Consider the following 72,089-nt stretch of genomic DNA (forward strand, 5'->3'; position numbering starts at 1 on the left):
AGCTTTCGAGCCCTGTCCATCCTGTGATGCACTAATCCTCCGGAAGAACAGGCACAATTTCCTCTTTAGCCTGGGGAAATTTCACATTCCAAACAGATGCTCAGTATGCTTATCCTTCTCTGCAAGGACTCACAGGTCATCAGATGCAAGACTGAAATTCCACCCTCTAGAACAGTCCATGAAAGTTTCATCAGTGCCAGAGGAAACTAGCTCTAGAATTATACTAATAGAGAAATCTACCACCATCAAGTAGACAGGCAAGACCTCAGATAACACAGAGAAGAGAGCACCAAGGATAGACCCAGCACTAACATGGACACCAGCATAAACATTGGCATTGGCACCAAAGCTGCCTGTAATTTTTTATTTTGAAAATGTCAGGATGTTTTGACAATTTCTAAACTTCTTCCAGTGTTTTTTTGATTTGAGAAATTATTCAAAACAGGCCCTTTCCTGCAAACAGTTTTGTTTTTGACAAATTGATATTTTTCAATGGGAAAATGATTTGCCAAAAAATTTCCAATTAGCTTACTTATGGGCTTCTCCTTTTACTGGACCAATCCAGCTAACATCCTCACCTGTATTCATAGCACTATTGGAGCCTACCTTCACAGGCATCAAGGAGCTGTCTCCACCACTGAGGAAGAGGTCTCCTTCACCAGTGGCATCCTTGTCCAGATCACTGATGCCAGAATATCAAGAGGAGGTAGAGATGGGCTGAGTAACATTAGGCTCTCTTTCTTGTTGCGTGATGAAGCATTAGCCTTGGCACTGGCATTGGCACCAGAAGATTTTAAATCGTTCCAGGAGCTCTTTATGTGGATTGCCAACACTGGATATTGAGACTTTAGTCATCTCAGAGAAGTCCCATAAGTTGCTCAACATCCTGTCAGCTTCTATTCCAACTAGGATTGTATGCCAAAGGAAAAAGACACCAAGCATATAGACTTTTTTGAGAGGAAGTCATATTCCTCAGCTTCACTCCAGCTGTGCGTGGCTAACCGCTGGCCAAGTATAACATTCTTACATTGAGCAAGGTGACACCTTTCTTTGCAAAGCTTTCTTGACGACAGAAAGGAAAGTAAGGACATAATTAAGGGAGACCAACTGGTGGCCAATGTAGTCTTGCAGGTGGTGATGGACAGCTCAGATACCATAGCCAGGTCTATGGCTGTAGTCCTTGCTGAAGCCCTAGGCATAACTGGTAGTGTGTGAACCAAGGGCTGTTAACCTGAGTAGGCCTAGACTTTTGAGAATAAAAACACACTAGGTATTAGTATAAACTTATATATGAGTAAGGATGTTTTGTTCGAACTCGTCGGTAAAAGGATAAGTGTGGTAACTAACAACATCTGGAACGTAATATATAACTTGTTTGTATCAATGTATAAAAGGAGAAGTTATAAGAGGGGCTTCTTTCTACTTGCTATGGGGACAGCTTATTGGTCAGTGGCAGATTAACGAATGGGCCCACAGGACTTGTGTCCAGAGGCCTTGGTCAATTTGGGGGCCCTCGCTGGAGCACCAGAACCTGTGTAGAAGTAGAGGAACGACCGGTGCCAGAACTGTGGCCCTGCCCTTTGCTCCCCGCTCTTCCTTTTCCTGTCCTGGGTTTATATAGACGCTGTGAAACAGTCAGGACCTCCAGCATTCTGTTAATTGGGTTCCAGGACTGGAGTCCTCTGTCAGAGATCAGGTCCTACTCCAACAGTGGTTAACAGGTCACTGGGTGGCAGATTGGAGCTCACTAGCTTTGAAGAGTCCTGTAGAGCAAAGGTTCCATTCCTGCATATTTATTTGATGATATTGCAAAAATTAATTATGTGACGGTGATCAGAGAATGGGATGCGTGCCCTTTTGTATTTTATAAATCTAAAGAATTAATACTAAAATACTTATTGGTGCCTAGACATTAATAAGTCTTCTACAAATGCTGTGTAATAAAGAGGGAAGACAAAGATAATTTCCAAGACTAATGTATCCTGAAGGGCCTTAGACTGCTCTTGAGGAAGGAATGTTTTAACATTAAATGGCCAATGGAGGGAGGTGAGAGAGGGGACATTAAACTGTCCTTGAGTTCACCTGCTTAGAACTCCATGGGGCGGGAACTGTTTTCCTCGGTTTTGTACAATGTTGAGCACGTTGGCAGTGTGCTACAAATAACAGCAATAATAATGAAATTGCCCATGCTACTTCAATAGTGAGACCACTTCTGCAGCAGACTTTCCTGATCAGTGCTCTCCTGTCACTCTGCATATGCTGCATCCTTCCTCCTTCCCTCCAGGTCAGTAAGGGTTCTGGGGATATACTAAGTCCAGCAAGATGCTATTTTTTCTCATATCTCAACAGTGAAAAAAAAAGCTTATGAATATATAGTTAAAGGACAAAGCTATAATCTCACAATGGAGGAATTTAGGGTAATGAACTTCCAATACAGTTCTGTTGCGTATATGGGCTTTTTTATACCCACTACTTCCTTGTAAATAAACCCCTTCCTAGAACTTTCAGTTAATATTTCAGTAGTATTGGGAGGCACATTTGCCTTTAGAAAATCCAGAAACATAGAGAAAGTGGAAATTCGCCTTTCAACACAGCTCATTGTACTGGGCATTACTGAATCCCATGTGATTGAAACTGATATACTTTAGGTGTATTCCTCTGAAGTGTTGTGGCAAAGTCAATAGAATTGGAGGGGGCTCAGAGCCTCACAGGATCTGGCCATGTATGTCCTGCTAAATTCTCATATCAGTGTGTAAAATGGATAGCTCATTATCATTGCTGGTTGTCACATTCATAGATCCCTGTGTCTCTAGATAAGTATGTATACTACTATGTGTTGATTGCTTTACTCTTTCTGCAGTTGTTTCTAATATAAGGCTATAACAAAGCACACAGTGCATGCAGACAGTAGCTATGCTAAGGAAATAAGTAGCTCATCCTGATAATTGTATCTATTTATTGGAGACCTGCTGTTTTATTGATATATTATTCTGAATAATGGGGTCAATGCAGCTTGTCCTCCTTTTGAAGAGCTAGGGAGCATTAAATTGTCATTCAGGTGCAACATCATTATGGCAAAAATTATATTTAATGTTGAGTGAATTATAAAATTTGAGGTTACCATATTGAATGCTTATGATCTATGATACATATCACATTTCTGCAATATTAGAGACTATTAAATGCTTTGTTACCTTTGATAACTGTTGTTATCAATTATACTCTTAATTATTATTATCTGTCAGGATAAGCTCTATGAATACATTTAAGGCAGAGTTATGTTTCTGTGTCATGAATTGTAACTTGTACAAATCAGAAAATGTTTGGGAAATTGCTCTTTTGATTCTGACTTTTTCCCTTAAATGATTTATTCAAACCGATTAAGGGGAGGAAGACAAGAGGCTAATGTAATGCTATATTGCAGAATCATTAGGCTGTATCACCCTGCTACTTAAAAATTAATTGACCCAAAGAATTTACTGTGTAGTCAGTGAAGATAGGTCCAAATATAATGTAGTATTCAACACCTGTTTATGGGTTTGAAAGGAATAGGAGGACCAAATTCAAACCAAATGCAAAAGGCAGAAAGACAGTTGTCTCTGGTTTTATGTTCCCTTAAAAATAAAATCTCATAACTCTATTGTGCTAAAAAGCAGGAAATGGTAGTGCATTCTGGCTGATCCTCTAAGGCTCAGGGGAGTGCAACTGCAAAGTAACACCCTGAAGATAAGATTTTAGCTAATCAAGGTACAAAGCCACCCAAACCCCATTAAGACCACCTGTGACCATGGATGAGAAGCTGGGGTCTCTTGGGAGTAAGGATTCTATGGGGACTAATAGACAATGTTGCAAAGCTTGTGAAAAGCCCAGAAAGTTCAGATAATTGTTTGGAAACATTCCACGTGAACCTTTTTGGGACTGGTTCATAACTAATTAAGCACCTAGAGCTAGATCCTAGCCCCTGTTCCACCTGTTTCATGCTGCCGAGGAGAAAGTAGGTCAGATTTCCTCCTAACTGTTCAGCTGAGGATTAACCCTCTGTGGAGAATACCCAAACAAGCGTAGATTCTCTGTAGCTGCCAAAGCAATACAGTTCTCCAGCCATCTCTCCTTCTACTCCGGGCATGTCTTCTTCACTGTAGACTCTAATGGGGAGGTTGAGGTAGAGCCATTCTGCCAGCTTTATGCCAGTGAAGGATCCCCATTATGCTGAGGGTATTCACCAAGGGCTATTTTTGTGACATAGAATTAGGTCTGTTGTTTACTCCCACAAAACTATACAAGTGTCTCAGTAGTTACAGTGAAGTGGATAAAATATATTTAAACAGATTGGGTGAATCCTAGGCGTTTTACAGAGATTCCCACAGGTCTAAAGCCAGCATAGGCTCAGTTCAGCTCCTTTGAAAGTATTACAAAAAATTGTGTCTTTGAAGCCATGTTATATGGTATTGTGTCAATCTGTATTCACATGTGCTAGGTATACTGACATTATCAAATGGCTCACTGAAACTCTGACACCATAATGCATGGCAACCCAATTGTTTCAATTCATGTTTAATGATTATTGAATTATTAAACTTGAACTTACCATACTGAATATTTAAAATCATCATGTTTTTCTAGAATTAAAGCAAGTGAAACAGAGAGAAACTATTAAATGCTTGGTCACTTTCAGTAAGTGCTATTATCAATTATATTCAGTGATTATTATTATCTGTCAAGATCAGCTTTGTGATTGTGGAGCCTTCATGATGTTAATATACCCATGCATATTAAAATATATGAAAAGTTGCTATGCATGAAGAGTAGCTGATTTTCACATATTTATAACTCAGATGTTTCCATTAAAAACATCTAAACTATCTGCTTCATAGTATGAGCTAACAGGCTGGAAAAAAAATTAAAGTGCTTATAGTGTTTTGGAACCAGTAGACCTTAAAAAGAATCCACACCCAATAAAGCAATGTTTTAAAACAGCCAAATGGACTCTTATTAAGAAGTGTAAAGTAAAACTTTCCAAACCATGAATGATAGGGTGTTCACCTCATGCAGGATTTTAAGGAGTTAAAGTGAACAGGTAAGCCAATTAACTGCCCAAGCCTCACACAGAGGAGTAGCCAGGGAGCAGGGAGTTGATTAAAGGAGGCTCAGCTGAGTAGGAATGGGCAGGGCCTATAAAACACAGGAGCTGAGAAAAGACAGAGCTGTGGGCAAGGAACAGTCGATCCCTGGGAAGGAGGAGGAATGTTTGGGGGCTGCAAAGAGGTAGTCTGCAGTCACTCCCTGGGAAGAGGAAGTTGGTACTCTCAGAGAAGGGGCGAGAACCAGGAGTTGGAAGCAGTCCAGGGAAGGAGCAGTGAGGGCTGACAGGGTAGACCCCAGAGCTGCTGGTCCCTGGACTGGAACCCAGAGTATAGAGTGAATGTGGGTTCCCCTACTGGCTACTAGAGAAGTGACACCATCAGGGCAATGCAGGAGAAGACTATCTGGAACTGTTTGCATAGAAAGACTTTGAAGTAACCCCGGAAGGGGGAAACACGGACGGTGTCCCAACAGAGGGCCAAGGCTGCCGTGGTTCCTGGAGTGAAGTGGGTCCACAGGGTGAGAGGACTATGGGAGAGACACATCTAAGAGGGTGCACCAACTGGCACCTGGCACAGTTAATCCCCAATATGGCCAGCAGAAGGCACCACTGTGATGAGTGGATCCTGTGACATCATGTTAAAAATATATATGTTCTTTCTGCCACATGCCATTAGCAACAGAAAGGACCAGATTCAGTGGATGACTAAGGGGTTCTTCTTTAAAATAAATAAAATTATTGGCCCCAGTCAAATCCGCTGGTCTTCTTTGCAGGTGTTTCTTCCACACTCTGTTAATAAAACTACAAACACTACTTATTTGAGAAAGTAAAATAAAATTACACAATAACACAATAACATAACATGACATAAACTGGAGAGGCATATCAGGGTCGTGATTATTCTACACAACATCATCTCACTCAAACTCCATCACCATTCACTTCTGTGGAAACTGATTTCACACCTTCTGATTTTACAAGATGAGCCGCAGAAACACAAAGCCCCTTAAAGGTTTATTTAAGTACAGAATCTTGTCAGTCTGGTTATGCTACCCCCCATACAAATACTCTCTTTTTCTTTTTCTTCTTCCTAGTTAACATAGCCACTACAACTCAATCCTTGTAGAGCCCAAAAGTCAAAGCAAATTTAGGTGATCTCTTGTCTCATCCAATCCACTGAAAATGATTGCTCAATTTACTTTTTTTTTCTTTTTTTCTTCCTGAGAAATATCGGCTCCCAACAGTAACAGAAATATTGTTAGAAATACTAATGCTATTATTCTTGTTTGAAGGTAGTTACTTTCTTAAACATATTAGAGCCTTGTACATGTTCTACAGTTTTAAATCATAACTATCTTCCTAAGAAACAGAAGCACTGCATCAAGTAGATCCATTATGAAAGTCTAGTGCTTGCTGGAAATACGGTAGAGGTGATGTTTAGAGAGGACCTTGCTAATGCTGCCTTCACATTCCTGCAGGAAGAAAATTAAAGGATAGATTAAATATCCATGGCTTTCTCTAGAGTGACCTAAAATCTTGACCCCTTGCTTTGGGTTAACCAGCGTCGTCTTTGCGTACACTTGTTAGAGAGTGAAGTCACTGAGAGAAAAATAATTCAGAATGCATGGATAAATAACTGAAAAAGATACATGACATGCCCTGTCAAACATTTCTTTGTTCATAGGTTATTCCTTCACCTCCCCCCCTCCCAGAAAAATACCCCCAGCATATGTGCTGCTAGTTCTGATGTCCCATCCCATCTGTTTTAGGTTTTCCTCTAGAAAAGGAGCGCCCCCAGCGGCATGCTATCGTATTGGGGCGGCAAAATGTCTAAAGCCACCTCTGGCTACAATAGCTGAATGAAGTTCCATAGATAATCACACTCACCATCAAAGGTGACCAAATAACAGCATAGCTTTTCCAAAACAGGAAACAATGCCATACTCAACCATGCAACACACGCTATCCCTGATGAAGACTTCAGGTAGGCCCAAATCATTCTGGATAACTCTGAATCGCAGGCATAAAATAGGCAAATTCTTGGCCCTGCCAAGAAGAAAAGTCTACTATTAATATTAAATTATACACACTCAAAGAGCACATTCATTACATCAATATACAAGGTTGCATGTGCCTGATCATTCTTACTATCTCAGGGTTTTCTGTGGTGACTCAGCCTCATGTACTGAAGCAAGCCCTAAAAATACTCCTTTTGAAAGAGCTTCTAGGGATGATGCCCATTTTAGTTGATCATATTTGCCCAATTTTGTGATACATTTTCAGAAATTCTGCTTTGAAGAGGAAGAACATCTGGGACCGAGTTTTGCCCATCATTTAGAAGATAACAGCTTGTCCTTTTCCCCCTTTTGCTCATGGATCTCTGAACCGTTCTATGCTTGTAGGTGTCCCCTTCTCCTGTCCATTAAGACAAGCATTTCTTATCAGAAATCAAACTGAGGTTGAACTGTCGGAAAACACTGGTATTTCTGTATCTTTCATTTCCATTTTTTTCTTTATTCATTCCAGGAATGTTTCCATTCATTGTCTTCCCTTATCATGGATGTCTTCTGGTTACTGAAGAATTTAAGAGAGGTCAAAGCCACTCTCTATTATTTTCTTTAAACCTACCAGTGGCAAATGCTTCTCTGATAACTCTCATATCAAGAGATACTGAACCCTGTTAAATGTACATTTCACATCATCTCCTCTCAGCTTATAAATTGATTACCTGCTGGTTTTACAAGAAGATACTGTACTTCAGAAGTAACAGCCTTATTGAGAGATAGGGCTGGTCTACACTATGGGGGAAAATCGATCTTAGATACGCAACTTCAGCTACTTGAATAACATAGCTGAAGTCGAAGTATCTAAGATCGAATTACTCACTGCCCTCACGGCGCGGGACCGATGTCCGCAGCTCCCCCTGTCGATTCCGCAACTCCGTTCGGGTTGGTGGAGTTACGGAATCGATATAAGCGCATTTGGGGATTGATATATCGCATCTAGATGAGACGCGATATATCGATCCCCGAGCAATCGATTGCTACCCACCGATACGGCGGGTAGTGAAGACGTACCCATACATTAGCTTCTAACATTTTGCTATACTCAGGCTAGTCTAGTCCTGGTAACTGCACTTTATGATTACCTCATCTATCTCAGGACATTTCATGTCACATCTGAAAGTACAGCTATTGTAAGTTTCTAGCTCACTAATATTAACCTCAGACCTCAAGATGACAGACTATTATGTAATCTTATATACTTCTGAGCCCTTGCTGTACTAGTTTCTGTCCATGTACAGTAGCAGTTCATTTTGCCTAGCAGCACTGAAACACAACTTTAATATTCCTGAGTGATTATAGCTAGTGAGATAAGACACAAAAAACTCTTTTAAAGTGACACATTTTAATACTTTAAAAATATGTTCATAACTAAACTGGACATGTACACAAATAAAAAGATGGAAAAAAGTCAGAATTGAAATCAATTACAAGGATTACAAAAATTTATGAAGTATTTCAAATAATCTTTCAACTATTGGAAAGATAGGGAAACCTAATTTAATAACCAACAAAAAGTTTACAGTGTTTATCATAGATTATTAGGATTGGAAGGGACCTCAAGAGACCACCTAGTCCAACCCCCTGCTCAAAGCAGGACCAATCCCCAAATGGCCCCCTTGAGAACTGAACTCACAACCCTGGGTTGAGCAGGCCAATGCTCAAATCACTGAGCTATCCCTCCCCCCATGGTAGAAAACACACACTAAAATTTCTGTCATATATTATGCATATAAATGCAGTACATGATTGATAATCATGGTAAAAAAATTGAGTAGGACAGTACTAGACTTGCTGCAAAAGTCTATTAAAACTGATCACTGCAGTCAGAAAACATATGAGACACAGTCATTATAAGATGAGAGAATATATGATCTAGAAAGAAAAATTATGCCATTCCACATCCAAGTAAAAAATATTGCATGACTAACCTACGCACATTTTTTTAGGCTTAAAATACTTTGACATTTGCCAAAATCATATAACAAATATATTTTGGAGTACGTTACTATATACCCAGAAGCATTCGCTATTATGTTTGAGAGAGTCACACTATTTGTTACAAATTATGTATTCATTGAATTTGCTCCCTTTTTTGTTTTCAAATTATACACAGACAAAAATGAATGTTATCATTTTTTGTTCATAATTATGCTAGAAAAATTTTTCCTGTATGCTGGAGCCTCTGGAATGTTTGTAAACTGTTTGCAGCAAATACTCTACTGAGTATGTCACGGTCAGACTTGCTTCTTTGAACTGTGTGATATTTCAACCAAGTAACATGAATGGTTTCTGTTCTCTGGCTAAGTGGCATAAGGTGAGTGCTTCCACAGCAAACATGGCTGGTTGCGTCTATATACTTTGGTTTGTTAACAAATACCCGTAAAATTAATAACGAGGATGAAAGCTCCTCACCAAATATTTGTGGAAACATACACACAGTTGCAGAATGTCTGTGAAGAAATTAATGAAGAAGTATACAGATATGGTTGGAGACTATCCCAATTTATATTTCATAAACATGTTTGTGAATACTTTTTCTCACTATGTGCTCAGACCATAACTCTAGAAAGTCAAGTCCCATTGACTTGGACAGGCGTTGGACCAGGGCCTATTTTCCCAACAGTATTATATCAAGCCTCCACCAAAATTGACAGGAAAATAGCATTATATTAATATAAGTTCATTATTACTATTGATCACTCACATTTCTCCAGTGCCTATCATTATTCTTCAGCTTTGCTAATGCCCATGAGAGAGGATGTAGTATTTCAGACTGTGTGAATTTTAGTTTAGAGAGACTGGTGGATTTTTTTCTATCATCATCAGTGTCATTTGGTAGCTAAAATTGGGAGCCCCTCTCTGGCCGAGACCAAGCCCGCTGGAGCTTCCGAGAAGTCCCCCCTCCAGCTCAGCCCAGCCCAACCTCACTGGAGCTGCTGCGGCTGGGGAGAGGCGCTTCTCACCTGGCCCCAAGCTGCTGCAGTGAGGGAGGGCTGGGGGGAGTCCTCTCTCCCTGCTGCAGCCCTGGGGCAGCCTACATCCATAACCCCTCATGCCCAGCCCCACCTCAGAGCCCATACCCCTCCGCCCCCTGCATCCCAACCCTCTGTCCCAGCTTTGAGCGCACTTCTGCCCACACCTCTCATCCCTGGCCCCACCCCAGAGCCTTCACCCCCTGCACCCACCCTCTGCCCTAGTCCTGAGCTCCATCCCACACCCCGAACCTCTCACTCCGAGCCCCACCCCCAGAGATCGCATCCCAAGCCAGAGCCCTCACCCCTCTGCACCCCAACCCTCTGCCCCAGCCCTGAGCCTCCTCCCACACTCTGAACCCCTTGGCTCCACCCCCACCACACATCACCTCCATATTGGTGCACATAACAAAATTCATTCCGCACTTGGACCTAAAAAATTAGATGGAATACTGCAAGGCACCAGGCCCAGATGGCATCCCAGCTGAGGTTTTGAAAGCTGGTGAACAAATGCTTCAGCACAAACCTTTTCAACTCCTCGACAAAATCTTGACCTGTGAAGAAATTCCACCTTTAAGAACACCAACATTGTTACAATATTCAAGAAAGGGGACAAATCTTTATGCAGGAGCTACAGAGGTATTGCCGTCTTCTCCATCACAGGGAAGATCCTTGCCCAGATCCTACTAAACTGCCTCCTTCCCCTGGCCAAGGAATAAGTCACAAGTCTTTAACAGTGAGGATAATTAGCCATTGAAACAACGTACCAGAGGTTATGGTGAATTATCATCACAGAAATGTTTTCAATTGAAGATTGGATTTTTTTTTCTAAATGAGTTGCTCTAGTTCAAAGAGGAATTAATTCAGGGAAGTCCTATGGTTTGTTATACAGGAGGTCAGAATAGATGATCACAATGGTCCCTTCTGGCCTGATAATGTATGGTGCACTGTTTAATTCTGCTAGGTCATTTATTTTGGGTTACTTCCTTTTGTAATGTCCATATGTTTGTTGAGGCATAATGGACACAGATTTTGGCATTATGGCTCACTCTCAAACCGTTGATTTAGGAGCTTCTGCTATTAATTTCTGCCTCACTCATTTAATTTATTATCTTCTCTGAAGCTCCCACATACCTACCCACCAACCTTCTTCAAAACCAGCACTGATAACACCTTTTGGTTTACAGCTACCTATACATTGTTTTAGTTAGGTAGATGAAATTATGTTTAGATATAATTACAGTCTGCTGTCCTTAGTGAGGCAAAATTCCATCAGGATTTTTGCCTTTGTAGAGACTGTAAAATCAAGCTCTAAATGTCAAGGCAGGAATGAACAGTGCAAAACATAGTGTGTTACTAAATTAATTGCCTAGTTTAATCACAAAATCTAGACTCATAGATATTAAGGTCAGAAAGGACCATCACGTGCTTTAACCATATCGAGTTGAATCCTGACTCTGAATTCCTAACCTTTGTAAATTTATTGTATGGATGGGGCATATTAAAAATGAGTTGCTGAAATTCTGTGTATGGATAGTGAGGTTGGATAGACTAGAACTTTGGCTATACCTGAAAGTTGGATATGTGATATTTGGAATTTTTTATTTTATTTTATTTTGTGGGGACAAGGGGGAGAAGACACGGGAGAAATGGGGGGAAAGTCAAATATTGAGAAAGTTTATCTGAAAAGAAATTCTGTCCTGTTGCTATCCTGGAAGTATTATGGACAACTGATCTGTGCAATTATACCAGTTTAAATCCTTTAAACCAGTATTTTGGAGTGGCAAGATGATAATAATCACACCTACCAACTCTGAGACTCCCAAATATCTTTTCGTTCTTTCTTTGGCAGTCTTATGAATCAGAACCATCCAACAATTTTAAACATATTTCATAAGAAAAGAGAAATTGCTGACCAGCTGAGACCATGTAGGCCAAATTTCAACCTGGAGTGAATTTGACAGCTAAGTTATTGTGCAGACATCTCTGACATAACATTACCACCCTGAGTGGATGCATACATGGAATATGCTCTACAGAGGAATTGGAATAGTTTGTTTGCAATTCAGAAAGCCCAGCTTGAGTTTTAGGCTCTAATGAAATGGATTGTAACTGCACAGTAATATACTGGAGGAGGTATTTGGGAGTTCAGGGAACCTCTTGCTTAAGTCCTGCTTCAAACTAAAATGAGGCTTGGTGTGATACTCCTGTCTCTGGATACTATAAAATTGTCCCTGCCTGAAGTGGTTTAAGAGCAAATGCTTTTACCTTCAGAATGTACCTGGATTGCACCATATGATATGATTTTAAAATATATTTCTAGGGAGGATACATCAAGTCCCCCACCCCTACAAAGTCTGTTTCCCTCTCCTCTCCTTAAGAAGACTGTACTTTATTATCAAAACAATATATTTTTCAACAACAAAGTCTGAACATTTCCAGCAAACAGCATTTGATGAAAGACCTCCCAGTGGTGTTGTCTCCTTCCGTGGTTCTAGCTGTGAGAAAGTATTTTTGTGTAACTATTTGTTTTCCTTTGCCCCCTGGGACATGGAGTTTATCACAAGTTAAATGGGTGGATGAAATTGTAGTGGAAGCTTCTTGTTAAAATATTGACAGTTAACTGTAACTGCACAGAGAGAGGGCAAGGGGATCCTAAATAAACAGATTCCTGCATGTATTCTAAATATACAGATTATAGCAAATTAAATGTTTTGTGCTGTCTTTCTGGGGAAATACAGAACATCTTTGTAATGGAGTAGTGTGCTCTTTGAAGGGCTGGAGGCCTGGAAATGGATTAGCCCTGCCATGATACCTAGGGTGGAGTGTGGAGTTTAATTAGTAAAACCAGCTGGATACAGAAGGCTGATTGCTATATAAAGAGCAGCAAGGGGAGGGGATGCTCAGGGAGACAGTGAGAGACTACAGAGACTGGTGGAAGTGAGTAGGCTCCAGTAGGGAACCCTGAGTCTTCAAGGAAAAGGTTGTAGGCAGGGAAAGTTTGAGAGATCCCCAGTGGGAAAGACTGGGAGTACAGACTTGAGGGGATTTGAGACCTTTATTTGGGAAATGATTTTGTTATTTTAATAAATCCAGGACCAAGGAAGGGTGTGCTGTGCCAGAGAAGAGTTTGTTTTGGTACTTTGATTTAAGAGGCCCTGGGTTGAAGAAGAGGGAAACTGAGGAAGGGAACCTGTGGCAAGGCCTCTGGCCCATGAGGAGGTGCTCGGGAGGCAACTAGCCCATTGACAATCTTCATTTCACTGAAATTTCTCTCAAGAAAAAGTATCCTTGTGAGATTTCCTTTCCTCAGTTGCAAGCAACATGTTTTTCTCAAAATGTGCCACAATCCAGATGGCATTGCAGTCTTTCTTCTAAAATATAGATGTCTGGTAAAATTCCTACCATGGCGTTTCATTCTTTATGCTCTCCTGTCTCTATTAATGAAAGAAAAGTTCAGATTACAGAACTCAATTTTTCTATCATTCTTTTGGGGTGAAATTCACCCTCTTGCAAGGAGTCTGCACCAGTGATGAGCTGCCAAAATCTTAACAACCGGTTCCCTATAAAAAGTTCTGATTTAAGTGGGGGGGAGTGGGGGAGAGGCCAGGGTTGGGGGAGACATACCTGTGGGGCCAGGGGCCCCTGAAGATCCTGGGGCAAATTGCCCCACTTGCCCCCCCTGGCAACACTAGAGCTTGCAGCCCCCTCCCCCCCCTTCCCTTGCCAGTAGCTCAAAGCAGCAGGATGACTCAGGAGTTCAGCTGAGCTGCCCAGCTGCTGGCCATGCTGTGGCTTTTCGGGGTGGGGGAAGCGGAGGAGGGCCCGGGGGAGACATCCTTGTGGGGCCAGGGGCCCCAACAGGGCCCAGGCCAATTGCCCCACTTGCCCCCTCCCCTCCGGCCAGCCCTGGAGCTTGCAGCAGGCCGCCCCCCCACAGACATACCTTACAGCAGCCCCTCCCCGCCCCAGACACATCTCAAAAAGCGGCAGCAGGATGACTCCCGAGCTCCGCTGAGCTGCCCAGCTGGTGCCAGCGGCTGGCCACGCTGCAGCTGGAGGGAAGCAGGGGAAGGGCCAAGGGAGCCTCAGCCTCCCCAGCTGGGACTCCTGGGAGCAACAGGATGGTCCGTCCAGCGGACTGGAGTTCTTGGCCCTTTAACAACCAGTTCTCCACAGAGGTCTAATTTTAGCAACCGGCTCTTGGGAACCTGTGGGAACTGGCTCCAGCTCACCACTGGTCTGCACAACATCCTGTACACCATGTAAGCTCTTAGCCTGCAGCTTGAGTGAGGCTTAAATGGTGTATCGGATCTTAAATGAACCCTTTGCATTGGAGTGAATTTCACCTTTGCTTCATAACTCAGACTGCAACACTTTTTACATGACTTAGTTCAGATGAGATAAATGGGTATTGCAATCAAATTACATTAGGGTCCCAGACATCTCAATATTAGGAGCTTTGTCTTATATAGGACCCTATTATCCCCCCACATCCTGGTTTTTCACGCTTGATATCTGATCACCCAAAATTACATAGAAACAACATTCTGCATGTTTATAAAGAAATACCACTCCTGTTGGAGTGTTCGGAACACAAAAAAGGATCACAGCTCACACATAAACAGTGTGGAAATGGCCAAAATGATTAAATTACTATAAATATATTCTTCTTTTGGAATACAAGAACAAATATTAAAGTATCTGCCTCCAGGCAGTTCTAACTTGCATGCTGAGCCTGAGCTACCATCATAAACCCCACACCACAGGAAACCACTAACACTAACCATGACCAAAACATTTGTGTCCTTCCAATGCTTTTAATATCATTACTCTAATGAACTCATGCATTATTAGAGAAATTTCCAGTGTACAGTAATTCACTATGAAAAATCACTTGCTACATACTATAGTGTTCTCTGTTCATTCACATGTTATTAGGAAGCCATTTCATAACTGTCTGGACAGTAATATGGTGTGAAGCAAATGGTAGCACTTTGGAAAATTATCTATGGTCTGTGATAAAATATAGTATAACTCTCGTCAGGGGTGGATTAAGAATAAATGAGGTCTGCTTCTGCTATAATTTCAGATTTTTCCTCTCATCTTTCCTCTCAGAAGGACTCCACAACTGAGCCCACTTTACAGATTTTCTGTTTCTGCAGCTCACGTCTAAAGTTCTTGTTACTGGTGTTGCCACACATCAGCCCAATGGGAGGAGTGTGAGTTCTCATTAACATCATTTTAGGGGAATGGATGAAACATGCCAACTGAGAATCCTAGCACAGGAAATTTCCCATCTGTCACCTGCCTAGAAGTGCCGGCCTGATCTTCCCTAATAATATAAACATAGCTAGTTCTTCTTTGTCCATAATTTAGTGGCACCCTTGGAGAATTTGTTGAGATTGCAGAGCCATGATGTTTCCTGTACAGAAGTCATAGTAACTTTATATATCTTAAGTACAGGTAGAATAAATATTGTGTGGTGATGCTGTAACTAAGACTATGGGAAGTGATGACAATGGTTTCTTTACGGGAACAATGTCATGCAGTACTCACTGTCTGTGCCCATGCCTCGCTTTTGTTATATGTGGGCTGGTAGTCCGACGGGGTAATAAGTCCCTGTTTTCAATTGCTTATAAGCTTTCCAAGATTTAATTGTTCATGCTGAAAGTTTCCATGCCAGGTGTCTGTCTGAAGTTTTGAGGAAAGATATCAACAAAAAGTAGTTCAGGAGTTGGGGGGGAAGAACCCTTTGCTTTGCCCTCATTCAAAATTTCTTAAAACCATTTCATGGAGCTCTAACTTCTCCATGATTTGAAACAGAGACTTGACATTTGACAGAGAGGGTCATCTTGTGTCAAGGATAGGCTTTGTGTTGTCCCTGTGAAAGCCCATCCAAATTTGGTTGAATTATAAACCTCTGAAAATCTCAGTTTGCACAGGCCCAGAAGAGTTTATCAGGTGAATTCTCCAAAGAGTCCATCTCCATTGAGCATGCACTAGGCAAGGGCTGTAGATGCTGAGTAGGACTTCTGCTGCAATTGCTCCCCTGGCTGCTATGGGCCACTGTAGTACCAGATGCAGGAACTGAGAGTAGGGAGAGTATCCTGTGCTCTTTGTGCTCCTGCTGCTGAGACCCAGCATGGGAATTTGGGTAAGGAGTAAGCAGCATGATCAGACAGGGTAGTGAGGCTGGAATAAGGAGTTGTGAGGGAGACTGGAGCTGAAACAAGAAACAAGGGGGTTGGGCAAGGGAAAGATGGTGTGTCCTGATTTCTGGATGCTCAACTTGACACCTGGGGGCCTGCTTTGCAGAAGCACTGAGCATTCACAACTGCAGCTGCGGTGAATGGGAGCTCTGTGCTGAAGATAGAGTAATGCTAAACTCTCTGAAAAATCAGGCATCTCAAAGTGAGGTGCCCAAAATTAGTGTACCCTTTTGACCTTCATGTGTCTGTGCCTCAGTTTCCCATCTGTAAAATGTGCATAGTACCCACCCCCTCACAAGGGTGTTGTGTATAAATTTATTATTGTTTATGAAGCACTCAGATGCTATAGAGATGAGCATCGTGGAAAAGCCTACAAGGAAATTGATCATTCTGTCTTCAGAACAGGGTGTGAATAGTGTGCAGTAAATACGGCATTGGACCATGAGTTGGACAGTGAGACTGCAACAAAAGATTGAATAACTGATCATTACATGAGCACTGTCCTTTCTGTGCAATGAAGAAGGCCAGAATTCTGAGTGGGGGAAAAGTAGTATGTGATCATGTCATTAAAGGCTGTATGATAACGCTTGCACACAAGAAATCAGAATTAAGGTCAATTCTGGCATTTCCTAACTTGTGAATACTTGATTTTTATTAAGGTTGAAGTGTTCTTTTAACACAGTTTGTGTGTGTGTGATATTGTACAGAGAGCAGAATAAGTGCATACTGAAATACGCAGTAATGTGTGCTTCTTCACCATTTACTAGGAGCAGTAGTTTGTTACGTCACTGGGAATTTTTAAATTTATTGTCAAGAACACCCTGATCTAAAGCTGTTCTGTGTGACCTTGATGATAAACTGCTGCTCTTGAGCCACAAAGCTTATGTTAAAGATGTGCATGCATAAGGTCAAAAGATCACAATATAATATAATGTAATACTAGGCTTTATGGATGTGTTTGGGGCATGTTTTATGCTACAGCAATTTAGTTAGGAGAAGCAACACTCTAAAACCCAATGACCTTAAGTTTGTACCTAACTCACTCTAATAGCAAGCCATTTCTCACACCTTTTTGCCTTTTTGTTGAGCATTACAAGAAGCAACGGAAAATAAGCACTATCTGGTTTTTAAAAAATTTCAAATATTGGTTTATTGTGATCCAGTTTCCCCTAAAATGACCATAGAGGATTCCTCCGTTAGATAAACATCTTTCATCAGTTTATGCAATAGGTGGCTCATTTGTCCCTTGAGGTAACAGTAAATCACTGTCTTGTCTATCCACATGCTGAGCCTAATTAATGTTTTGTTATTTTCCCCATTTTTTTCTTTCTGACAGAAAGAATATCCAATGAAAGGTAGTGGTAAACTCCTGTCCAGTGGCCAACTTCCTGGTAGTAACCTAAGGGGGTTGCATTTAGCAGCATTTTCACTTCGACTCTGAATTATTCAACCTCTTAATTTAACATTTTTTTTTAGCATTTATCTTACGGTACTTTTCAATATTAGCTTTTTGAAACCGTGGGAGAAAACCTGTTCATTTTACAGCCCTCTTCAGTCTTGAGGGTACGCTGCACCCATAGGGGACTTTCTGCTGTACCTAAAATGAGGAAATGCTCGAGAAAGTTAATACACATGGGAACATGAAATGCAAACAAGCAATAACCCCATGTGCATATTTCACCCTAGTTACTTGTAACAAGAATTAAATGGATGATTTTGCTACTAATCAGTTATTACCAAATTGCATTTTGCATGTGGTCTTTTATTCAGAACTATTGATTTTCTTTTTAAAATGTGCATTTTAGTAATTCATCAGTGGAAGAGAAACTGCTTTAATAGCTGTTAGAAAATGTCCCAATACATTTATAATCTTACTGCAGTCTTTACCACCTACTGATATGATTGCTTACCCCTTTTTATGTGGTGTTAGTCACATCTCATTTGTGGACATTTATGTAGATCTGTTCATCTGATTAAGTGCCTCTAAAGTATAGCTGGATGTATACGGCAAAAAAAAACCCAAAAAACCCAAAGTGAAGTGAAGGTTTGGAGCTTCAGTTGTGGTTAGGGTAAAATCAAAGGGTCAAGTTCAGATTTAACACCAACAAAATAGCGAAAGATGTTCTTGCAAAGATTTTGTCCCCAGTCGGTGGAAATCTCATAAAATCAGCAGTTTCATGAAACTGTAGCTGCATCCAAATTGGAAATTGGGTTCTTATACTTTTTGAACACAGAAGTAAAACTATGAAGAGTGGAAATAAAGGGAAAAGTATGGTCTGTGGCTATATATTAAAAGATCCAGACATTCAAAAGATCTTGTTTTGGTCCATGTCTAGTTGTGATTACTACAAAACTATACAGTGTACACATCCACCTTGAAACAAATACATTATAAATATAGAATTGTTATTGACTTTCCAAAATCACAATTTCATATCATACCATGGTATGCCGATGTGACTTGCAATAGAATAAGGTGCTGCTCTGACTAAAGTCTCAAAGTTTGTTGTTGGAGGAAAATGTCCCATGAGACCAGTCTAATCCCATGAAACCAGTCTGATAGGCCTATATAGAAGGCATGATCTGATAGTTATGGCACTGCTGCAATAATCAAAAATAGCTGACAAGGTTAAACGACGGAGGTATACTATCAGTGCAATGCAAGCACCAACAGAATAACTAGGTAGGGGGACAAAGCATACCTGAAGGGCATTTAAGGACTGGTGGAGGAGGAACAATGTATATGTTCCCTACGGTATCTTCTATTCAAAGCAATATTGAGAACAGTCTTTGAGGAAGGCTGCAAACCTGTCTTGTTTGGTAGGCACTGCAACGGGGAGACTTTAAAGGAGTGAGATGGGAAAAAAACTTTTTGATCTTGAGTGAAGCAATGAGAAAGAGTCTATTCTCAATGTAGTTAGCTGAATTGCAGTAGAGAGCGTGAACATATTACAAAAACAAAAAAACTATTCCAGATTTGCCTGGAATTTCTGCTTTTCATATTTATTTATTCAAGCTACGTTAATTTAAATTCATTTTGCAGACAGGGCACACGAAAATTTTTGGAATGAAGTTTACTTTTGCAAGTGGCTGAATATACTATACAAATTTACATATAAATCAACTGGCCTTTACTGATGAGCTGGGACAGTAAGAACATGCCATTATTATTGTGAAATATTCTCCGAACGTGGAGAACTTTTGTGTGTTAAAGTATTAACTCTAGAAGGTTACACATTATTTTCCATAGAAATATGCTGTTGCTCCCTGAAGTTGCTGCTATGCCTGCTAAAACACCCCATCATTTCTTCCCTTTCTCTTATAAGCAGAAGTAGAATATGCTTCTCTTTCATGACACATTTAAATTTCACGTGCACAAAAAGAAAAAAAGAGGTGGGATGAGGTTGCATTGCATTGTTTGAATCCAGATTCATTTGGACTTTGGGAGCTGGATTTTTATTTGATTCCTGAATTCAAATGTGATGGAATAAAAGTGGCAGAAAGTGTAAATTGATCTCATAAGCTGACTCTGAACTTCCTCACTTTTTGTTGATCATTCACCATTAGAAGTGTTCAGTGGTAGAGGATCAGGAAGACTCCACTTCCTTCCTCTCCTCAGGGGATGTTTGGTGAGCACTGGCTGCCCATTCCATTCTATTAGCTGCCAGGTTGTTTCAAGAGCTTTTGGAATTTGTAATGCAGCTGGTGGTAGCAGAGACTGTGTCACTCCCTACTGTATATGTGAGACAAGAGCCTCAACAGACAGCCCCCTTCCAAAAGATGCTAATTGGAGAAATAATGCTTTCCCCAAGACCTCACAAAGAGGGGAAGGGTGTGGAGGCTTGATGGCTGCTTTCCCTAAAGACTTTTAATGGTATGTAGCTGGGACAAGAAGAGGTAGGGATCATTGGGTGGCTGGGAAAGAGATGGTTCAGAAGGGATCAGCCTTGTATTGGGGAGGCAAAACTAGGCAGAGTATGGATGGGACGTAGGTGAGGCAAAGGCAACCTCTTAATTTAGAAGATTAAACTTATCCATGTGTGGGTAAGGTTGCTGTTCAGGGAGGCTGGTGCTAACTGAGATGGACATTATGGAGTCTGATGCTTGGTGTGTGAGTGTGAAGTCTAGGATTCTGGGGCTAGATGTAGTAGCTAATGGAGTTTGGAGGAAGCCTTGGAGACTGAGACAAGGTTTGGGGTGCTTCTCCTTCCCCTGCCATACAGGGTTGGTTGAAGAAGCTATGGAGATGGCTTTTAAAGTTCCTCTTCCACTCTCCTAAAGGTATCCTACGGGTAGCCGTGTTAGTCTGGATCTGTAAAAGCAGCAAAGAATCCTGTGGCACCTTATAGACTAACAGACGTTTTGGAGCATGAGCTTTCGTGGGTGAATACCCACTTCTTCAGATGCATGTGGTGGAAATTTCCAGGGGCAGGTATATATATGCTAGCAAGCAAGCTAGAGATAACGAGGTCAGTTCAATCAGGGAGGATGAGGCCCTGTTCTAGCAGTGGAGGTGTGAAAACCAAGAGAGGAGAAACTGGTTCTGTAGTTGGCAAGCCATTCACAGTCTTTGTTCAATCCTGAGCTGATGGTGTCAAATTTGCAGATGAACTGAAGCTCAGCAGTTTCTCTTTGAAGTCTGGTCCTGAAGTTTTTTTGCTGCAGGATGGCCACCTTAAGGTCTGCAATAATCTCCTCTCTTGGTTTTCACACCTCAACTGCTAGAACAGGGCCTCATCCTCCCTGATTGAACTGACCTCATTATCTCTAGCTTGCTTGCTAGCATATATATACCTGCCCCTGGAAATTTCCACCACATGCATCTGAAGAAGTAGGTATTCACCCACGAAAGCTCATGCTCCAAAACGTCTGTTAGTCTATAAGGTGCCACAGGATTCTTTGCTGCTTCTCCTAAAGGTGAGGGCAAAGCAACTGCTATAGGATTGGTGCAGGAGTCAGATAAATGGAACAGAAGCCAGGCAGGGTCAGCAGCAGGACGATGCTGAAGAAGGGAGTGAGTTGTGCCTCCTCACCCCCTACCTCCCTTTGCCCCAGGGAATTTTGTTTCCCCCCCTCAAGTTTGGTACACAATCCAGCAGGCACTCTCTCATGGCACATATGTTGGTCATGGCCCACCAGGTTAGAAGCCCTGCAGACAGCAAGGTTAGGTCTGATATATACCAGCCAGAAAAGCTGTATCAGCATATTTCTAGCAAGAGCCATGGGTATGCATGAGAAAGGTGCTAACACACCAAGGTAGACAGGGCCTGCAGGCAAATTTTTGTACTCATATGATTGTGTCTAAAACTGTTAAGATTTTTGAATGTCCTTTTTGCTGAGCAAATCTTGTAGATAATAATTCATGTGTTCTCAGTCATTTGCTGCTGCTCAGTTTGACAAATGGGGAGAAGTGGCTTGTGTCATGGATATTGACAATATCAGTCACAGGTCTGTCATCAGATTAGAAAGGGCCATCATTGGGCGAAAGACCCATGAGTGTTTAGGTTCATTCGGCTTCTCCATATTTCACTGTTGAAAAGTGGCTAGCTGCAGAGCCGGATTAAGGCAGGGGCTTTAGGGGCTGCAGCCCAGGTCCCTGGCTCGAGGGGGGGGCAGGGGGGGCAGCAAAAATAAACCACAGGCAGTGATCTCCAACTCTGGGCTGCTAAAAATCCCACAGTGGAGCAGGGCGCTCAGGCAGGCTGCCTGCATGCCGTGGCCCCATGCCACTCCTGGAAGTGGCTGACTGCTAGCATGTCTCTGTGACCCCTGGCTGGGGGGGAGGCAACTCTGCATGCTGCCCCGCCCCCAGCATCATCCCTGCAGCTCCCATTGGCTGGTTCTGGGGGTGGCGCTTGCAAGCACGGGGAGCACACGGAAACACGCTGTCTCTGATCCCCCCAGGTGCCACAGAGACATGCTAGCAGCCAGCTGCTTCTGGGATCAATGTGGGACCATGGTATGCAGCAGCCAGGAGCCGCCTGTGGTAAGCGCTTCCCAGCCAGTGTCTGCACCCTCGCACTCCGTCCACCACCCCAAACTCCTGCCCCAGCTCAGAATGCCCCCCACCCCTTGCCCTTCTGCACCCAAACTCCCTTTCAGACCCTATCCCCCCTTCTGCACCCCAATCCCCTGCCCCAGCCCCCCGCCTTGCACCAAGCTCCCTCCCAGGAAAAAGACTTGTATACAGGGGTCCCACAAAATCTAATAGCCCCAGGCCCACAGGAGAGTTAATCCAGCCCTGGCTAGCTGGTTTACTTGTGCTCCTGAAAGTAACTTGAAATTGTCCCATCTACAGCGGCCACCACCAAAGTAAGTGACAGTAATGTTTTCTGCTGAGGGATGTACAGGGATATTGATCAGAATGGGCATTAGTGCTCATTAAAGGAAACCAGTCTAGAATGAAAAACAGAGCTTGAAAACCTTAAGTGCTGAACTGTATCTTCCCTAATGGATTCATTCCCACCAATTCACTTCCATAGGCACTGTCTCTGTCTCACCCCACCCCTGTCTGCCCCTGTGTGCTGCTGTGCAGAAAACCCATGGTGTGGAGGACCCCAAATCCTGTCCATTTCACTACGACTTGTATATCAGAGTCACACATGAGATAGAGGATAGGTAACAGTACTATGAAAATGGCATTGAGTGTATGCATGCACTCAGTGATTCTCCGTAATGATAGCTTAATATAAAATGGAGACCAGTGCATAGGTGCTGGAACTAGGGGTGCTGGGGTGTTGCTGCATTCCCTGGCTAGAAATGGTTTCCATCAAATCCAGGGTTTACAGTTTGGTTCAACGGCTCTCAGCACCTCCACGATACACATTGTTCCAGCACCCCTGGGCTACTGGATTCCATCCATTCATTTGGCAGATATGGCCTTGTTTGTCTTGGGATTTTAGGCATCAGTGAAAACCTCTAGCATAGACATGGTTTATACAGGTGCAGCATAATTTGCACTGGTGTAGTTTACCCAGGTTTTGAAATTCCACTGTAGACAAGGCTTAGGAGCCTGTACATATACACATATGCTAATTAATACCTGTGTGAATGTGATGAAACATAGGTGAATGTAAGGTTTGCTGGATGGCCAGCAAATCTGTCTTATATCTTTCTTTTTCCCTTGGTCAGGAAAACACTTGGTTATTTCTATATCTGTAAGGAGTATGTAGTCACATTCAGTGATTGTTCCAGTGCAAAAAGTGATATAGGAAAAGATTCAAAAGGTTCTAACATAGGCCTTTTTTGTCTTTCTCCCTAGAATGCTCCTCTCTTATTCCGTGAGAAATTCAAAACCCTAAAGATATTTTCAGTCGCTCCTCTTGTTTATAAAGATGAGGTCATGCAATCAGGGAAAGATGCCCTCCAAATCAGTTGGCTAAATTAAGAAAAAACATCTGAAGTATGCATTGTTTGAGTTTTTCAGTGGTGCTCATTGCCATAGTATTTACATGCATCACATACATCCATTAATTTATGCTCACAACATGCCTCCAAGGAATGGAAATATTCTTACATCCATCTCACAGAGGGGAAGCTGAGAAACAAGGTCCAACCCCAAGTCACAGAGCACACTTCTGCTGGAGCCAAGAGCAAAACCCAGATCTCCTGAGTACCAGGCCATTACCTATACCACAAGTTCATCCTTCGTCTCACAGGTGTGTGGGTTTGTATCTAAGAGATCTTGAGGGACTCTAATAAATTCTAAGCTGATGTAACATACACAGTAAGAGAGCCAGAAGACGGGTTAAGTCATGCCAGTTTAGACTCACTTCCGAATTTGCCCTAATTTTCTACTCCAGAAAAAATCCTGAGACTAAAGATATAGAACCATTTAAGTGTTGACTCAGTCCCCGCACAGAATCACTGAGAGCTTGTCTACATGGGGACATTCAGGAAAATTAATCTTAATTAACTAAAGGTGTGAATTTAAAAGTGGTTTAGTTAAATATTAAACCCCTCTATGGACACACTTATTCAGAATTAAAGTGGTCTTAATTCAGTTTATCTTGAAAAAATTAAACCGAAATGAGGCCACTTTAGCTCTGAATGAGAGTGTCCACCTTGGGGTTTAATTCAGTTTAACTAATCCTTTAATGAATTAGGATTAATTTTTCTGAGTGTCCCTGAGTAGACAAGCCTGATAAATCAGCACTCAATTTGTCTCCTCCCATGTCCGAAAGGCTTGTCTACACAGGCAATTTACAGCGCTGCAACTTTCTTGCTCAGGGGTGTGAAAAAACATCCTCCTGAGCGCAGCAAGTTTCAGCGCTGTAAAGAGCCAGTGCAGACAGTGCACCAGTGCTGGGAGCCGCGCTCCCAGTGCTGGCAGCAATACTCCTTGTATAGGTTCAGGTGGTCTTTTTTAGAGCCGTGACCACACAAGCCACATTAAAGAGCCTGTGAGCTATAGTAGCGCCACAGCATTACTTAAACTGTCTTCCAAAGAACTTTTAAACAGAATGAGCCAAAATCAGTGCTGGGGTAAATCCATTGTCATTTATGGGCTTACTCACGGGATATTTTTAGCCCAGTGTCTGGACTCTGGTAGTATTCCTCATTGGCCACATATGTGGCATGTTACTTATTCATATTCATTTTCAGATTTATTGCATTATTTTGACTTTTATCATTTTTAGCACCTACTAGAAGGATGTATAATTGTCATAAACAGATAGCTAAGGGTTAATGTTCTTTTACCTGTAAAGGGTTAACAAAGGGAACCAAACACCTGACCAGAGGACCATTCAGGAAACAAGACTTTTTCAAATCTGGATGGAAGGAAGTTTTGGGTGGGAGTTCTTTGTTCTTTGTCTTGGTTCGGTGACCCTCTCGGCTCTGAGAGTGATCTCTCTATCTCCAGGCTTTCTAATCTTCTGTTTCCAAGTTGTAAGTACAAGGATAGTAAGACAATAGGTTTATATTTTTTTTTGTATTTACATGTGTGTAGTTGCTGGAATGTGTTAAATTGTATTCTTTTTGGATAAGGCTGTTTATTCATTTTTTCTTTTAAGCAATTGACCGTATATATTGTCACCTTGATACAGAGACCATTTTATGTCTTTTTTCTTTCTTTTTATATAAAGCTTTCTTTTTAAGACCTGTTGGATTTTTTTTTTAGTGGGGGCTCAAGCGGATTGAGTTTGCAGCTCACCAGGGAATTGGTGGGAGGAAGAAGACAGGGGGAAAGGGAAAATCTCTTTATGTTAGATTTACTAAGCCTGACTTTGCATACCCTCTGGGTGAGGGGGGAGAGAGATTTGATCTCTCGGTACTTGTGTTTCAAGGACTTGAAGCAGGGAGTATCCTAGGGTCCCCAGGGTGGGGAAATCTGGGAGGAGGTAAAGAGGGGGAAGGGAACTGGGTTATTTCCCTTTGTGGTGAGACTCAGGGCATCTGAGTCTTGGGGGTTCCCCAGGGAAGGTTTTGGGGAGACCAGAGTGAGCCAGACACTGGAATTTTTCTGGCTGGTGGCAGCGATATCAGATCCAAGCTGGTAATTAAGTTTGGAGGTTTCATGCTAGCTTCTCATGTTCTGAACTCTAAGGTTCAGATCTGAGTAGGAGAGTTATGACAATAATATTTAAAGAGCATAATTCCTATGGTGGTGTAGTATGGCACAAGTCTATAAGACAGGTCTTGGAATCTAAGGCATTGTTACAGTATATCATTATCTGGACATTTGTTAAAGAGCGTTTTTTCATAATAAGCTTCAAAAAAGGTGAAAGCCCAGATCTGAGATTCAGGTTTTTCAGAAGTAGTTCTATAACAGGAGCTTTATATTCTCTGCACTTCGACCAATAAGCTCCACATGACCATAAAGATTGAAATGAAGCTTACTTCTCTATCTCACAATATAAGTTGGAACTAAAAAGTCTGTATTTTAAAAATTGTATTTTATTTTATGTCCTTTATAACCTCTTTGCTTCACAGAATTTTCCTCAATCTATTTAGGAGAATGTGCTGAAATTAGAGGTAGGACAAAACCACCTATCAAATTCTGAACGCCTTTGAATTTGGAGTGATCAGAAAAAAATATATCTCAAATCTGAACCAGGTTCATGAAGGCACAAAGACTGCTGGACCCAAAATCCACGTCTACATTGGATTCCAAGTGAAATATCATTAGAACAGCCTTTTTCAGAGCATTTTATGATGGGATAGCCTAATTTTGGCAATTAATTTTGGCAATTGATCTTTGATTATCAGCAGGTAAGTATGCCCAGTGGTCTGTGATGGGATGTTATATGGGATGGGATCTGAGTTACTGCAGAGAATTCTTTCCTGGGTGCTGGCTGGTGAGTCTTGCCCACATGCTCAGGGTTTAGCTGATCGCCATATTTGGGGTCGGGAAGGAATTTTCCTCCAGGGCAGATTGGCAGAGGCCCTGGAGGTTTTTCGCCTTCCTCTGCAGGATGGAGCATGTGTCACTTGCTGGAGGATTCTCTGCAGCTTGAGGTCTTCAAACCACAATTTGAAGACTTCAATAACTCAGACATAGGTTAGGGGTTTGTTATAGAAGTGGATGGGCAGGATTCTGTGACCTGCTTTGTGCAGGAGGTCAGACTAGATGATCATAATGGTCCCTTCTGACCTTAAAGTCTATGAGTCTATGAAACAGGATCCATGATTATTCCCAGAATGCAGGCTGAAAGAAGTCACCTGATAAATTCTGTAGGCTCAGATCTTTGGAATTTCATGTATCACAGCTCTCTGAAGAACTTCTGACTGTTCTGTGCAGTTGGAGAGTATTAAAGAACCTTATATCTCCAGATAGTTTTGAGTTGTGTAGCAGAAAGAGAATATTTCACTTAATTTATATCTTGCGTTTTATACACAAATTGACACATTTGTGTATGCAGTAAACATACACAAAGAAAAGGAAAATAGGAGAGGTGTGCAAGGATGTTATGGTTCCCTTTCATGACTCGCTTGATTTTTTTTCTATAAATCACTACAAAAATAATCATACATTTTGCATAAATTCCACATCTGACTCAGTGGGCAAACCCTACGTTGTAAAGGTTTGTATGTGTAGAGGGAAGGTAATACAAACAAGTGCATTCTTACTAATACCCTCTCCATTGGCTAAAATAACATAAATGGACCACATTTCAATTCGCATTTTGTCACCATATCAAGAACTGGATCTCTTTCTGTCAATGGTCTATAACCACAGGGAACTCCTCCTGTTGCAGAGAAAGTTCCATTCCAGCTATGACTCCACACATTTGCCCCTGGAATTCTTTCTTTGTATTCTGAAGAAGATATCCATATTTGACCTAACAATCTTGACTGGTAGATGAAAGAGCTGATGGAGTAAATATCCAATAATTGTATCTCTTTCATATCTATCCTTTTCAGATTCACTAGCTAGCCCTGTTTTTTTGCACAGATTTTTTTTCTAGAGAATACCATAGAAATATGGAACTATTAAGACAGGTGGTCTTGTAACCTAGAGGTCAGACAGGTGAACTGACCTAGCATTTTTAAATATGTTGCTCTGTCAAAATGATTGGCAGTTCTTCTGTTACGTGCATAAAATCACATATTGCTATGAATGCTAACTTAGTTGTCAGGAGCAGTTTTGCCATTCTGTTTAGCCTTGTGTCATGTAAGATTCCTTTAAGCAACTAAAAAAACAGCCATAATCCATTTGATTTTCTGTCTTCCCATGAGGAAAACTTTTGACAGATGATAAATAGCAACTGCTGACAATCATCAGTGTGAAGCTATCATTCTCTTACATTAAATACAAAAACAGAGTTGTAAAGTCACTAGGGATAAGACTTTTGACACATAAGAGACAAATATATAATCCTCAGAACTAAATCACTGTTGGGATCTAAGCAAGTACAACAAAGCACAGCTGCTTTTAGAATCTCACAAAGTCAAACCAAAGCTAACTTTGATATCTGGAACCTTATGCATGTTCCATTGCAGTGTGTCATATTGTTAAACCATAAACTACTGTTAAACATGCAAACATCAGTGAATGTATGTGCACAAAATAGACACTTTACCATGCTGTCTCCTTTAATTAGGACTAAAAGGGACCAACACCAGAATAAAGACTGTCCTGTTTGCTGAGTGAACAAGAAAGTATGGGCCACTCTTTTTATGGTAAAATGCTTTACAGCTTAAGTGTTCTGTCTATTATGTTCTATTTCATACCAATAGATCCACCCATTTATTTTTAAAATTAGTAATAAAATGGCAATACAAATGAACAAGATGACACAATATGTTGTACAAGCTGGCAGTTTTAAGAAATCACATAGGCTAAATTGTCATCATGAGTCTTTTGGGGGGATAATAAATTTAAAAAAACAGTTAGTCAAGATATCAGTGCTAGTAGTCTTACATCTCTCCTACTGAAAAATGTAATGTATGATCCCTTAACAGCCTTACCCTTATATGAGAAAAGGGAAACAATTTTGAAAAAAAGAGAAGAAAAAAAGCATACATGTGATTTTTTTAATGTATGAGGTTCACACCAGCAGTCTTATTTTTGTTTGATACTGTGCTTTTTTGTAATATATATTGTGCCGAACCCATTCTGTTTAACTGTGACAGTTGTGACTTTTGAGAGCAACTGAAAAATTACAAGTTAAAAGGAGGTGCAATTTAAGTCTTATAAGTGCCAGCAAGAGACAAAGGCATAGACCAGTTAGGTCAGAACAAATGACTTATGTGTGGGCCGAAGAAATGCAATATGAGTAGAAGGAGTAAAGTGTACTATGCTCCTCAAATATACTCAAATGTGAATGTATCATAAAAATATGGATTCTTTTTTACACTAGGAGAACTTCACAATGCTCTTGCAGTGTAAAGGATCTGTAAAGTCAAAGTGTAGCATATTTACACCAACTTTCCATGAATTGCATGGTGAAAATGACCTTAGTGTAAATGAGCATCAGGCCCTCAGTGTCATTTATTGACATATACCACATTCATATATGCACATTCCCTCGACTGCAGAAATTACTGGGTGAAATTCAATTGCTTGTTCCATTCAGGAGGTCAGATTAGAGGATCACAGTGATCCTTTTTCTTTTTAAAATCTGTGAACAGACACAAACTATTAATATACTTTTTGAAATATGCTTCTTTTCTGTGATTTTTCTGTGTTTTTTAGCTAAAAAATGCTTACATTTTATAATGCTGGGAATGGGTGATGGGACGGCTCACCTGATGATTACCTGTTCTGTTCATTCCCTCTGGAGCACCTGGCATTGGCGACTATTGGAAGACAGGATACTGGACTAGATGGACCTTTGGTCTGACCCAATATGGCCGTTCTTATGTTCTACATTAAGCCAATAGCCAAAGAAGATGATACATGATGTGGACAATATCTTTTGCATCTAAGATTATGATTACACTTTGATTCTCTGCTCAAGACATAGCCGTGCTAGCGTGCTAAAAATAGAGCATAGCTGTGGCAGTTTGAGTAGCAGGACAGGCTAGCTGCCCTCACTATGTGCCTAAGTGTCTCAGATGGGTACATATGCAGGACAGCTAGCCCCTCCTGGAGCTCGCACTGTCATGGCTACATACTATTTTTAGTGCCCTAACTTGATGAGACACACCCACACAAGCCTCATCAAGCTGGGAATCACATCCCCAGGTCAAAGTGTAGATATAGCCTTAGATAAAATTTGTTTACGTTCGTGTTGCATTGTGTCTTAATTCACAAACTTGAAATACAAAGAAGGAAGCATCCATGGTATGTGGAATTTTAGTGGGAGTACCCAAGTGTAACAATCTGTAGAGAAACTGCATTTCCAGCTTGGAAACTCTCAGAGAAGTCTTCCATATAATAAACAGACCATCCATCATTACACACAGTTTCCACTCTTTCATCTTCATCTAACACTGGCCATTTACATTTGAGAGGGCTTGGCATGCTAAGAGCATGTTGTTCTTATCCCTGTCACCATCTCTGGCAGGTCTTATAATGTTAAACAGTCAGAGCAAAGTGTTAGGAGGAGGATATTGGATGCTACTGTGCTGAGAAGACTCTCACTGCCGTTTAGGAGTTATTTGGAATGTTGTCTGAAAGCATAAAGAACAATTTACAATACTGTAATAAACCAGTTAAATATGAATCAGAACTGTATAGCTAAAACAGCAGCACAAAGGGGAGCTCAAATCCTGTTCATCTTTCTCTCAGGGGTAGTCCTACCATAGGTAGCGTTTTAAGTTCCAAAAGCATTGGAAAGAGAGCAACCTAGAATGAATTAGGTGGTGTCTGTGGGGGAAAGAATTGTGGCACTTACATTACTCCATACCACTTTAACTTGCATTCTGAGTGACAATGAGACCTTTGTGTAAGATCATGAAGGGAAAATGTCTGTTAATGAGACATCAGTGGATGCATGGACTCCAGCTTTCTGTAGGTATTTGTCTTTCTTTTTTTAAATGTATACAGCCTGCCAGGCATTTTCTTCTAACCAGCCATTTAAATAGTTGTGAGGAAACCAAACATATGAGAGCTGCCATTTTATTTCTTCACCCTATAAGAATGGGGCTTTGAGGAGTGACACAACAATGCCATTCAATTAGCATTAGACAACATTGTGCTGCTGTTAAAGTAAACACAACTTTTTGTAGGGGAAATTAGTCCTAATGATGTAAATCAAGATGGCAGCATGTAAATACAATAACACAGAGTGAGTATAGAAGGCAAGTGATCTCAACTCATATTATCTGCCTAGTTTCCATGGAAACCACAATTATGACACAGCTAGAGGAATTTACACTATTCCCTTCTAGAAAATTTGCTAGTTGTTCTTTCTGGCATACAAGAAAGTAATCTAGTCAAAATATCCCTGCTACTTGCAAATTACTAAACAAATCTTTGTTCACTAGTACCTGAGGACTGGCATATCTGTTGGGTGAACTCTCATTTCTTTATACATAATGTATTTATCCTTTTGGTCTTCATTTATTTTTCATTGTTTTCCAACTGAATTTAACTGATTTAGATAAGAATCCTAGGACCTGATCCTGAGAGGAGCTGAACACTCATAATTTTCCAGATAAATCAGAAGGAACTGGATGCTGGAAGAGATCAGCAGCTCTCAAAATCAGGTCTCATATGGCTAACATTAGGCATCCATTAAGCAATTACCCAAACTAAAAAGCCAACTTTTAAAATTGGACCCCGGTACATTAGCACCCAAATGCTAACAGATTCTTCCCAGCATGACTTTAATCCTCCAGACAAGTAAAAATGTATCAAAATGCACTTAGAAGTCCCAACCAAAATTGGGATCACCACTGCAGTAGGAACTGAACAGACATACAGTAAAAGACATTCCTGATTCAAAGAGCTTACTAGTCAAATAGACAAAATAGATAAACAATGAAAGAAAGGAAGTAGTTCCTAACTACCCAGCTGTGATGAGGTGTCTACCTCACACAAGACTTGAAGGGGTTAAGATGGCCAGGCTGGGTTGTACAGCAATGCCTGCTGTGCAATTTTAGTTTTTAACTGAAAACCATTTTGTTTTGTCACTTTTTGTTCGGAGTTTGAGAAAAGGAAGGAATGAGAAAGTGTCATATGAGTATCAGATGTGATTACACATCCAATTCTAAGGGTTTCAGCTGTATCCAGGCCAATTCCAAAACAAAGAACAGAAATTGCATCCACAGAGTCCATAAAGTCAACCATTATTGTCATGGTTTGTAGTATTCACTGAGTATAATCTGTGCACACAGCACTGCTCAGAATATGCCAGAAAATGTAGTCTCTGAGCCAATGTATATAAGATGGCTCAGATATTTAAGTATGAAGTGTATAGTTATTGACCACACATGTTATCTCATGTTCACTATGATGTTTATATCTATGAGTGGAGGCACTGATGGCAATAGATGTTTTACTTGATTAAGGACTAGAAGATTTGACCCTCCAACTTTCTTTCAAGAGGAAGAGCTGCCCAGAGCTCTTGGGCCTGTTTATTTTCCTTTTCTGCCTGCAGTGGCCCTGATATACCTCAGAAGTCTCAATTCTCCCCTCCTTCCCCCCAACTTTAAAACATGGAATTTTCTTGGTATTTGATTTAAAATATTATCCTATGAAAACTGCAACTCAATCACTGTGGTGTTGTGTTTAAGAGCCTTCTGGAAAGTAACTAGCCTTTAAACGAAAATGAAAACAGTGTTGCCAATGCTCACGATTTTGTCATAAGTCTCATGATAGTTATTGTTTTCCTTAAAGCCCCAGCTCCTGGAGTCAAATGGATCTGTGATGATTTCAGCTTTCATTCTTAAAGAAAAATGAAATTTCTAACATGTATGGCTGTGGAGAAAACTTCAAAATGTGGTCCTAATGCACCTTAAAGGCTCAAAAAGCAGAATGTAAATTAAAATAAAACACCAAATCTATTACTTTAACATTGGCTTTAAAATAATAAGATTATTTTATGATTTTTGGTGAGCCTGATTCTTGATTTTTGAACATTTAGGGTTGGCAATACTATGAAAGTGACTTGAAAGTGTTAGTTTCGCTCCTGTTTAAAGTCATTTTCTAGCCTATTATTTGTAGTGCGGTAACAACCATTGTCCCCAAGCAGGTGCAGTATAAACTCATGGGTCCTTGCCCTAATAAGATGTTTCCAAAAGTTTAAATGATCTATTCTAAGCTTGTTGAACTGCAGAAAAGTGATAGAAAGTAATCTAGATTTTTCTACAATTTGTTTCAATTGTTGTATTCAAGAGTTAAAAACAAAGTAAGAATCTACTTTAATTTTTTAAACCTAATAAGTGAATTGACACAAGATGTCAGAACAAGTATTAGAGCTGAGTAGGTCTAATATTTATTTAATTTTCTTTCTTTATATAGGACAGGGGTCAGCAACTTTTGGCACATGGCTCGCCAGGGTAAGCAACCTGGTGGGCCGGGCCAGTTTGTTTACCTGCCGCATCAGCAGGTTCGACCAATCGCGACTCCCACTGGCCGCGATTCGCCGTCCCAGGCCAATGGGGGCGGTGGGAAGCCACGGCCAGCACATTCCTCACCTGTGCCTCTTCCCACTGCTCCCATTGGCCTGGGACGGCAAATCGCTGCTAGTGGGAGCCACGCTTGACTGAACCTGCTGACGCGGCAGGTAAACAAACTGGCTCGGCCCGCCAGGGTACTTACCCTGGTGAGCCACGTGTCAGAAGTTGCCGACCCCTGATATAGGAATTAGAAATTATTATCTGGCAGGAGCACTGTATCTAAGTTATTCGCAAAAAAAACAAGAGTTTTCAAGTGTCAAGTAGCCTTTGGAATCACAGTAAAAGTCCCCCCATCCCAAAAAAACCCAAAAACCCAAAATCTGAAATGGCGCCCTTGGGAGGGCCCCTCAACTGGAACCCAGAATAGACCACGGGCCTGGGTTCCCCTACCGGGACATGACAAAGGCAAGGCAGCGCACTTCTTGGGACAATTTGTCTAAGAAAGACTTTGTTACCCCTAGAAAGGGAAACCACATAATGATCTGGTGGAGGGCTGAGTCACCAAAAGGAGGCTGCAGGGTGAGACAGGATGGGTGAAGGGTGCAACATGTGGAAAAACTAATGCCCAGGACAGCCAGGAGGAGGTGCCACACCAACCCTTTGCCATATTAATTGATTGTAAGAGCAACAAGTGCTACCTCCTCTTCTGACCAGAAAAGACAAGAAAGGGATTCAATTATGAAAAGAGGGTGCACTTTCAAAAAGCAAGGGCTGTTTCCTCACTTGGAAAACTGCTGTGCTTGCCATCAGGATAGATTTCTATCAGAACAGTTTCCAGCTGCCACCATCTATACCACATAAAGGCCAAAAAAAGTTTATCTTCCTCAATGGACATGGGCTAGACTTCAGCTTAAAGCCTGTTGTATCTTGGTGTTACAGTGGATCATACCTTGACTTTCAAGGAACACCTTATCAAAACCTCACGGAAAAGAGAGACCAGAAAAACCTGATCCGCAAACTAGCTGGTTCTCCTTGGGGAGCCAATGCATAGAAACTAAGAAACTCTGGTTTGCCTTGGGCTATTCAGTAGCAGGGTATTGCTCCTGGTGTGGTTCAATGCTTTTCACACAGGACTAGTAGACACTCAGGCAAATGAAGCTATGGTAGTGGTTATTATACACTGCCCAATCTGGCCTAGCTGCTGCTTCTGTCCAGCATCACCTGTCCTGAGATCAGGTGACAAGTTGCCTTGCAGAATTTGCTCCTTAAGCTGCCACATCTGCCCCTGTTTAAAGATGTGTTTAATCCACCAAACCACCATCTTAGCCCAAGACAACCTGTTAGGACAGTTCCCCTAAAGATCTCAATATAATCTCTAGGTGACAAGAACAAGCTTCAAACATAGTCAGTGCCTATCTGGTGACAGATGCAACAATCAAGTTCCCTGGTTTTGACCTTCCATACCTCTCTGAGTAAAGCTCAATAGCTTCAGATGTGGAGTGATCAGATGTGCTGGTAGTGCCCATAGTAAGAGCCTTAGCGACTCCCCCCTTTGCTGTTGTGGCCTTCGAAAAAATAGAGGTCATATACTTACCGGCTTCACCCATCAGCAAATGCTGCCTGGTTCCTTCATGGACTTGCATAATGCTCTTCCTTACATTTTTGACTGACCGAGACACTGAGACCAACACGTTGGATTTGACTGTCTATGTAGATGCAATCACTTTTCTTCCAGTTTTGTCTCCGGATTGAGACTCAGGAAGGAGGGGGGAGGGGCGGAAGAAAGCAGCAGCAATGGGGAACAAAGGGTTGCTTTTGAAAGAACAAGTAGGCACTATGTTTTTGTAGGAAAAGTAGATGCTCGTTAATAGCAACATATTGGTGCCCTTTTGCTGTGTTGCTCCTACGTAGCTGTTGATTTTATGGGAAGTGTCATATGACCAAAGGCAATCTGCTTTTTCTGATATGTAAAACAGCTAAAATACACTCTAACAATCTGTAATAGTAACAATGCGATGTATGTTTATTCTTATTGCTATAGTACAGAGGTGGGCAAACTTTTTGGCCTGAGGGCCGCATCGGGTTTTGTAAATTGTATGGAGCACCGGTTAGGGGTGGGGGTCATGGCCTGGCCCCCACCTTCTATCTGCCCCTTCCCCAGGACTCCTGCCCCATCTAATCCACCCTGTTCCCTGATGGCCCCTCGGGACCCCTGCCCCATCCAACCACCCCTTCTCTCTGTCCCCTGACTGCACCTGGAACCCCTGCCACCCTATCCAACCCCTCCTCCTTCCTGACTGCCCCCCCGGGACCCCTGCTCCCATTCAACCCCCTGTTTCCCCCAATCCCCTATTCACACCCCCGCCCCCTGACCACCACCCCAAACTCCATTACCTCTCACCACACTGCCTGGAGCACCAGTGGCTGGCGGCACTACAGCTGCGCCGCCTGGCTGGAGGCGGGGCATGCCGCCACCACCATGCAGCACAGAACACCAGGTCAGGCCCTGGCTCTGCAGCTGTGCTGCCCCAGGAGCTCAGAGCCCCGCCACCCAGAGCATTGTGCTAGCAGTGGAGCGAGCGAGCTAGCTGAGGCTACGGGGGAGGAGGGACAGCAGGGGAGGGGCCGGGGGCTAACCTCCCAAGCCAGGACCTCGGGGCGCAGACAGGACAGTCCCACGGGCCGGATGTGGCCCACGGGCCATAGTTTGCCCACGACTTCTATAATATTACATTAATATACATATGTGACACACTGGACCTCAAAGTAGCACCCTGTAATCCCCATATTCATCATTTGTACATGGTTGTTATATTTCATACAAAGCACGCCATGTAAGATACCATATGAAAGGTTATGAACTGCTGAAACTCATTGTTCTGTCAAAATATGTATCTCATTATTGTGTATGAAGTTCTGAGATTTTGCGATATGGTTGTTATTGGGAGTTTGGGAGATGCCCACTGCTAGCTCTACAGTGACTAAAAAAGGTGGTAACCCACACCCAGAAGGATGTTAAATGACCATTGGTCAGCAGAGGAATTGTAAACAATAGATTTACAATTCTGTAAGTGACTGCTGCGCAATGAGGATTGCTCAACTCTGTGACTCAGCAAGACCCACCAGGACATGCCTGGGCCAGTATCTTTTCAGGGACATGAATTGAGAGTATAAAATAAGGGACAGTGACATTATGAGACTGCCTCTCTCCTCCCCCACCTACACTGAAGGCAACAAGAATGCAGGGAACATAAAGACTTCAAACAGAAGAGATTGGACTCAGGCTGAATTTCCTTCTCAGCCTGCGTGTTAAGAGCTGTAACCTACCTGCAACATCCACTGGATGAGAAAAGCTGTTTGATTCAAATCTTGCTTAGTCTGAAAGTTTAGTATTTAGAATGCGTGTTTACTTTTTATTTTCTTAGGTAACGATCTCTGACCTTTATGCCTACTGCTTATAATAACTTAAATCTATCTTTCTGTAGTTAATTAAACTTATTTTAATGTTTTATCTTTACCAGTGAATTTGTCTAAAGTGCTTGGGGAATCTGCTCAGATTACAAAGGCTGGTGCATGTCTGCTATCCGTTGACAAAGAGGTGAACTAATTAATGAGCTTTCATTGTTCAAGAGATGGTCTTGAGCAGTGTAAGACTGTACATTTTGCTGGCATCTCCCTCTGTATAGTTCATGAGTGGCTTAGAGAGCATTCATGCAGTTTAGCTGTGTGCCACTGAATGCTAGTAGCTGAATGATAACAGCACCTAGAAGGGTTTGCTGTTTGTCACTAGCAAAGCATTGTGAGAGACAGCCCAGGATGAAGGGTCCTACAGTTCCAGGTTGTACCCCAGGGATTCCATCACAACACACTGTACATTTTAGATATGTACTTTGTTCTGCATTTGTAGCCTACTACCATATTAGCAAAAAGAACGAGGAGTACTTGTGGTACCTTAGAGACTCACAAATTTATTTGAGCATAAGCTTTCTTGGGTTAAAACCCACTTCATCGGATGCATACAGTGGAAAATACAATAGGAAGAGAGAGATACACAGAGAATATGAAAAAATGGGTGTTGCCATACCAGCTATTATGAGAGTAATCATCAATTAAGGTGGGCTATTATCAGCAGGAGAAAAAAATGTGTCGTGATAATCAGGATGGCCTATTTCCAACAGTTGACAAGAAGGTATGAGTAACAGTAGGGGGAAAATGAGCGTGGGGAAATAGTTTTTACTTTGTGTAATGACCCATCCACTCCCAGTCTTTATTTAAGCCTAATTTAATGGTGGCCTGTTTGCAAATTAATTCCAATTCTGCAGTTTCTTGTTGGAGTCTGTTTTTGAAGTTTTTTTGTTGGAGCATTGTGACTTTGAGGTCTGTAATTGAGTGACCAGGGAGATTGAAGTGTTCTCTGACTGGTTTTTGAATGTTATAATTTTTGACGTCTGATTTGTGTCCATTTATACTTTTGCACAGAGACTGTCTGGTTTGGCCAATGTACATGGTAGAGGGGCATTGCTGGCACATGATGGCATATATCACATTGGTAGATATGCAGGTGAATGAGCCTCTGATAGTATGGCTGATGTGATTAGGTTCTACAATGATGTCACCTGAATAGATATGTGGAAAGAGTTGGCAACGGGCTTTTTTGCAAGGATAGGTTCCAGGTTAGTGTTTTTGTTGTGTGGTGTGTAGTTACTGGTGAGTATTTGCTTCAGGTTGGGGGGCTGTCTGTAAGCGAGGACTGGCCTGTCTCCCAAGATCTGTGCGAGTGATAGATCGTCCTTCACGATAGGTTGTAGGTCTTTGATGATGCACTGTAGAGGTTTTAGTTGGGGGCTGAAGGTGACGGCTAGTGACTTTCTGTTACTCTATTTGTTGGGCCTGACCTGTAGTAGGTGATTTCTGGGTACCTTCTGGCTCTGTCAATCTGTTTCTTCACTTCAGCAAGTGGCTATTGTAGTTGTAAGAATGCTTGATAGAGATCTTGTAGGTGTTTGTCTCTGTCTGAGGGGTTGGAGCAAATGCATCAAGTTTTATTTTTCTGTTTAAAGAAAAATCAAACATTAACTATGACAAGTTTTATTCCACATCATAGTGTATTATATTTATACAGTGAGTATCAACTTGTAAATTAACAATGGATAAACTCACTCATTTCAGGTGAAAGAACTCTGTTAATTTGCTCTGGTTCTTCTCAGTCACAATTTTTTTTTGAAGATAGTATTCAATATTCTGAAGAGACCTGTAGACCTAAATCCCTGTAGTTGTGAAAAGTGCTGAAGCGTATTCAAAGTCTTCAAGAGCTTGGAGTTTGTTGGAGGTGGAACTCCATCAAAATCATCCTTACTGTCTTGATTATCCTCTAATGTTATGTTTCATCAACACAAGCTCATTTCTCTGGACTTGCAGCAGGTGCAGCATTTAAAATTCCTCCTCAGTTGGGTCTCCAAACTTGAGCAAATCCTACTAAGCAGCTACTAAGTCCTCTTTTTTTCATGTTGACTGGAAGCGGAATGTCGTTCAGGGGGTCATCAAACTCTTCAGTATCCCCATCTAGCACACTTTCTACTAGCACAAATGTGCCTTCCCTGAAACAGTTGGGAAATGTTGGCTTTACATCTTGCCATGTCTGCAACAAGATGAACGCAATCTAGCAAATTTACAGTTTTCAGGACTGTTTGAACATCTGCACTGGGGTCCTTATCAATAGCAACAATAATCTGCTTTGTGATCTTTGATTGGTAATGTCCCTTCATGTTATTAATCACACCTTGATCCATAGGTTGTATCAAAGATGTAGTGTTAGGGGGTAAGAATTGGAGCTGAATGCTAGTAAGAAATACAATTTGAGGGTATGCGGAACAGTTATCCAGTAAGAGGCATATCTTACGGCTCTGCAAGCGAAGCTGACGATCCCAATTTTTTAGCTAGTTGATGAAAATCTCACCTGTCATTCAGGCACTTGCTGAACTGACGTAATTGAGGGGAAGTTTACTGAAATTGTTCAGAAAGCATCTTGGGTCATGTTGGCTTCCCTAGCATGAACAGCGGGTGTTTGTCACTCCCATCCATATTGGTACAGATGAGCACAGTTACACTGTCCTTTGAAGCATTCCCTCCTTCTAGCTTTTCATTTTTTTCTACATGTCCTCTGTCACAGAGCCCTTTCAGATTAAAGTCCTGTTTCGTTAGCATTGTAGGTATCAGCCGGGGAAAACTGATCAAGAATGTGAGGAAGTTTTTTGCACTGCCACTGCTCAGCTGCTGGTTTGTCTGCCGACTGTTTTTCGCCAGGCTCTTTTTTGTAAGCAACATTGCAACTTTTCTTCCATCTGGTAAACCACCCGTCACTTCCCTTAAAATTATTCAATCCAAGGGAAGCAGCAAACTGAAGGGCTTTTTCCAGCAAGTGGTGTTCTCTGTGCCCTCTTCCCCGTGAACCATATAGAGCAAGCCTGGTAGACATCAGGGGCTTTCCCTTCAGGTCGACCCTTATGGCAGCTATTCAGCTGTCCATCTTTATATTTAGCCAAAAACTTATCCTTCTGCTTCCACAATCTGCATACAACCAACCTGTGCAACTCCCACTTGACTGCAACTTGGTTTTGCGTAGCCCCCAGAGTTTGACAGTCTCAGATAAGCTGTACTTTTCCTGCCAGTGAGATACTTCTTGGCATCTTGTCTGTTTTTGCCACACAGAAATGATGCAAGTAAGTGGAGAACATGATGTCACAACGTCACAAATGTTGCTGTTATGTGGCGGCTATCTTGCTGTTACTGAGTGGACAATTCATGGTAGGGAAAGTGTTCCCAAGGGATGTGTTGCTCATAAGCGGCCATTGCTCTTTGATATATAGCTGCAAACAAGCATCTCTGTATTGGTCATCACACAGGGCCTGACTTTGAAGGGCTGAGCACCCACAAGTCCAGCTGAAGTCAGTGGATGCTGTAGGCACTAGGCCTTTCACCAAATCAAGATCATGGCACTTTAGAGTTATATGCAGGCGCTGCATCTCTGTAATTTTTAACATACACCATATTGGGGGACAGGAGGAAAGCAAAGAGGCTTAGACCCTTATTTCTACATCATAGTTCAGTTTGACTGTTTCTAGAGGAATACAAATAAGTACAAGAGTATTCCATGGATAGTAAATATTTAATTAAGAAAATATTCACTCCCCATTGCTTTGTTTTGCTGGCTCTCATGTACTCTCCACTTTCTCACTGTTCCCTATCTTCTTTTTTCAGCTTTCCTGTTTTGTGTGTGTTACTGTGTTTCTCTAGGCTTACCCCAGGCTACTCTCCATCTCTCTAGACATTCTGCTACCTTTCATTTGTGTCTTTTCTTTTTATTTGATTCTGTTTCTTTTTACATTCTGCATCTATTTCACTTTAGCTTCTCTGACTGTGTTCCTTTTCCTTGATTTCTGCAGCTTTTCTGGCTGAATTTTTCCTTGCTTCTTTATAGTCTCTTTATGTTTTACCGTTCTCACAGTATTTCTGCTGGCTGAGGGTGCAAAACATCTGACAGTGGGTTTGTGAATCCACAACCTTTTCTGCAGACCTCACACAATTTGGGAGAGGCCTGATTAAAGGAGGACCATTTATTTAACCCTCCGGCATTAACTTTATCTGTTGATTGTATACATCTTTTCAGAATTAGTTGTACAAATCTGCATGTACACTATAGAACTTATTAGCATGTTCCTGTCCAGCCAAAGCCAGAAAAATAACTTTACATTTAGCTGTCCATTTTATTTTAAAGTTATTAACCTTATAAATAGAACAGCCATTCTGTAATAGGACTATTCAAGAATGGAAAACCCATGTGACTTCAGCTCTTTCATTAACAGTTTTAATTTCTCTGAATTTTTAAAATATATTTCTGTTAATTTTTAAATTCCTTCAGTCTGAATGTGAAAAGAAGGGTGAGATCTAAATAGATCTAGTGTTGGCTTGTTATGGGTATGCTGTTACTAAGGACTTGTCTATGCAAAGTTTACTGGGGCATGAATCTACCGTGCATTAGCCTCCCATGCACTAACAATATGTGTGGTCCCTGCTGACGCACACTAACAGTTCCTTAGCGTGCTTTGAGCTACCTGCTTTGAAACAGGAATAGATCAAAGAGGGATTTTAGCCACTCAGCTCCTCTTGATATCAGTAAGAATTGAGTCGCTCAACTTTGTTCAGCTCTTTGAAAAATCTAAGAGTTACAACTTCAATCCCAAAGCTCTAACAGACATTACTAGGATGTTTGCCCACTTAAGGATTGCAGAATCAGGCTCTACATTAATCTGGCATGCTTTTGAGCACCTAGAGTAAACAGTGCCGCAGCAGTTTGCATTGGCAAAGTATTTTGTTGTCTAATTGACCTCGCAGTTTGTGTTTCCTAATATCTAATTTAACATTTTGCCTTAATTCAATATCAGGCTGTCATCAATCCATGCCCCTCCTTTCAAGATGAAATACAGCTCTCTGATTATTCGTAAATCATCTAAGCTGGAAACGCTCAAGCTGGCTAATCGTTCTTCAAAATGAATAAATCATCCCCCCAAACTGCCCATCTATTGCATTTTTTTCCATCTCAGCAGTATCCTTTCTGCAGTATAATATGGTGATCAGAACTGCACACAATATCCGACATATGGCCTCAGTATCCTTTTATGCAGTGCCAGAATACCTACCATTGATAAAATATAATTCTCTCTTTTCATTTTCCCTCCACCCCCACATCCAATTTCCTGTCCCCAAACCTTTCTTCACCTCTTTATAGCTGCCAAATATTGTACATGATAGTTTTAAATATTTCCACAGTCGTATATCCACTTCCTTTTCCTGGTCTCTGTTCTGTATTTTGCTTTAATTTAAACGTTAGTCTCCATGCTTATTTTTGGTCCCTAGTCTCATTACCTTTTGCTTCTTTACATGGAACAACATAAACTACTTAGCATCCCATAAGCCTAATTCTATCCAAATCATTATAACTTTGTTTGCTCTGTTCCTCTGTATTTACTACTTCTCAGCTCTGTGTCATCAGCAGATTTAGCCATTTTTGAAAGGATGCCCTCTACAAGGTCATTTCTCTACAAGCTCAGTTAAAGTGATCCATGTGTGAACACTTGTTGTACCTTGCTTGTTATGTGGAGTCATCTCCCTGGGCAGGAGAGCTCCAGATAGGTGGAAGAAGGGGTAGACAAGGCCATGGTCCAGGATACATGCACAATATGAAAGCTCACTGTGCCTGCCTCAGAAAGCCAGCTTTCCCCATCCACCAGGCATATCACCAGTGTCCGAGTCTAAGGTAGAGTCTCAGTTCTGAAGGGAGGATTCTAGTGTGAAGTCTTGTCCTATTGAATTCAATGGCAGTTTGCCATTGACTTCATTGCATTCAGGATTTCACCCTACTCTCACTGTGAAAGACTGCTTCCAGCAGTTCTCTGGCTTAAAGATCACTTGAACGTATGTCCATAGCATGGATGTTTACTCTCCCACTCTTAGGACAATAGTACAGGTATGGCTTAAAATTCTAGTCTGAGACCTTACTGTCTTCTGTCAGCCAGAATATTGAGTGCTGGAAGCAGAGATTGTACCTGATTCTCCTTCTGTCTTCCATAGTCATTTACGTAATGGGCATGTAACATGGTACCACTTCTATTTGGTTAACGTTTTATACCCACTTTGAATTCACTTTGCACAGGTCCCTGTGCAAGGTGCAAGACAGTGAAGAAATCAGACTGTTAATATGACTGTTAATATGGTATTGAATTGAATCCAGCATGGCATAGCTTCTCCATTCAATCTGAGACTTGTCTAGTAAACAAAATGAGAATTTTTCATAGTGGTGTTAGTAATAAAGAGGAAATGAGGGAAAGCATGATAGGGAGAATCTGGAAACAAGTGATTCCAGTGTTATTAGAATTAAGAAATGAAAGTGAAAAGCAGGAGGACAAAACCTTTAAGTTGGAAGGGGTAGATGTAATATGTCATGAGATGTAGTAAATACAATCAAATGAGTTGTGTTACTAAAGTTCAGAGAAAAAAGACAGATATCATAGGAGTTTTAGGGATAAACAGGATTAAACAAAGACTGTGAATGGCTTGCCAATTACAGAACCAGTTTCTCCTCCCTTGATTTTCACACCTCAACTGCTAGAACAGGGCCTCATCCTCCCTGACTGAACTACCTCATTATCTCTAGCTTGCCTGCATATATATACCTGCCCCTGGAAATTTCCACTACATACATCTGACGAAGTGGGTATTCACCCACGAAAGCTCATGCTCCAAAACGTCTGTTAGTCTATAAGGTGCCACAGCATTCTTTGCTGCTTTTACAGAACACAGGGTGGTGGTTAGTGACACTAACTTTAATCTCATGTCACATAACCAGCAGTAGGAGAAATATTGTGGCTCCTCACTGACTTAAGGCCTGACTCTATTGCCTTATGCATTGTGTAGTCACACCTGTGCAGTGTCAGTGCAAAGTGTTATCATTCTCATTTGGCAGCAATTTACATCCATTGTGCTTTCATTTTACTGTAGAGTAGATGATTATATGAGGCAAAGCAATGGAGAATCAGGGTCTTCAGGCGCTATCCTCTCATGTGCCAGAGCTGTGCACATGGCTCACCTGAGAGAGAAAGCAAAGGTAGCTTTCTAACATGTTTCTTCTTTTCCAATCCTGGGCCTAGCTAATTTACCCTCTGGTGCAGCTTAGAGTATCTCAGGGTTTCTTTAAGTTGAGCAGGCATATAAGATAGGGTGTTTGCCCCAGAGGAAGAAGAGAGGAAACCCAAGGGGAGAATAGGTCCTGGTATCCTAGCCCTGGAAGAAGAGTCAAGACCAGAGGAGTTGCAGGGAAGGCAAGGTAGGAAGAAGCCCAGGGAAACAATAGTAAGGGAGGGGACTTTGTAGACCTGGGTGCTAGTTATAGGGTCCCTGGGCTGGTACCCAGTGTACGGGGAAGGGCTGGGTTCCCCTTCCGGCCACTGGAAAGTGATGCAGGACTGTTCATGGTGCTATCTAGACAATTGATCTAGCAATATTTTGATATTCCAGAAGGTGGAATTATATAGTGACCTAGCCTGAGGGCTGAGTCACAAAGAGATAGCACCTTGGAGTGTGAGAGGGGCTGTGGGGCAAATAAGTGACAGAAGGGGGCACTAAACTGGACAAAAGCTGATCCCCAGAGACCCAGCTGTGAGGGGGAGCCCCAGTGGTGAGTAAACCCTCATTATGGGTCTGTTGTACCACTTGGGGATTGGTCTCTATCACTGAGGTTTTGGGGTGGGATATGGAGCAATTGGCCAGATGCTCTTCTGATTTATATCAGATTAAAAAGATGTAACTTCTGTGAGTTCAGTGGAGTAACTCCTGACATACATTGCTGTAAGTGGGAGAATCAGAAAGCTAGAAATCACCAGTGAATCTGGCGTACATATGTCTATTTATATACATACACTTTGTGACACAGGCAGACAGGTAGAGAGACAGTATGGCTAATGAGGGGCAGCATGAGGTTCATTTAGCTGAGGGCAAAATGAATTATTTGCCTAAGTATTCCCAAAAGAAGGGGAAGGCAACATTCCAAAGACAGCAATATATTCTCCTTGGGGAAAAGTGAAATGTTACAAGGTTTTACCATCATACTAGAGCTGATAATTAGGCAGTTATTACTATTAACTTTGACAAAGCACCAGGCTTAAATGCATTACATACCAGAATTCTGAAGGAAATGTCAAGGGAAATAGTAGCCTTTGGTGAATATTTCTGAGAGTTCATTGAGGACATGTTAGTACCCGAGGACTAGAAGGTGTGAAAGTAATTCCCATGTTTAAGAAAAGGAACAAGAAAAGGTCCTGGAAAGGACTGACCAATAAGCCTGGCTTCAGCGCAAAAGCAGGTATTATTAGAAACATTGATAGAAACAACTGCAGTCCATTTAAAATTGCAAAACTTCATAGTCAGTATGGATTCATAAAAGCAGCATTACCCTTGTTTACTAGGTCTGACTTCTTCATCTTACTGTTGGATTTCGGGAAACCATTTAACACTGTTAGAGTAATTAACAAAGGGCCAAATCCTGAAGTCTCTTCTCAAAGCTTAGTTGTGACATGCAACTGTGTGTCTGCACAGGGGCACAAGCTGCCACTTTCACTTCCCTGTCAGGCTTGCTTTTATCAGGATTGTGGGTGCTATTGGAAGAACAGGCTCACCAGGGCTGTAACTCTGCCTCCCAAGCAACCAGCTGGGATTGGAACGAAGAGCAGGTAGAGAAGAGTAGGGAGAGAGCAGAGCCATGGCTCCATCCCCCCTTTGTGTCAGCCAGCAGAATTATCTGCCCATTTGGGAGGGAGTATGCTGCATCTGACAATATGCTGACATACCATGCTCTCTGCCCCAACTTGTGTAACAGAGGAACTCAGGGAAAATTGTGACTCAGAAGTTGCCTCTTTTTTGTTTTTTTAAACTCAGTTTATGCTCAAACAAAACTCCTGGCCTAACATGGCCACCCTGACTCACATTTAGTACTTGGCTGTGTGTGCAGTTCCACTGATTTGATGTACTCAGTTTGAGTTACATTAGTCCATAGTTATTACTCTTGCAAAATAATATAGGGAAAACCATTAGAATAAACTGAAAATTGGCTTAGGCACAGGAAATGTAGGATAATAGCAATAATCTTAAATTGATTAAGTAGAGATGGGTCCAAAGCCACTTCCTCACCCAAAATGTGTATGTCAGGCTAACACCACCACTTGGGACTTCTAGAGGATCTTTCATCTGAGGATCTCAAGGTACTGTCCAAAGTGAGTAATTATTAATATTCCAGCTCTGAGAATCCTGCCTGTAACTACCACCTATGTCTTGCCTCCATGCACATGTTGTTATACTTTTGAAAAGAGATGGGCCCAACTCTGTTCCTGGTTGCAGATACATGGTACCCATTTGATATCAGCTAGAACTGTACGTACATACAAATGCAGAATTTGACTCAGTTATTTAAATGCATGGCATAACGACTGAGCAGCGAAACCTTAGAGCTACACCAAAATGTTCTCATTTCTAGGTGAGAAAATCACCTTATTGCAGGATTATGAAGAAAGGGGAAAAAATCTTTTCACCTTGAGGATTTTAAGAAAACAAAAAGTAGCTTTTACAGCTGGGCAAAACAATCATTTTTGCATACGAATATTAGTGGGGTGAGACTGATTTACATGAACAAATTCCTCAATTTAGGCTTACAAAAAAGGGTCATGAGCACTTAAATAGATATACATATAAACAATTGCATGTTCACATTGCAAGATTTTAAAAGTTTATCAAACATCACTGAATGGATGCAGCTGAGGTGCAATAACTTTAGGGCACCAGTATGGGAGTCAGAAGACTTGAGTTCAGTTCCCAGTGCAGCCACAGAACTTCTGTGTCTGAGTCATTTTACCTCTCCATGCCTGATTTTCCTGTCTTTGTAAAATATTTTGAGTTCAATGGACAAAAAGCACTTTGTAAGTGATTGATATTTTTACTTTTATGTGGTTCATAGGCATTGTAATTAAGGTAGCTAAAATAAGTCCAAGAAATATGGCACAGACCTCTACAGAGGAGCTTCACTTCATAATGTACCCCGTGGTGATAAAAGTGATACATTCAATTTTAACTATAAACACAGTGCACAAAAAAATAGAGCTTTACAAACCGCTTAACTTTACCCTTTGGATAGGTAGTGACTGGAACTCCTGACTTCACTGAGATCTGATCCATATTCCAGAAGCTGTATTTGCATGGTACTAGCTCTGGACTCGTTAGTTAGCATCCCTCATCAGGAGAAAGATATGTCTATACTGTATTTATTTCATTTTTTAAAAAGATGTGCTCATCCACGTCACTCTAGCTCATCTACGTCACATGTATATTTACCAAAAAAAATACCGAACTTAGTGAATGAATCCTGAATTTCTCCTCATCTAATGATCCAATCAAAATTAAGTCATCACTCCTTTCAACTCCTTTACACCTTTCTAACCTACCTCCTCCTCAAAAGTTTGAGAGAACAGATAGGTCTTCCCCCATTTTCTGAAGGTCGAGTTAACTCTGGACTTAAAAATCCAAAATCTGCAGAGCCTGAGTCTCTGGACCCCTGAATTGGGGGAGGGAGGGGCAGGGTCGGCTCCAGGCACAAGCTTATCAAGCAGGTGCTTGGGGCGGCACTCAGGAGTGGGGCGGCACTTTCAGGGATTCGGTGGTAATTCGGCGGAGGGTCTCTCACTCCTGCTAGGAGTGAAGGACCTCCCACTGAATTGCCGCAGATTGGGATTGTGATCCCGGCTTTTTTCTTTTGGGGGGGGCTGCTTGGGGCGGCAAAACCCCTGGAGCCGGCCCTGGGGAGGAGTATTAGAACCAGCAGTGCAGATTTTGGTCTTGGTCATCCAAATTTAAATCCAGAATAACTCTTCTGAGTTCAGTAGAGACCCTAATAAGAAATAATGGGGCTCCATGTAGCTGAAGGGATCTGACCATGCACAGCAGTTTGCCAGGACAAGGCCTTAGTTGTCCTATTTCCTGTCCTCCAGTATTTCACTGGCTTTCTGTTCTCGTGTTTTAAAGTCACAGTAAAGTGGTATTCCATTCACTTACACTTGTTTTACTGTACTTCATATGGATTTTACAAAGAACCGTACAACAGGCTTGCAAAACTCTAATCACCTCTTTCACCAGAAGAAAGAGTTTTTGTTTGAGTAAAGACAGGTAAGGGAGTAGGTTTGGGGTCTGTGCTGATGAATTGTTATGACAATTCTTCAATATTGAACTATGGTACATTTAAGCTGCAGTGTTTGGGGCTTAATCCTTCACCTCCTGTATCACTAGTTTAGGCCTTAATGCCAGTTACAAGGCATGAAGAGTCTCTGTTCGGCTTCAAACATTTGGCTTAAGACATCTTCATTGAAATGTGCTGTTCACCTACTTCTGTTTCACGTTATTTTATTTTTTTAGTGCTTGGTTTTTGTAAAGTTATCTGATTTTTTTCATTTAGAATGCTATATACATTAATGCAATTGAGATGAAAAAGCAAATTCTTTTTTTTTACAGGGAAAAAAATAGGGAAACCAAAAATCCTTGCATTTACACGTGTGGATCTGTGCACATACATACACACAAACATCTCTACACAATACACACACACTTTCACTGCAAGCATATTTGAACACGCTTTTAAAATTACTTAAACTTTTATTATAATGTCTTGGTTGAAATTATTGCTAGGCAATCATACTTTTGACTGCTTAAGGTGGTATATTACTCTGAAGACAGCATCTAAGTTTCACTTATGCAGGGGTGAATGTATGCAGTAATGATGACAAGCCAGAATTCCCCAAGGGGGGACATGAAAAATGAGTGTGCCTAGTTGACATTGTTTTTTACTATTGCAAAATCCTAGCCTGGAGTCCATTATCAGTTGTTGAATGAAATAAGGAACGTTGAAGACTTTAGCTGATTATATCTCCTTCCACCATCAGTTGTCTTTGTGACATTGAGGCTATAATAATGGATGTCCTAAAGGATACATTGTCTGTCCTAGAAAACATAAATATGTTGCTTAAAAAGCTCATTTCCATATAATGCTGTTACATTGCTTCTATGTTAAAATATATAAGTTGATTATTGCTGTGTGGGTGTTGTAATATATGCCTTTCTAAACCACCTACAAGTAATAATATATCACCCACTTCTCCCTGTCTGTTGGGTATCTCACTAATTACTTTTCCAGAAAAATACAAGAGGTCAGTTGCCTGCTACCTTTTATTATTACATACTCACCAGCAGTAGCTTTGAAATGTTTGTCTAGTAAAAGAAATAAAAATGAGTGAGAAACACTAAATCCTGAGGGGAAATATGTGTTTTAAGTGTTTGAACCACAGTTCAAAATTTAAGCATTAATGCTGGAGGAAATAATATGGAAAATATGGTAATTGAAGGAAAATGAGAAAAGACAGGCCAGGGGAAACAACATAGTGTTTTACCTCCAGTCATCCTATATGCCACATGATTGTTCCTGTGGTGCACAGGCAAATCTGTCAATAACATGCTACTTTTCATGGCTGTGCACATTGCACTGACAAAAGATTTGAGTTTTGCATTATTGTCTTGCAAATGTAGCCTCAGTCTGCGTTAATTCTTATCAAGTTTACCTTTCCACTTCAACCAGAACTGAAAGGTAAATTCAAGTACTGATCCATATTGCAATCTTATTTGTTTACCAGGATGCAAAGCTGATTCACACACATTAATGGCCATCATAAGTGTTCGAATAGGAGACTTTCCTGCAGCTTTATTTTAAAAAAGTGGGCTGTTTTCTCCTTTGGCCAGCAGGGTTTGTGAAAAAAGTGTGTCTCTAGTCTCTTGCTCTAGAAATCCATTTGGTGATCGTGTATTTGGCAAATTGTTCCATACTGCAGTTGCCAAGTGAATCATGTGAAGTATTGAGAGTTGTCAACAGAAACTAAAGGATGTCACCACGTTGCAGGAAATACACAGGGTAATACTGCAGAACAGGTACTAAGGGCCCAATCAGTAAGGTACAGAGCATCACCTAACTTCCATTGAAATCAGTGGGACTACTTGTGTGAGGAAGGGATTACAGGATCAGACCTTAACACTTCAATTGGTTTGTGATGAAATGTTACAGGTATGACATTTGTTGCAAATCTACACTTAGTAACAAATAATTCTTTATTATTTGTTAAACACGACTATTATGCTCAGCACTGAACAAGACACAAGCAAAGGGTCTCATCTTGTGAACACATGCTACCTACCAAGTGTAGTGCTTACCAACATGATTTGTCCTGTAGAAATCAAGGGATTACACACTGTGAGGAATACTGATGAATACCACCTGAGGATCAGCCCCTAAGATGCAATACTAAGCCTCTGCAGGATCAGATCCTTAAATATTCTTTTGTTTGGAACAGAAAATGGACACAACCTTGCAAAATCTAAGTTAGAGTTAATATTTTAACCTTGAAAATGATCCTGCTACACAGAACCAAACTTTAGTTTGTTTTCCAAAATATATATATTAATGTTATTGCCAACTCTTTTTTCTAAGTTTCATTTCCTGTAATTGCTCATTTACTAAGATAAAATAGTTCAGAATAAATAGGCGTCTTTCCTACTTTAATCAGACCCCACATCCTGTCTGATTCCGTTAGTAAAGTCAAATGTTTGTGACCAAATAATTCAGTACCACTTTCAGTGAATGTAATTGCCAGAAAAACTCCCCTTGGATTATGATGAGAGATGGAAACATTAACCTGAACTCTGAGTCTAAAATTTGAACTGAACCAAGCCTGAACCTATTGAAAATGTAAAACTACTTGGTCAATTCTCTTATTAGTTTATTTTATGATTTCACTCATCTCTGGGAGGGAGATTATGTATGCAAAGAAATTCAGAATGTGGCCAAAACAGCACAGCCTTACTGCTGCTGCACTCCATCAAATGATAGCTCAGAGAGCTATGAACTGCCCCCATTCAACATGATGTGAACTAAAAGAATCATAGCAACAATTTAAATGTCAACTTCAAACTATTTCGCTGTTGATCATTTTAGCAGCAATGTCCAGCTACTCTAGAATTAAGAATGGTGTTTGAGAACCATCTCTTTGTGGAAGGAACTAAGAGCTCTTCATCCCAGAAAACACCAAAGGGGAAAGCGTGCCAGAGAATGGTAGTCCTGTGCAGGGAGGAGGTTCCTTTTGGCAAGGCAGGTTATGATAGATAGAAAATAATGATCTCAGTTATTTTTCCCAAACCTGAACCCATTTCTAGATATGACAGTGCCTTCATCTCCTGAAGGCAGTCTAGCTCTAAAATACTCAACTGAGTCTCTCAAAGTGCAGGAAGTTTTGGGTCCTGTGTTCCAGTTTCAGGCCATATAGAATGCGAACACTATACAGTATACTGGATATCTATTTCTTCTTTTATTTACATCTAAGAGGCTTGATTCTTCTCTGCCTTGTCCCTTGTGTAGCTATTTGGATCTGTGCAGAGTGAATGGAAGTTGGGTGTAAAATACTGCTATTCCCGTCTGATAGCATTTTTTCATAGATTCATAGATTCTAGGGTCAGAAGGAACCAATGTGATCATCTAGTCCGACCCCCTGCACAAAGTACATCTTCTGTACTCAAAGTAGGGCGACCAGATGTCCCGATTTTATAGGGACAGTCCCAATTTTAGGGTCTTTTTACTATATAGGCTCCTATTACCCCTCACCTCCTGTCCCGATTTTTCACATTTGCTGTCTGGTCACCCTACCTCAAAAGTAAATAACTACATGAAATGCAAGGCAGTTAAGAATCAGAGGAAAAGGGCCTGATTTTTATTTTAGCTAGACCCACTTTACAATGCCTTGACACTATAAGGGGACTTTAAAGTGGGTATAAATAATTTACTCCTGCTCCTGGGCCCATTTGCAATACTACCATGGTGTAAAATGGCCTTAGTGTGAAAATCAAGCCAAAGACTTTAAGGCCTGGGAAAAATTCGTCTTAAATATGAGGACCGAGGAATGAGAAGAGCAAACAAAACTTTTACTCCAAGCCAACCTAGCCATTTTTCTTCTCAGAGAGAGAGGGTTTTGATATATTTTTTTAACTCCACTTATCATGCATCTCTTAAACAGCATATTTCATGCAAGTGATGTGAGAGCTCCTAGTGGCTTTGTCTTTATTTTTATTAAATTTACTAAATAACTTCAACCTCCTTGATATGAAGCACTAGATGTCAGTCCTGGATTAAAACTAAATGGACCTTGGATTTGCCAAAATGATGGACCACACCAAATAAATCACCCATCCCTGGAACTTTTCTTTTCAGTTCTTCAAATAGACTTATTTTCTTCATTTTTCTTAACACCATATCTTCTTCCCAAGTGATATACCCAACCGTGTAGTGCACTGCCATCTTCTCATGTGCCTCTGCCTAGTTTGGGGGCTCTCTCTGGATCATCTCCAACTGTATGACTTAACCTGCCTAGGGACCTTTATTCGATTTACAGTAATTTGCTATGAACCTTTAGAGGTTCACCTGACTACACAAAATACATTCAATATAATTCTACAACCTTGACATGCTGCCGGGGCCAGGAAAGGATTTTTCCCCTGATGTATTTTTGTGGGGTTTTGTTTTGGATTGTTTTTTTCTCCATCCTGTAAAGCATCAGTGGCCCTAGCTGGAGTTGATACAATCGATGGAGTGAGTCAGGTCTCTGAGGTGATACCAAGCATTCTGTCTCTCAAGTGCTTGACTGACTGGTTCTTGTTCACATGCTCAGGATCTAACTGATCACCATATATGCGGTTGGGAAGGAATTTTCCCCAAGGTCAGATTGTCAGTGGATTTATTTATTTATTGCCTTCCTCTACAGTATGGAGTAATGGTGACTTTCTGGGATTTTCTGGGTATAGCCCACTTAATTGATTCCCTGCCATTGCAGGGGCCTTGGTGCACCTCAAACTATTATGTGTCTCAGTCTCACCTGTTCTCTGCCTGTGGCACATAATAGTTTGGTCTCCTATGGGCTAGATAATACTTTGGTCTAACTCCATGTGTTGATTTCAGAGTGTGGATGCAGGGTAGTGTTGGTGACCTGTGATATACAGGAAGTCAGACAAGATGACCTGGTGATCACTTCTGCCTTAAACTATATGACTGAGGCTTTTAAATTTTATTTATTTATTAATTCATTTGCTTGCCTGGTTCCATTTCACAGACAAGCCTGTAAAATATGGGGCTTTTTGGCTGAAAAGTAACTATTTTATATGGGGTTATTTGCATGGAAGGGAGGTATTTTTGAACAATAACTTCCAAAAAATGAAATTTTTTGGCAATCACATTGGTCTTTATCCTAACCATCTACATCTCGAGTCTGCAAAAATTAATGTACAATTTCTTAAGGGTCAGATTTTTCATGAAGTTTTTGCTTTGTTATAAACAGTAAAATAAAAAGTTAAACTAATGTTATATTATAACTTCACAAAAGGTTCAGGTCAAGAGTTAACATAATTTCCCACTGGTTCTTATTTTTTATCAAAGCTCATTTGTTTATCTCTACTAATTTGTGTTGAGTTGTTTGTGGCCCCTTATTCTGAATTGTTCTCTGTTGCCACTGAATGCTTGTCTTTTATTGTTATCTGCTTCAATTCGGTATCTCAAGTTTTGTGTCGCTATAAAGAAATGGTCCTAGCAAAAACAAATTTGACTGATGTAATAAAAAAATTGAAAAGAGCCACATTTTCTTAGTTGTTTTGATGTAAAGTAACTCAGTGGCATTGGAGCACCCTCAATTCCAGCTGATTCCATTCAGCACCTTGTTCGATTACTCATCACATCACAGAATTGAAGCTCTAGTACGGCTCATGTAAAAGTGCCACGTTGACAGCTGTGATACTGAAGTCTCTGTTTATCCACAGATGAGATACAGAATGGAGGGTGGCAAAGCAACATAAAGACAACCTCACCCATTCATTCTTTGGCCTAGCTGCTGTGGCTGGTAAAAAAGTGCCAACTGTGATGCTGTGTTTCATTATGTAGTCCTGGCCTGTGTAACGAGGCAAGTTGCCATGGGATCAAGTAAATAATATATCAGATTGGCTATGCAATTGACATGATGTGATGTTCATCTGCACACAGCTATGCTAATGCAAGTGTTAAGTTTGTCAGGCATGCCCATTATAAACTAGATGCTTCCACAAATCTGAGGGAACTCAGACTGAGCTGCATACTTTTATAGTTAACAAAATGTGTTGTGGCTTCTTTCTTAACTAATGTTGTTACTCCAGAGTACTTACTAAATATTATAGACTGAGACCAATTCATTTCACATGATCAGCCAAGCAATCATCAGAGGGTTATCCACATCATGTTAACATTTTGTAAGTGATTTTTCTTTCAAAATGAGAATATCAGAGTTCTTTTCCACCCTTCAGTGAGATCTAAACTACAAGGATTAGTTTAACTATTTTTTCAGAATTGATTTTTTTTTGTTAGCCTTGAATTCGATCCAGAATCTCAGTTGTTAACTTAAAACTGGTTTCTATAGTTCAGAAATCTTTCTGCAACTCTACATGGTAATAAAAAATTTCTTATAACCTCAAATATTAAAGAAAATTCTTTTCTCATGTTAGTCTGGAACAAAATATTAAATTTATACCATATGTTTAAAACTTTTTCTTCAGTCAAGTGCTATATTCTGCCATCCCTTACAGCATTTAATTAAAATGATCACATTCATTAAAATCATGGAGGCTGCAGAGAGAAAAAAACTTGGATCACCAAGTCTATTTCACCATTACAGTTCTAAAATTGCTTTATAATACAGCAAGGTAGTTCAGATTACTCTGTTTTATCTTTATGCTTAGAGGAAAAAATACTGTATATAGTTCTGCATTTTATAAAGTAACCAGTATGATAAGGTTGATGTACTTTGGCTTCCATCTCTATTGAGGTCTTTTATGAACTCCCAGGGTTAAAAAAAACAACAAGAAAAAAATACACTTCATGTTGTACATTGCTTGGCTCCAAAGAGTATGTTGGCAGATATTAGTAAGAGAACTGTATATTCAGCTGTGTACAGCAGACAGTCCCAAGAAGCAGAGTTTGTATCTATGGTCAAACTCTTCCAAAGTGCAGGGATCTCTAGATCCATGGCTGTGGTTAAGATTTCAAGTAGAAGCTAAAATGTTGATATTAAAATTAAAATGTTTTTTCAGATAGTATCCTTGTATCACTTGACATATATTTGTATTATCTTCTGGACCTGCTGCAACGTAGAATTATTGTTTTCTGTACATCACTTTATGTAGTATAAATAAATGGTAAATATCGTGGATTATATTTTATTTCATACTAGAGATTTGTAAGGACACAAGGAGCACTTCTGGCCAAACCCTTCTCTTGGTTACACCAATGTAAAGCTAGTAGTTCCTTAACTTCATTCAGTTACTTCAGATTTACACAAGTGGAACTGAGAATTTGGCCCTTTACAATTTTTGCGTTATGCCACAGTCATAAATGTTTTCTAGGAACAAATATTTCTCTATATAGACCCATCTTTTGTCATGTTGAATTGAAACAATAATGAAGGGCAAGATGTTGGTGGCAGAGACAAGATTCCAGGAAGCCTTAGAGCCAGATTCATCCCTGTGCTTTTCAGGAGCAGTTTGGCACCTAATGTATGCTGGGACAGCCCTCAGTGCTTCCCTAATTTCCGTGTCTCCTCTTGCGGGCCCCTATGGACCATTGCAAAGGTCCAGAATTACCAGTGTGCGTCTTGGTCATGCCTCCTTCCATCCTCCATGCCCCTTCCTCCTTTCTCTTCTTCCAAGCCCAGAGCCAGCTCCATTCTGGTAGCGACTCCTGTTTCATTTCTGTAGCACCTTTATGCCAGCCTATCTGCTGCAAAGATTCTCTAGAGCAACACTGATTCCAACTCCCTAATGCTTAGACCTTGTGGAAATATATTGAACATTGTAATACCTCTGACTGTTACTGAGGTGTAGAGAAAACATTGTCTAAATAGAGCAAGAGTCAACCAGTTTATTTCTGTAGAGCTGTTGTGCCCATCACTGTGTTGTTCATAGTTCAAAATAAATCATATATCAGGAAAAGTGTCCTGAAGGGTATATAATGTACAATAAGTAGGAGTTTCAGCTTGCTTTGTTTTCTGTCTCGTGAAATATAATAAACAGCCCCAGAGCCTTCATATTCTACCTGTCCTACAGAAAAGGATTGTCTGTTACAGCAATTCAGTGGTGTTAGTGGAATTCACCCTACTGGGCAGGAAATCTGCAAGACAACTAGAAGTTTAAAGCTAAAGGGACTATGTCAAAATTCCACAAACTATTTTTCAGTTAAAAAAAAATGTTTATAAGCAGGGGAATGATAAGGTAGAAATGGTTCTCCCGTTATCCAAGCATGCCACGCTTCTCTATCTGATCCCCTCATCAGTAGACTTGCCACCTGTCTTACCTCCTTGTAGTTAGGAAGGTATGATGAGCAGAGCCAGTATTCAGCAAGCTGAACAAGGGGAAAGAATAGCCCGTATTGCAGTTACTGGAACAGAGCTACTGCAGCAATGATTGAGAAATACTGACCACATGCATAGAAGTTTTAGTGTCAGTCCTCTGAATCCTGGGCTATCTTTGTTCATACAGCATTTAGTACAAAGGAGCCCTCATCCTTAGGAATAGAAATATTAACTAAATGAAAGTAAATATATAATATAATATAAACAGCTAGGACACATGATCGCATGTGTGATATGTGGATTGCAGTACAGACAGAGACAATAATATGTAGTGGGGGGGGGAGAGAGAGAGACCCACCAGAGATGAAGGAAAGGCAATGTAAAAAGGTCCCAATGGAAGCAAGCGGTTCTGCAAAAAGAAGAAACAAAGGCCAGAGGAAACTTCTGCTCCAAACAGAGCAATAAAGGTGAAGGGGGGCAAATGGTGTGGGAGATTGGTATACACTTGCCTTGTGTCCAAGAAGAATGAAAAGAAATCTAAACTGTGAGGGTTTTTCTCTTTTAGATTGTATTGCTTTTTTTTCTATCTGCTACCTTGTAGAAAAGCTATCAGAAGAAGAACAGGTACATCATATGGGAATGGTTCCTCTGTTAAAGTTCCTAGTATATCAGCCATGCGGAAGCTTGGGAGAGACATAACCTATCTGTTGGGTGATACTAGAGAAAGGGAGAAGACACTGGTCAGGGTCTAAGACTGTCTACCGTGCAGTCAGAGATATGATTACTCTTTGGGTGGGCATAACTGGGCTAGCTTTCATCTAGTTATTGCTGCTAAGAATAGCTGCAAAGATGCAGCAGCACAGACCCCAGCAGCGGCTAAGAATGTACGTATGTCCCCAGCCCATCCTGAAGCCTGCTCTGAGCACATTAACTAGATAAAGCTAGTGTGGGTATGCCTACATGAGCTGCATGCGTGCCTCCAATTGCCAAGTAGACTAACCTGAAGAGTATTGCAAAATCAGAAATGACAGGGAGGGTACAACCTGCACTCTCTTGCCTATTACTTCCAGAGAAAGTGTCAGAGGTAGCAATGTGACAAGCATAACATGTATGCAAATTGCCCAATTAGATGTAACCTACTATAAGAGAAACATTTCAAATAGCAACAAAAGACAGCACAAACCATCCTGGAACATAACAACCTAAATTCAAAAATTGTCCTAAATTATAATATAGACCACTTGACTTTTTGTTTTATTTTGTTTTTAGGCTGAAATTGTTCAGGATCTAATGAAAGAAGCAGTTCCAAAATGTCAAGTACCCTGTATAATAAGGAGTGCTGGTAGGAAATTAATAGGCTTGATCTATACCATGTGACTGGAGCAAGGAACTAAAGATCAAAGGACTTATCCCTGTAACATGACAGAGATAAAAATCCACTTATTCCAGTGGAAACCATTACACTCTGCAAGGTCTGCTTCTCCAGCAAAGAAGCCTCAGCAAGAGTATCTAAACATGTCAGAGTATTTCAGAATTACCAGAAGATATCTCTGACCACTGATCTGTGGAAGTGTGGGTAGAATGCATTAGCCTTAAAGGGCCATATCCTTCAAGGTACTGAGTACCTCCTGGAGGGCACTGAGCACCCTAAGCTTCCACTGATTTCAATGGGCCATGACAGCACTCAGCACCTTACTGGAGCTGCTGAACATATTGCAGGATCCAGCCCTAAGTGTCTTTATTTTATTCTACCTAGCAAGTTGGAGGTAGATTTATTTTCTTCTGGTCTGGCCATCAGGAAGAGATGATGTGAATGTATTCCCAGTTAAGCTCTGAAAATCCCTCTCCCTCTCTGAGTGTGCTGGAGGGATCATTAGAAAATTACAATTACAGCGTTCTCTCTCTATTCATATCTCCTATACTTATCTCATCTTGTACTGCACCCATAATGGTGGTGTCTGAACTCTTTCCAGAAATGAATTAAGTGATGAGACTAAAATTTGTTGTGTGGCTCTCATCTTCTCTCTCCCTCAGCCCCTTATACTAACTCTCATAATGGAGCAGATCTTCAAGGGTATAATGTCATTACATACTAAAATGCAATGTTATAATGCACTATAGAAGATCTTTCTCTCCCCTTTAATTGCTTCCATGCATCCCTCTGCTTCCTGGTTGTTGGTTGGGAGGAGGCATTCTACTTTCACCTGGCTGCTAGTTGGTTGAGTGTGTCTCAAAAGTGTATCCTCTTTCCCACACCTTTCTCCCTCTCTCACTTACTGACTTCTGGAGGGACGGTATGTGTCTCCATTTGTTCAGCACACCCCATCCTACCTTGGGGAGCAGTCTCTGATCTATGCTGCATCCAGACTGCCTGAGATTCAGGCAGAGTGAGGACTGCAAGCTCAGACCTGTAGACCCCACAGGAGCTGAGCACAATATCCTGAAAAGTCTCACTTTGAATCCCACTGTTCTAGTCTCTCCGTCTTATTAACTCCAAGTGAGTGTCCTTTGCAAGTGGCCCAGCAGTATGAAGATATAATTCCGCACTTGCACTGTAGGAGGGTTTTGGCTGTGATAATGAATTGATACTGCAAGGTTCAACTTGTTTGTCATAATACATTGCAGCTGTTTAGCCCCTTTCATCTCAGTGTCACAAATCTTACAGGCTAGGGAAACAGAGGCATAGGGATGTGAAATGACTTACCCAGGATCAAATCATATCCTCCCCAACCCCAGGGACTTTTCAGCAGGACCAGTGCTAGGGCCCATAGCAATCTTTTGCTAAAATTCCCTATAATAGTTAAGGCTGTATGACCTCAGACAAGTCATTGCAGCTGGTATCATCCTGAGAATCTTTTGCTAAAATTCCCTAGTACAGATGTGGCTGAAGAGCCAGTGGCAGAATCACTGTGATTCTCCTTACTCCCACTTCCAGGCTGTAACCACCTGGCCTTCAGTTAATAAAGTAACCTAAACTGGCCTAACATCAGAACAATGTTTCTGACTAATTTAGGGTGAGAATACCAGATACATTTAAGCATTGTGAATTAAGTGAGAGATGTTTTCCAGAATCTTGCGTGTAGTGTGCTTTTACATGTGTTTTTATTGTCTATTTGGTAAATCATACTCCTTTACAGGATAAACTGAGTGTCTTAGGTATGGTATGATCTGTAATTAACTGGTGTGCTAGTTATTTAAGAGGGCACATGCAACTTGCATTATTAAACAGTGTCACGTCAGATTTAATGGCTGTCATTACAGGATTACCTCAGGGATCCATCCTTGGACCATTGTTATTTACGATCTCGGTAAATGAACTGACAAGTTGGCACAGTGAGTGCAGTGCTCATTCTTTATGCTGATGACAGGCCTATACAGGAGCTTCCAATCACTTAACTGAATTTGAAGTTGCCCTGCCCAGGATTTCGAGAGTTTAGCAGTGGGTAGTTCTTAATGAAGATGTGTTAAGCAAGGGTAAGGCCAAGGCATTGACATAAGTAATGACAATTCTTTTAAAGGTCATACCTGTTCTTAGTGTTAAGGAGACATGTTCCTAGGACCTTTTGCACATAAGTGAATATGCTGTTTTTTCTCTTACCCAATTCCATGGGAAGATGATAAATTTCATTTTTCACCTGGTGCTGTTTTACCATGTATTGTTACAAGTATGACAGTTTCTGGTTACTGTAAAGTATGGTAAATGTTGTTGAGTGTATAAGCCAGTTATGGTTGCTAAATAGATGTGTGGTGGGGAAAAGGTTTTATTAGAGAGACAAGGTGGGAAAGGTAATATATTTTATTGGACCAACTTTTTTTGGTGAAGAGACAAGATTTCGAGCTACACAGAGCTTGTCTATACTTGAAATATGACAGTGGCAGAGCTGCAGGGCTTTAGTGTGGACACTCATGACACCAGCGGGAGAGGTTCTCCCATCAGCATAGTAAATTCATCTCCCTGAGAGGTGGTAGCCAGGTTGATGGAAGAATCCTTCTTTCAACCTAGCAATGTCTGCACCAGTGGTTAGGTTGGAGATTAGGTCAACTAAATCCACATGCTGAGGGTCATAGTTTTTACATACCTGAGTGACGTAGCTGTGTTGACTTAAACTTGAGTGTAGGCCTGGCCTCAGATTGTCACAGCTAAATACAGGGTGGAACAGATTGTTTAGTATTAGTCGTTAACACACATTCTCAGGGACCATTGATGGTGAAGGGGGCCAGTGGGTTACAGATTGTTATAATAAACCATAAATCCAGTGTCTCTGTTAACTCCATAATTTTTAGTGTCTAAAAAAGTGTTTTTTAACTATATTAGTATAGCTGCACTGCTGCAGCACTGTACATGTAGACATGGCTTTACTACCTTTCCAGGCCTGAAAAAGAGCTCTGAGTAGCTCTAAAGCTTGTCTCTTTCACCAAGTTGGCACCATGAAAAATTACCTCACCCACCTTGTCTCTCTCATATCCTGTAACCAACATAGCTACAAGTGAAGTACTACTGAAATGTGGTTTTTCAGATTTGGGGATTTTTATTAGTAGTCATAGTAGTTGTGACTGGTTACCCCCAGGTTGCCACATGGAACTGGAGTATAACTGAGCCATCTGACCCATGAGCCTGGGCTCCCTCTCACTGTGCCACTGTGACAAGCTGCAGACCTGCTCCATTCCTACACTTCCTCCAGCATTCACACAGGTAGGGACACACCCAGCAGGAGTTACATGAAAGCTCTCTGAGCAGCCACTGTATAAACCAACAATAGAGAGACTACAGCCAAAATAACCACCAGCTTCCCAGCCTGGGACCCCAGAGCTGCACCATTCTGCACTGGTCCAAACCCCAACCAGCTGAATTTATTATCCAGTTTGCCTCCCCCTCAATGTGAAGAGGAAATGCGACATGCCTGTGTTAAACCAAGCTGAGATTTTTCACCAGAAACTTCACTTAAAGCACACTGGGTTTAAATTAAAACATAAAACAAGTTTATTAACTACAAAAGATAGATTTTAAGTGATTATAAGGGATAGCAAACAGATCAAAGCAGATTACCTAGCAAATAAACAAAAACACAAACTAAGCTTAACATACTCAATAGGTTGGATATGAAATAGCAGTTTCTCACCTTGAGAGATGGTACAACCAGGCTTTCAGATTCTTAAGGGACAAGCTGCATTTGCTTTGCAGCTTGGGAACCCCAGGTTTTTATACACAGGCTAAAAATCCCTTTAGCCTGGATCCAGCACTTCCTCCAGTTCAGTCTTGTTCCTAAGGTGTTTCCAGGAGTTGTCCTGTGTGGGGAGTAAAGAGCAACAGATGATGTCACTCCCTGCATTATATAACTTTAGCGTATGGTGGGATCCCTTTGTTTCAAAACTTGGTTCCCAGACCAGTTTGTGGAAAAACACAGACATCCTAAGATGGAGTCCAGAGTCATGTGGCCTGGTTACATGCCCTTGCATACCTTGCTGAATCATAGCAGCCATTACTTACAGGCTATCTGGAACTTTTACAGGAAGGTTAAGTTCTTCCGGGATCCATTGTCATTGCTATCAGCACCATCTGGCTTCTTCATTGTTGCACCTGAAAGTCTTGTTGTGGGTGTCACTCAGAGTAAACACAACTGAAATTCAGATATAGTCAATATTCCTAACTTTAGGTACAAAATGATACATGCAGCGCGTACAAATACAATAATCATATTCAGCCAATCATAACTTTTCCAATGACACCTTACAGGACACATCTTGTACAAAATGCATCATAACTATGCCTTAATCATATCATAATAATATCACTGTGAAGAATGTGGAATGCAGTGTCACAGTAATAATTTTAGAAGAGAGGGGAAAGAGTGTGCTACCTTCTCAGGCACTTTTGTAAATCTCTCCATATCGAAATCAGCATTTGATATTGAAAACTGCTGTTCATTTCATATATATGAAGGCTGAGCATCCCAATGGAATCTCTGTTTATATGACCCGTATGGATCATCTGATACCATGCCACCTACTAGGGGTTCACGTCCAGGTTCTGCCCCCAGGGTTGGATCAGGATATCCCTCAAGGGATGGAGGCAGGTTCCAACATGTCTTTATTATCTCTCATAAATTGAACTTCAAGGCACCAGAGACAAGATGAGGCAGCCAAGCTAATGCTGCTGCTCTGGAAAATTGTATTAGTGACTCTGATAAAATTGAGAGTCTGACATGGTAAACACAATTTAGCAGACAGTGAAAATGACTGAGGAGATTGGGTCAAAGGATGGTTCATGCATTAGAAGATAATCCTCAAAACAACTGCAGGATGCTGCCTGCCCATAAGTAAATGTGGAATGATAGGTATTCCTGTTCTTGGCTCTGCTCTGTCCCTGTACTGAGTGCAGGAATGGAGAAAGGACAGAGGATAGGGGTAAAAGTGGCTTTAAGCTACCTTTGTGATATTCTGCCTAGCACTCAGTGTAAATTAGAGCAGCCTTTGGGTCATAGGAAGCAGAGAATAACCAAAGCACAGCAGCTCCAGATCACACCTTTCCATCATCCTCCCAGCCCCTAATACACTTCCTGTGCTGGGGCCTAGATGCGGCCTGGTGTAGAGCTCTTGTTCTGGATCTTTGAACACTGGGGTTATTTCTTGAATTTACCATTGTCAAACTTATGAAATAACATTTTCCTAGTTATCTTTCCTTTCCATACTCTTCTGCACTTCCAGGTTCCAAATGGGCAACACAAATGCTGACTGACAGGAAGTACCACGTACCTCACACGAAAACAGGTTCCCTGAAATCCACCCAAATGCTACAAAGGCAAAATGTTCTGCTAGTTTGGATCCACTCTTTCGTGGATGCTTTCCCAAAACAAATCCAATCTCTGAGCTTTGAAGTTCCCCAAGCCCTAGTTCATATCACTGTGTTGAGGAAACTCAGGCGAGCATCTCCTTTTCCACACGTGGGTTTTACACAGTATGGCTTTGTTAACTTCAGAAGTGTTACTGCTCATTCTGTCCAATGCAGGTGAGAGGCAAATCAAGCCCAGTTCATTTAGAGTAATCTGATGTATTGTTCAATAAATGATTTGGATCAGTTATATTATCTAGTTATATGCAGCACATCATAGTCCCTTTTATGAAAAACAGAATTGCCTTTATCTACACAAAAGGAGCCCATTTCACTAGTTGTGTTTCCTTTTTTGTACCATCAAAGGATATGCCGCCTCTTATCTTCACATTAATTTTATTGAGAATTGTATGGCCTTCTGTTTGGTGTTATTATCATCAGTTAGACATGCAGCACCTACGGTAAAGACAGAAACTGGAATCATTTTCTTTTAGAGTTCCAGATGACTGCAATAGGCTTTTTCCTTATGCTTAATCACTAAATAGCATAATATCCTCCAAGCATGACTCATATGGTTATTTAAAGGAGAACCAGGGTTATTGTGGGCATACATTTTGTTTTTATGAGTTTTTATATAGAACTATTACTTGTATGCTAATCTTAAGAATATATGCTAGGTATTATAGCAGCACTAGCTGGCATCACTATAGTTAAGTGTCTGTGAGCATGTCATCTGATAGACCATTCCTTGTCATCATAAGCCCCATGTTATGCTTACATCCAGAGAGGCAAATAACCTTTGCTTAACATTTGAATACATATTATTCAAACTGGGCTATCACCTGAAATTTGTTCTTGTAGTGAGATTTGCAGTTCTTTCTATATGTGTTGGTTCTTCTTTGAATAGTGTCCCTATGGATGCTCCACTCCAGGTGTGCTTGCACCCAGGCACCTCAGATCTTAGATCCGTTTAGCCTGCACCCTCTCTGCCTCATGTCCTGCATCAGGGCTATATAGCACTGCACGGATGAACTGCCCTCAGGGCTTTCTCAGTCAGCTTGGCCTGAAACGGAGCCTCGGCAGCGTCCTAGCTGAGATTACCTCAATTGTATTTTTTTCTGTCATTCGTAATATTTAGCAATAGTTCTTAGTATGGCTGACAGCACCATACTAAATCAATGCCATATGATAAAGACTGTAAATGTCTTGATTTATACGGCAACCTTACAATTTAAGATTGTCAATTACCAAGCCCTCTTGGTGAAATATAGCCATACTAACTGTTCAAAACTGACTGCCTTCATTAACCACCTTCTGATGAACCAGAAGAAGCAATTCTAGGTGATTATTGCAGAAGGCCAGTTGCTTGCAAGAACATCTCTGCAGGCCTCTTTGGACTTCACTGATTCAGCCTTTCATTCTGTCTCCACAGTGGTGCTCATGAGGAGGTCATCCTGGCTTCTGTGCTCTGGTTTTCCAAGGGAAGTTCAAACTATAGTTGAGGATCTTCCATTTGAGGGATCAAAGTTTTTTCCCGAGAAAACTGATGAATTCCTGCATACCTTAAAAGACTCAAGAGCCACCTAGCGCTGTCTGGAAATTTACACCCCTGCACAAAAAAGAAGGTTCAGTAAGTCCCAGATGGCACAGAGATCTCATCTACCCAGTTTCCCACCTCCCAGAGTTATTACGAACCCCAGTGCAAGAGACAAAGATTTCAGAAAAAGAGACCAGCTACCTTGCAGGCATCAACTTCAGAACCCACAACCTTGAAACACCAATTTGGAGGGCTTGGTTGAGGTCTCAAGTTACCACCACCATTCCTATTTGCTTTAACAATCTGCACGTCTGCCCTGCTTCAGCAACTGCCTTACTCATTTTCTTCAGAACTGGGAACATATCACTATGGATAAGTTAATGTTGGAGATTATTTCAACAGGATTTTCCATCCACTTTATCTCCTTCCCTCCACCCTGCCCCTCTTCAGAGACCCCTTTCACAAGCACCTTTTGTGACAGGACATAGATTCTCTCCTGAATCTAGGTAGTATGGAACCCGTTCACAAGCAACAAAGAAGGAGGGAATTGTACCGTAGGTACTTCCTGGTACCAAAAGAATGGCAATTGGAGAGCCTTCTAGATCTAAGATTACTCAACAGATTTGTAAAGGTTCATTGGTTCAAAATGGTAATTTTGGCAGCAGTAATTCCATTGTTGGACCAAGGGGACTGGTTCTCGGCTCTTGACCTTCGCTATTCTTATTTCTATATAGAAAGCCACCCCTCCCACCGAAGTTTTCCATTCTCTCTGGGTCAAGACACTTTCAAAACATGGTGCGCCCATTCAGTCTCTTAATTAAACATCCAAAATTCCACCTTAACTCCAGTACAACATCTAGAGTTTATAGTAGCTCACTTAGATGCAGTAACAGCCAAAGCATTCTTCCCTTTGAACAGATCCATTACCCTAGTGAATGTAGTCTCTACAGCCCAAGTCAGCCTTCAAACATCAGCTATAAATTGTCTCTAGCTATTGGGACCTATGGTGGTGGGCACTCTTGTAATAAATCATGCAAGACTTTACACATGCTGCTTCTTGGGTAGCTCAGAACTGTTTACTCACCAAGCAAACACAGCTTAAACAAACTACCTTCTATGCCCTTGGTAGTCAAAAAGTCCCTCAGCTAGTAGAAGAACCTAACAACACTTGTGCAAGAGTTCCCTTCACTCAGCCATCCCCAGTATCAGTAATAACAAAAGACACATCCCTATTGGGGTGGGGAGCCAACCTAGACACCCACACTATTCAAGGCAGGTGGTCTCCTCTCAAGTTCACACTATACATCAACTTGCTGGAACTCAGAGCAGTCAGAAATACCTGTATCTATTTCCTCCCATTGATCAGGGGAAAACACATAAAGATCACGATGGACAACATGTCATTCATGTTTTACATAAACTGCCAAGGGGGAGCAAGATTGCTTTCCCTCTGTGCCAAAGCAGCAAGACTCTGGAATTGTATGACACCACATCAACATCTCAGCAGCTTACCTTTCAGGTGTACAAAACACCATAGTGAATGCCCTCAGCAGACATTTCTCGCAATATCCCTTTATACTCCACTCTGTATTTTAATGTTCTGGCATCCCACATATAGACCTGATTGCCGCAGCCAAAACCAGAAGTGCTCCCAGAGCCAGTCTGAATTACCACTCTCTGGGAGATGCCTTTCTACTCCATTGGCACTGAGGCCTCTTGTACGCATTTCCCCTAATTCCCCTAATATCCAATGTGCCATTCAAGATAAAGAAAGCCAAAGCCAAAGTTATTCTCAAGTTCTGCTGTGGCTGAGACAACATGGTTTCCTCATCTCACTCAGCAGCGTGTTTGTCACTCTTCAGCCTGTTCCCCATCTCCTCTCTCACGATGCCGGTCAAATCCATCTCAGGGTTCTCTGGTTCAAGGCATGGCTGATAGATGGTTTGCAGGATTAGAAACAACCTGTTCTGAGGATGGAACATGAGTGCTGTTCCATAGCATAGCAAACTACTCCTGACACATATACCCAGAAGTGGAGGAGATTCAAACACTGGTGTGACTTAAAATACATTTCTCAAACAGCCTCTCTGCTATCATTTGTGTTAGATTACATTCTAGAGCTAAAAAGGCCAGGATAATCCCTAGGCTCTGTAAAGGCACACCTGGCAGTTGTCATGGTCTTCTATCATACGATAGAGGGGTTTTGTGTTTTTGCTCATCCTGCAAGAAAGTTCTTCAAAGGACTGGATAACCTATTCCCACAAATCAGAGGCCTTATACCAGCATGGAGCTTTGTACTCCAATGTTTTATGAGACCTCTCTTTTTCCCCATGACCACCTGCTCCCTTCTACACCTGTCTATGAAAACTGCATTTCTAGCAGCCATTACTTCTGCTTGAAGAGTGGGGGAGATAGAGGCTCTAATGGCATTCCCCTCCTGCTTTACAGTCTTTTTCAAAAATAAGATCACAATGTCTGGAGGGCATTAGCCTTTTATTTAGATAGGACTACGCCTTTCAGGAAATCTCCCAGACTATTTTTCTCCATTGAGAACAGAACTAAGGGATTTCCAATTTCCAAGCAAATACTCTCCAGATGAATATCACGCTGCATTACCTACTGCTATCAGTCTCACGATCTTCAGCCTCCCTTTAGAGTATGAACCTACTCCACACGTTCCTTTTCTACTTCAATAGCCTTTCTCAAGAATGTTTCAGTCGCAGAAATATGTAGAGCTGTGACGGGGACATTCATTTGTATATTTGCTGAACATTATGTGGTCACTCGTGACTCAGCTTCCAATTTCTTATTTGGCTCCAATGTTTTATCTTCAATCCTAGACTCAGCTGGGAAGCCCCACCCCTCTGTAAAGGGCGCTGCTACAATGTCACCTAGAATCAATCACCCATAGGGACACTACTCGAAGAAGAGAAAGTTACTCACCCTGTGCAGTAACTGGTTTTCTGAAATGTGGCTCCTTCTGGATGCTCCACGACTCAACTTCCTCCCCTCTGCTTTGGCATTCTTTTCAATCCATTCTCTGCAGTGGAGAAGGAATGGAGGGCAGTTTGGTTGCACAGCAGTATATAGGCCTGGTGCCGGGCTTAGGGTGAAGGCACAGTGGGTGCAAGTGCACCTTGAAAGGAGCACACATCTAGAAAAAACATAGTTATTGCACAGGGTGAGTAACCTTTTCTCCTGTTCCTTCTAAGGCTACTGGACTAAATGTACATCCCTATCAAGATGACTATGTGTATTCCTTAAGGCATATGTCCTTTCTTTCCCTTTTATTTAACAACTGTGCCATGAATACTTGTTTTGAATGTAATCTCTTTTTATTTTTTATACATGTCCCATGAACAGGATTCTCCATCTGTGTGTGTGCTTTAGGGGCTCCCTGTTTTCTTTCTGTGTCATGCTCGGTGCTTTATTTTGTTTGCATTATGTTCTGAACGTGAAGTGATGCAGTTCCTCTGAGAATGGCATTCAGAGGTTGTAGTGACAACTTGCTTTGCTAGACAAACTCCTCGAGGGGCATTAATGATAGTAAATCCAGCAACAGGAACACATTCCTCATTCAGGTTTTAGTGGCAAATGTCCTTTGTCAAATGTTGTCACCAGACTCACTGGGGATGAATGTGGCTTAATTTTTATTGTATTTTAGGAGGAGTTAAGTGTGTTTATTTTTAATTTGCCATTTAAGATTGTTCCATGAGGCACAGATACAGGTTTTGTTCATTGGTTCGATTTTTTGTTTGTTGGGGGTAGAGTTGCTAGAATTGTGGTTCCAGTGTATTCATGTAATAGGATGGTGGGTTTCAAGATCCCGTCTGAGAATGAAGGATTCTTCTATTGAGTAACATTGGGTTCAGGTGCTTCAAATTAATGGCCTGATTCAAAGCCCATTGAAGTTAATGGAAAGACGCCCATTGATTTCAGTGGCTTTGTATTGGGCCCCGACAGTCAGGGTAATAATTGCTGAGTAATGCTGGCAGATGGTAGCATTAATACCAACCCTTTATAAGTGAGGGAGCTTCTCTTTGGGCTAGAGGGCACATAAGGACAGAAACCTGATGGACAGTACTGTTTAGGTAAGAAGTTTTGGCTGAAGTTTTGTCTTATTATTTATCTGAATATCCTATAAACTCCAGGAAAGGGATGAGTTTGGACACTCACTGTGGATTTGTGTGCTCTCTTGATGAAGAGTTTGGAAGTCTGGCCATTCTTTCCTATGACTGGTAACGCCAAGATATAAACTCTTAGTGCAGATCCATGAAGGGACTTAGGCATGGCAATGCTTTAATTTTAGGCACTCTGATGCCCATTTGAATCCTCAGCTCCAAGTTAGGCACCCGTCTCCCTATACAGTGCCTGAGGAGAATTAAGCACTTAAAAAAGGGATTCCTGGAAGTCAGCAAGATTAATGGGGCAATGCCTAGATTAGTCAATAGGGAATGCAAAGGAGAACGGTGAGACCTAAGCCCTGCCCCTCAAAGATAGTTAAGTGTCTGTCTCAGTTTGGGATTTACAGTTGTGAACCCTCTTCTGGAGTTAGGGGCTGACCTGGCTTAGACACCTTATTCTTGAAAAACACAAGAGAAAGAGACCCCTACCCCATTATAACCAATAACCCAATGTTCACGGAACTCTTCTGGGAGGTGGGAGACCTGTTTTCAAATCCCCATTCTTCCTGATTTGGAATAAGGACTTGAATCTGGTCTCCCACATCCCAGTTGAGAGAGCATGACTTGTTGGTCAAAGAGTGAGATTCTTGCTTTAGGTGCAAAACAGTCTCATGTCAATTCCAGACTGGTCCTTGTAAAGGTGGTGTTTGAGGAACTACCTTTAAAGTAGTCATGGCCACAAGTTTAAGGGGATGGACTTGAAATCCATTGGGCACTACCTGGGGAGGTTCGAACCCTGCTGACTATGAACTGCCAAAAAATTCCCTCCTGCTATCTCCTCCCTTGGATGGAGCATTTGCAACACTAAAGCCAGTGATGTCAGCTGAGATGGTGAAGCACATTGCAGCTGAGAGCCTGGACCACCAGATACTTGGGTACTTTGGGGTGGGGCTTGTTCAGTCTTTGCTGTTGAAGCTGTTCCTTTTTGTATAAATAATTAAATATTCACTGGAGCAGAGACATGAACATGGGTCTCCCACATCCAGGTGAGTCCTCTTACTGCAGTGCTATATTGTCAGTTTCTCTCTGGCCCAATGAATAGTTAAGTATTTAATATACAGCAGAATATCTTCAACAGGAGAAATTGAGACACCCACCCTAGAATACCCCATAGTCCAGTGGTTAGGGCATTCACCTGAGAGATGGGAGACCAGGGTTCAAGTGCTAGCTCCAAATCAGGGAGCGTGGGGGTTTGAAGACAAATCTCCCACATTCTAGGTGAGGGCCTTAATCACTGGTCTATTGGGTGTTTGGAGATGGGGATGGGACACAGACACCTGCCCTAGCCTGGAAAATTCCTGATCTAGTCACCCTTGATATGTTTTGTGATGAGGCCCAATCTGGTAGGTGTATGCTGAGTGCATTCATACCAGATCAGGCCCCACAGGCTAGAGAAATGGAGGAATGCCTAGTTTGAGAATCCTGCTGGGGCTGAGGCATTAGCTAGGCACTGAGCAGCTCATCGGGATTTAGGTGACTTCGTGCATGTCCACCGGCAGAAACTTAAGTGCCTCGGGGAATTTACTCTTAGAAATGTAGGCACCTTCAGGATTAGATGATAGCTGAGTGTGGGATTTGAGGATCTTACTGGCATGGACTTAAAACACCTAAAGTGGCATCTAGACCTTAGGCTTTTTACAGTTCGTGGCCCCTTTAGCTTTAAATCACACTAGTGTCATCAAATCTATAACTATGTGTAAATCAGTGGAAGGAAATGAAAGTGACCTGCAATTAAATTATTAGTCCACGTATTTCAGAAGTGACAAGACATTGGCCTAAACTGTAACTAGCACATTAACAGAAATTGCTTTTTTGTGGCATAGCTTTCAATGTTGTGGAGTCTGAGAGAGAAGGAAAGGGATGGTACTTAGTGGGTGCTTCTACTGAAAGAAAACAGCAGTGCACTTTCTGACTTTTCTCTTTGCCTAGGGATAGAGCAATAAAAATAGGTAATAGCAAATAGTCACTGAAATGAAACTGATAGAGTATAATCAACATAAACACATGGAGAGTTTAGTCAAAACCTAGAGAGAGAATTCTGAGATCCCACTATACTGCACATGCACAATTTGACACAAACCTCCACCAAATGAGTAAGTTAAAAGAAAACTGAACTGGTTACACTTGTTAGAAATTTTGACTATGATCTTGTATGAATAGCCTGCCTGAGCCAAACACAAAAGCAGGACAGGCTTGCTAAACGCATATAGATACCAAGGGAATGGTTTCCTTAGCAATAATCCCCTTATGTATTAAGCACCCTGCTCAAATTTATTATATTAGCTAGACAAAGACTGAATGTTGATTATTGCTCCTGGGCTCTCCAAGATTTTTAGATCTCTGTGATGAAAATACTTCACAACAGACAGCCTTTCATTCAAGGAGCTGTGTTATTATCTGCATTTTGTAGCTTGGGAAGGCATGATTCTAAAACACTGATACCAGGAAAAGCATCTCTATCACCCATGAGGCATGGATGCCACATGTGCACGGTGCTTTCCAGAAATGGGTGAAATGACAAGCTTTATATGTGAAGAGGAGAAGGAAGAAAATCAAGTTCCTTCCCAAAGGGCAAAATGATGTAACTGTGGTATACAAAGACTAAGGAGAAGCAGTTATGTTTTCTCTGCAGTAATGACCTATCTAAAAACCAGACATGGTTTTGAAACAAGAAATCACATAGCCCACCACTACTCTGGTGTCCTGCACAAGGAAAAGGTGGAAATTTAGCTAAAGGAAGAGAGGGATTTTATTTGCACTGGCCACATTTTATATGTTTATGCAACACAGTTAACAAGACATCGGAGAAAGGGGTGTTTAAGGTATTGAGTATCTAGTAATTAAAGAAAAAATACTTAAAAATAGATAGTCTAGAGAAACAAGAAATAGTAGGTCAAATCTTAATGCTAATTCAGGGATGTGTCTCCCAATATTTTAGCCTCATCAGGTTCTTACCTTGCCTTAAGGGACACCACAAGGAATGACAAGTGAATTATCACAATTAACTGTGAATACTATTAAAGAAAAGATTTAAAAACAAAAGAAGAACCCAGTCAGGCAGTAAGCAATTGTTACTTTAGTTAAAATTTCTTCTGCTTGTCTCTGTGGAGAGCTTTCAACAACAATTAGACCTTAAGAGTAGACCTGCCTCAGGTGGAGAGACACTCTTCTCTAGGTAAGGTAAGTCCAAAATACATTATTCCCCATATTAGTA

This window comes from Gopherus flavomarginatus, chromosome 7 (genome assembly GCF_025201925.1).
Source record: "Gopherus flavomarginatus isolate rGopFla2 chromosome 7, rGopFla2.mat.asm, whole genome shotgun sequence".
NCBI classification, from domain to species: Eukaryota; Metazoa; Chordata; order Testudines; family Testudinidae; genus Gopherus; species Gopherus flavomarginatus.